Below are 67,485 nucleotides of genomic sequence, written 5' to 3' on the forward strand. Positions count from 1 at the left end.
TAAGAAATGTTAGTCCCTGTCCACATGAACTAAAAGACACAGAAACATTAACCAGACTGAATAAAGTAAGAAATGAAAAGTGGCAATCACCAGACATTGCAGAAATGCAGAGCATCTTAAGAACATGCTTTGGAAAACTATGCTCAAACATTTTGGAAAACCTAAAATATGTAGGCATTTTTCTCAATAGGCATCACCTACCAAAGTTAACTCAAGATCATACACACAATTTAAATAGATGTACAACCCCTAGTGAAATAGGAGCAGTCATTAAGTCTCTCAACCGGAAAAAAAAAAAAAAGCCCAGGCCCATATGGTTTTAGTGCAGAAATCTATAAGACTTCTGAAGAATAATTAACACCAATACTCAACCAATTATCCCACAAAAAACAGGCACAGAAGGTACATTGTTCAATTCACTTTACAAGGCACTTACCCTGATATGCAAATCTGTTAAATATTAAACACAAAAGGAGAATTACAGACCAATTTCTCTTATGAAATTATATGCAAAATCTCAATAAAATACTTGCAAATCAAATCTGATAATGCATCAAAAATATTATCCACCATCATCAAGTCAGCCTCATCCCACAGCTGCAGGGATGATTGAATATGTGCAACTCAATTAATGTAATCTACCAAATACACAAAATGAAAAAAAGGAAATAACACTTGATCACATTATGAGATGAAGAAAAGCCTTTGAAAGAGTCCAACAACATTTGGTCATAAAAGTTGTAGAGATAATAGGGATAAAGAGAGCATACCTCAGCATGATTATCACAATTTAAACCAAGTCCATGGCCAAAAGTAAAAAAAAAAAAAAAAAAAAAAAACTTGATTTCTTTATAAACAGGATTAGATTTTATTTTCCATTTTTTTCAAAACAAAAAAGACAGCATGAATACAAAAGTACACTCAATTGCTTTGGTTATAAAAGTTGAATGCCATTGTTAAGATTCTCCCATAATGGTAACAATGGATAGTTAAAATATGACCAAATAAATTAATAAACATATAGGAGTTGTGGGAATAAAAGGGAATGTTTCTAGGGTGAGTAGAAGCTGAGGAGTAGAAGCTATATTGTAGTAATCACATGCAGCTACTGAGTCAGTAAATATAAGGGTATCTAATGGTCCATCCATACCCCTCATGCAACCTTCTGAAAGTACATTAGTCAGGATAGCAAATAAGTACTTGTATCATCATGTTTATTTCATTAACATTCAGAATATACTAGATATGGAATCAAAATTCATGTCACTCAAAAAATGAGGAAATAAAAGATTTCAGCTAAAATTTTGTTATTTTTATTTTCATCTATACAGAAATTCATTATTTTTATCTGCAATGATTTCTTAGAATTTTGATAGTTTTATTCCATCAATTACTATACTTAATTATATAAACAGTGATTTTTAACTAAGCCATAGACACAGATTTTAGAGAAGTTTAAATAAACAGAGTCTATATAATTAAAAAAGGCTTAGAACCAAAGATAGATTAAACAAATAAGATTACTGGGTTGAGACTTCTTTTAGACACATTGGCATTGAGAGGAAAATCTCACAGGATTTATTTATACATAATGAATTTGTCCTCAGTTATTACACACAATGGACTTGTCCTTGCTAATGATGTCATTAGCAAGAAATGGGGCAGAATTGGGAAGTCACCATGTTACCTAAACAAGACTCTAGAAATTCAGTCTTTTCACAGACTCTATAAAATTTTATATGACAATCTTCGTGTTTGTGTGTATGTGATTGTGAGTTTGTATGTACATGTGACAGATTTCTGGATAGGTATTGTTTAAACCTATCCACAAATCCAGCACTACAAAAAGCACTAGAAGGAAAATGCCAACCTCAGAAAGTCAGATACTCCCACGTAAACACAGGCAATAGATAACACCACAGCAGTAAAACCCAAAGAAGAGAAGTACGCACACACTACCACCAAAAGATAACAGAAACTAACAATCACTGGTCATTAATATCCCTTAATATTAATGGACTGAATTCACCTATAAAAAGACACAGGCTAACAGAATGGATATGAAAGCAGGACCCATCTTTCTGCTGCATACAAAAAACACACCTCAAATTCAAATATAGACACTACCTCAGAATTAAAAGACTGGGAAAGTCTTTGCAATCAAATGGTCTTAAGAAGCAAGCTAGTGTAGCCGTCCTGATATCCACAAAATAGACTTCAAACTAAAATCAATCAAAAGAGATCAAGAAGGGCATTGCATACTTATCATAAGAAAGATCCACCAAAATGAAGTTTCAGTTATGAACATTTATGCCCCAAACACAAGGCCACCCACATGTGTAAAAGAAACATTACTAAAGCATAAATAACACATAAACCCCACACATTAATAGTGGGAGACTTCAACACCTGACTCTTACTACTGGACAGATCTTCCAAATTGAAACGTAACAGAGAAATAAGGGACTTAGCTGTTGTTATGACTCAAATGGACTCAATCAAGATCTACTGGACATGCCTTCCTAACAAAAAAGAATATACCTTCTTCCCAGCACCTGATGGAACCTTCTCTAAAATCGACCACATACTTGGCCACAAAGCAAATCTCAACAAATACAAAAAAATTGGAATAACCTCCTGTGTTCTATCAGACTACCATGGTTTAAAGTTAGATTTCAACAACAAAAATTACAGAAAGCCTATAATCTCATGGAAACTTAATGCTCAACAGAATGTGTACATGTGCATGTTTTTGGGTATGTTCACATATATGCAAATATTTTACTCAAAAATAAAGGAGAGGTAGTTTTTGAGAATTGATGGCCTTGAGGAACTAGGGATAGGGTACCATGTGAATCCAATAAAAGGAAAATATGACACTTGTGTCATTAATTCAACATGCACACATACAAACACAAACACACATCATAAATTCAGAAGGAAACTATATAGACAGAGGAATGGAATGAGTAGTAAGATGAGCAATACATATGAGTGAGAGAGGGAAAAATACCAAAAAAAGGACATGCTACATGTGTCACTTGCCAAAACATAAAGTATATTACTTTTATAAAAAATAATAATTATACAATATAAAACAAAACTGGATACCATGCTGAAACTGTAGCATGGGAATTTTTATTTGCACTTTCCATGAAAGGTAAATTATCTCTGTCTTCCTACAAAAGATTCTTCCTGTCACATTTCCACATTTTCATATCCAAGGCCCCAGGATGGCTCACCATAGAACCATAGGTCATACAATGTTTAAATGTTTATTATTAAATGTACAATAAGATCCACATGAGAACACTAGCCCTGTATGCCCTGTCTCAAATACTAAATAGGACACATCACTAAACACAGTAAAAAATTGCCCTACATTGTTCTGCTTTCTCTGTAGTCCCAAACCACTGAAAGAGGCTCATCAGCCACACTCACCAGAGCACTCTCACACTGGCATTGCAGGTTCTAGAATGCAAACAAAAATTGAAAGCTAGGAGAATTATATAAGAGCAATTTACACAGTAAACTGAGGATCAGTTACCAGATTCTCCTTGCTTCTAAGATACTTGAAAAAGACTTCTATGCAGCCACTAGTAGACTGTAAAATGAACAAAAACAATGTAGGAAATCAAAGATAAAGCAGAAGAAATGGGTCACCTCATGGAATTGAACTATTAAAACTGAGGCTTGGGGATGAAGATAATGTTTTAGAAATCAAATATTTGCCTTATCGTCTGTTTAATAATGTTTGGATTGGAGGATCAATGAGAGATATTATTTTGCATTTGAAATATAAGAAGAAGTTATGGAAATAACTGAATATTTTAAAAACATTTTTTCAATGCTGTAATATAACAAAGGCTGTATGTAGAGCTGGATAGTTGTAGAGCAGCAGGATTCAGGACATTTTGGAATTTGGCCTGATTATCGGTTCACAAAACATTGGAAGCACAGGATCTGGTTAGCTATCCTGTGACTGTCACAGATGTAGCATAGGCTCCACTATGCAAGCTGTGTGGAACTCACTTGCTGCAAACATGGAGCTGCTTTTCCCTACAGGGCTTTTGTGCTACAATTCCCAGTATGTACCCATGAATTCTAACTTTATTAGTTCTCCCTGAACCATTGTTACATATCTCAATGTGGACCATCTGCCAAAATCTACTGACATCATTTCTAAAGGCATTAATATAAACAGATTGTTCAAGCAGTTCTGGGAACAAATTTTCCCAAAATGACATCCTCCAAAGACCCTTAATTTTCACAAATATGAGTGATGTCATAAAATTACCTGAAGTCTCCTCATATACATTTATAAACCAAATTTAATTACATGGACATCAGCTGCAGAGCCCCAGGGAAGATACTGTCCAAGATTCCTACAGAGGGGCTAAATCATCTGGAAGAAAGGAATCATGAACACACAAGTAGCCTCTCATACAGAAATAAAAACAGGTTGGAATATACAGGTGCCCATATAATGTGCTGATCTTAACAGCATTTCACAACACACACTGATCAGGCTTCAAGTCAGACAAAGATGTTCACTTTGATTTTCCTCCTCTTGCTCCTGCACATTCCACTTCTTGTGTCCAGTATCACGCATCCCAAGTGCTTTTGGAAAATGAAGCAGAACAATGACAAGGATGGAGATTTGTTGACAAGTTGTATCTTCTTCCTTTTAACAGTTCAGTGGCCTGTGGAGAAGGATTATTTCAACTACATTCTGAATACCCAGTAAGTTTCTTTCTATTTTCTATTTAAATGTCATTATGAATATTTCATGTTGGGGAGGAAGATGAGAATCAGAGAATTCTTTGAGTCTCTGTTCTGTTACCCAATTTGCAAACCAATAAACAACCCCAGATTCATTTAGAGACTCAATGCTCTTTTTCTACTTTTAATTTGTCCAGAGAGTGTTGTTATTCTCCGAGTTATCCTCTTACTTAACAGGCTACATTTGAGTGAAGAAAGGGCTCTCTATCTTGTTCCAACACATGTATCCCACCTCTTGACAGTTTCCACAGCACAGTAGCTGGTGGTGTCTTACTGAACAAAACCCCAATCTATTCAACGACTATCATTCTAAATGAGTGTAAGTAAATGACTGTCAAGTAGATCACTACATCACTCCTAATGCATGTGCTAGGGCAACTAATATTTTTGGTATTCCCAGCCCCAGAGAATTTTTCCATAGCTATTCAGGTACTCTCCCAGATGCTCTGCAATGTGGTCACATTGTGCCTTCTAAAGCTGCATCAAGAATGAAAATAGGAGACCTTCCCCCTGTGAACTTCATATGTGTTCCTGTTTCCCTATTTTCACCCATATACATGTATTACTACAGGCCATTAATTTCAAAGTCTAGTTCTTCACTGTCTCTTTAGGGTAAAGAAGGATGTGTAGACTGAAAATGACATGCTTGCATTCTTTGAAATGTAGGGTCAGTAATAGTGGTGATTACTTACTTTCTATGTCCCTTGCCTGAGTGACAGCAGTGGCATGTGATACTTGGCCACACTTGAGAACAGTTACATACTAGCACATCTTTGCTATTTTTTAAGAAGCGTGTGTCTCTTCTCCTTATGTCTAAGCTGTTTATACTCTGACACTTATGTCACATTTAACTCATATGTTTCTCTTTCTGTAATTTTACTAGTTATAGCTGACCTGCATATTTTACAAATTTCGGCAATATACACATTTTGATTCTGTGTACTTTGGAGAGTTTTTTTTTTTTTTTCAAACATAGCACTTTAGTCCAGGTGTTTGCTCTAACAGTTCAATTAATTGATGATTGTTATTGTTTAGTGTGCAGGAGTTAGTGTTTGAGATTCATAAGTTACAATATTGAATTCTTGTTGAGTGTTACTGACAATGTCAATGACATTTTTCCATATGATAATAAAGAATATAGTAAGATGTTTTTTATTTAAAAATGCATAGATGTATATCTGTATTTGTACCTAAAGCTACCACAGTGGTACAATTTCTAAGTGGGATTCAGGCTGTATTTAACTCTGAGTGAATCATTCTTAATAAAAGAGTATTTCTGAGTTTAAAGCTTATTTGTCAGATAATGCAAAATCAGTTAAAAGACAAGAGTATTATTCTTCTTCTCATACTTATAAGCACAAAATGAAATTGTTCTATGCTTACTAACTTTCTGACTATATTTATTTTCAAAATCCATAAATACCTTCCATACATAGCACACTTTATAATCTTTTAGCATACAAAATATAATGCTGATACAAATAAATCTTACTACAATTTCAAGATGTCCCTAGTTTTCAATACAATGCCAATGATGTGCATTTGTAAGTGAAAATGAATGCAAAATGTGCTCTCTATGAGAAATTTTATGTTGGTCAGATATATCAAGTATTATTATATTGAACATACTTGTATAAACATAAAATAGGTGAGCAATACTAGAGTTCATTAACATGCTGTTAATATCACCATATGGGAAATGGAATAGGGGTATCCCTGTGCATTTAATGCCAGACCAGTCTATAGCCAATTGTCACTCCAAACCATGGAATCCATTGCCCCTTTATGGCATAAATGAGTAGTTGTCATACACACACACACACATACACACACACACACACACACACAGAGAGAGAGAGAGAGACAGAGAGACAGAGACAGAGAGACAGAGAGACAGAGATACATATATTTAACAGATATACTCTGATATTTAAAATTATTACAAAATAAATATTTTAAAAAATTTGTTCCTGAAATAGATAAACAAGAAAGAAAACAGAAAAAGTTAGGGATAAACATGAGGGAATATGTTAACTATATTACCCAATAATTACAAAGAATTATCAGTACTTGAGCCAAATATTGTCTCAGAAAGACTACTGTGCATTCAACTGTCATACTTTGAATGCTATATCCAACTGAGTTTATAAAATTTCATAAAAATTACCAGAAAGTTGGCTCATGCACCATATGTATTTTTCATACTGTTCAATAATTTCAAAATGAATTTATGATCAGGTTTTCCATTTTGTCAAAGACTGTGCCCTTGTATTTGCCTGCTGAACAAGCATGCAAAACCAGAGATGGACAGTCCTCTCTGTGGAAAATGCAAAGTCTCATCTTATTTATGTTAGATGCACTCTCATCAACTTTTAAAGATTTTTCAAGCTTCCAGCTTCTCTGTCATTTCAATCTCACAAAACAGTATATTTGTTTCAATCATAGTAGATGGTTGGGAATACCATTCAGTACAGGATAAGACTCATCCTGATTACAATTGATCATCTATAGATTTCTGTTCAAAATAAACAGTGTTCCATTTACAGAGCACCAACTGTAGACTATCAGTTTGTTCTGGCCTTGGCTATTTCTGTTGTTGAAGTCAACAGCAAACCTGATCTTTTTATAAAATATGACTCTTCTACTTCTATACCAACAGGGGGTATAATACTGTGTCACAATTATAAAATCTCTTATTTTTTTGAACAAAATCGTGAAACTTCCCTTAATTATGTCTCTAACAAAGACATCAGGTATACAGTGGTGCTTACAAAACCTTCCTGGGCAGCATCTGTCATCATTGGGACTTCCTAAAAATCTACAAATCTCAATAGGTGAGTTTTATTTGGGATGATTTTGCAAGAAATCCTGTATTCACTGGTAGCTTTCCAGGATGCTAAGAAGAGTGTGAGGAGGAGACTGGCCTCACAGTCATGTCCAATTTTGTAGTTCAAGGGTACAATTCAGAGACTTGATGGTGCTTCCACATGTCCTTGTGTGAAACAGAGATGATGGAAAAAGTAATAAGTAAGGGGATTTTCTAGAATACTCATCAGAAGTGTGCTTTTAGGAGTGCATGATACCTCATGCTGCTTCCTTCCTGTGTCCTAGGCCATTTAGCTTACCTATGGACCCTTCCATCCTATCATGAACGATCATAATCACTTTCCCTGTCTGTATCAGAAGCCTCCCAGAGGCACATCTCTAGGAGAGGCCATGATCTCTTTAATGTTTCACTTCAACAGGCTCTGGATTGGATTGTCCATCATAGAAAATGATCAGACTACTTTATTTCTTTCACATTTGAGAACCAACATGAAAAAAAACATTCTGTTTCACCTTTGTGATCATGCTCCCAGGCAACAAGTATTTTTACATGTCAAGAGCTGATGAGTGTTATAAACAAATCATAACATATCCATAAATGTAGTTGTCATTTATAGTGACACAAACAGGATTCAAGCTGGGAGCCTTAGAGTGGTGGATCTTTAGGTATGCAGAGAATATGGGCTACCACTTCACAATGGGATGTCACTACAAGTAAGATAAGATTCACGCTTGACTCATCTCTTGGGACTCTAGCTTTTGCACCCCACTATGCTGAGATTTCTGGTTTTAAAATTTAGTCAAGGCATTTGTATAGTGGTATTTTATTTGTACTGAAATGTGATTTTAATTGTATGTTAATAAATAAAGATGCCCGGGGGTTAGAGCTATTAGCAAGCCATAGGAAAGCAGGGCGGTGGTGGTGTACACTTATAATCCCAGCAATTGGTAGGCAGAGCTAGGTAAGCCTCTGTGTGTTCAGGGATACAGCCAGCATTGGAGACACATACCTTTAAGACCTGGAGGGCTGTACTTACAGGCAGTGAAGAGGCAGTCACGTGGTTGGGTTTACATCCAATGAGAAGGCAGAACAGAAAGACTATATAAAGACAAACACACAGGAAGTAGGTCTCTTTCGGAGAGGTAGGACCACCGCAGGAGGAAGGGTAAGGTTTTAGCTCTGAGCTCTGACCTCTTGGCTTTCTCTTTTACATTCGTTCTCTGTTTCTTATTTAATAAGACGGTTGGTTACATCTACACATCGGTCCATCTCAAATACTCAGATGATTACCTGGAAAGGCTGGGTGGATTAATTTTAACTGTGAGGTCTTGTTATCTAATTGTAAGACACTGAAAAACTGCTCATCTAATGCCTTGTTGGAATGGCTAATGGTCAGGACCATTGACATGGCCTTTAGTTGTGACAGTAACACTGTATACAGTGTTGTTCATACTGTGTCCCTTGCCCTTCTTTAACAAGAAGATAATCAGCCAATGGACAATAGCAAAAAACCTGTTATTAACTGCATTAGGGTAGTGTTTCCTATATTGGGTGATATTTGCTCTCATCAATGTCATTGTGCTTAAGAGTTTTTCAGATGCTCAAATCTAGTGTATTAAGAAATAGTCTCCAAATAGAAACTTCAGAACATTTTTCTTTCTGTGGAAATAAATCAAAAGAGTGCTGTAAGTCTCTACTGCAAAGCCAATTAAGTGGAAGAAACAATTTATCAATGAAAATTAGTGATTATGGTACAAAGCCCCCAAATAATATCAGTCCATACTGATACTGAAAATATATCAGTTCTTAGTTATTAATGCTCTCCATGTTGAAAAGTTTAGCCCCATTTATTAATTCTCAAATATGTTGTAATCAGTGTATGAGATAATTTTCACAAGTGTCCTTAGCTGATTCTACCCCCACTCTCAGCTTTGGGGACCTCACTTAAAACTCTAAGAGTAATTACCATAGAAATTGTGCTGTGATTCAGTACAGTGAATACATGCATATTCACATATGTGAATAGATGTGTTTCATTGTGTATGGATGTATGTTTGTGTGTTCCTGTGTATCTGTGTTGCTTTACATATATGTAGGATTGTGTCTTCCTCTGTATCTGTCTGTATTTGTCAGTGCATGTGTCTGCATGTGCCTATGTGGATATTTTGCATGTTTCTGTGTATTGGATGCACATGAATACGTCTGTGTTGTTGTATATGGGTGTGTATGTGTGTGTCTGTTGGTATGTCTTTGGATGTGGGCATAAATTTGTCTGTGTCAGTGTCTCTCAGTGTGGTTGTTTGTGTCTGTGTATCTCTCCCTGGTGTATATTTCTGAGAACATGCATATTTGTGTGGGCCTGGGTATGTTTTGATTGTTTCTCTTTTTGTGTGTCTATTTGGGTGCATATGTCTCTCTGTCTATATGTGGCAGCATGTTTCTCTGTGTGTCTTAGTATGTATGGGGAATATGTGTAAATGAGTATATTGCTGTATTATGTGTGTATTTTTGTATGGATATGAGTATCTCTATGTTTAGCAATGTGTGTGTATGTGTGTAGTTGTGACCTCTTGATCTAATTCACCAGTGTTACTGGTCTTACTTAATCTTCAAATTTTATATTGAGTAGATATACAAAGAATAGACAGCCCTGTCTTCTTCCTAATTTTAGTGGGATTGGTTTGAGTTTCTCTCTATTTAATTAGATGTTGACTATAGGATTGTTGTAAATTGCCTGTATTGTGTTGAGGTATGTTCCCTGTATTCTTTCTTTCCCCAAGACATTTATCATGAAGGGCTGTTGGATTTTGTCAAAGGCTATTTCAGCATCTAATGAGATTACCATGTGGTGTTTTTCTTTAAGATTGTTTATATAGTGGATTACATTGATTGATTTTCATATGTTGAACTATGCCTCAAAATCTGGGATAAAATCTATTTGGTCATGATGGATGATCATATTGATGTGTTTTTAGACTCAGTTTGCACTTATTTGATTGAGTGTTTTACATCTATGTTCATAAGGGGAATTTGTTTGTAATTTTCTTTCATTGTGGAATTATTTGTGGTTTGTGTATCAGATGATTGTGGCTTCATAAAGTGATATTGGCAATCATCCTTCTGGTTGTATTTTGTGGAATGATTTGAGGAGAATTGATGTTATCTCTTACTGGAATGTTTGGTAGAAGTCTATCCTAAAGCCATCTGGATCTGGGATTTATTTGTTTTGGAGACTGTGAAAGACTGCTTCTATTTCCTCAGGGTTTATAGGTGCATTTCAACTGTTTGTTCTTGATTAAATTTGGTACAATGTGATGTACCTATTGAGAATATTATCCAATTCTTTTATATTTTCCAATACAAGTTTTTAAATATGACCTAATGATTATTCAGATTTCCTTGATGTCTATTATTATGTCTCCCTTTTAAATTCTGATTTTGTTAATTTGGATATGCTATCTATCTTTTTGTTAGTTTGGATAAGATTTTTTTTATTTGGTCAGAGATCCAATTTTTGTTAAATTTATTCTTTTTAATGTTCTCTTTTTTCTATCTTATTGATTTCAGAACTCAGTTTGATTATAATGGTATCTATTCCTCTTGGATGGGGCTTATTTCTTTTTGTTCTAGAGCATTCAAGTGTGTTGTAAATTGCTATAATCAGTTCACTCCAATTTTTTTGTAAACAGCTGGAAAAATGAACTTTTTTGCCACCACTGCCACTGTGTCCCATAAATTTGGGTGTATGCTTTATTCATATTCATTTCATTCTCAGAAGTCATTAATTTCTTTGTTCTTTCCTTGGATCCCTTAGTCATTCATTAAAGACTTCAGTTACAATGACTTGAAAATCTTTCTGTTTTTTTCTCTTATTGTTGATGTTCAGGTATAATCTGTGGTAGTCTGATAGGATGCAGGGGGTTATTTCAATTTTCATGCATCAATTGAGACTTGTTTTGTGACCAATCATGTGGTTACCTTTGGAGAAAGTTCTATGAGGTCCAGAAAAGAAGAAATGCTTTTTGTATTTGAGTACAATGTAGATATCTGTTTTGTAGATATCTGTTAGGTCCATTGATTTAAAGTGTCTAATAGCTTGAGTATTTCTCTGCTTAACTTTTGTCTAGATGACCTGTCCTTTGGACAGAATGGGATATTGAAATCTCTGACTACCAATGTCTGATAATCAAATTGTGATTTAAGCTTCAATTATGTTTCTTTCACAAATGTGCACTTGCATTTAGAGTGTAGATGTTGAGAAGTGAAATGTTATCTTTGTGTATTTCTCATATGATAAATATGTAGTATCCTTTCTCATCTCCTTTCATTAATTTTGGTATGGAGTGCATTTTGTTAGATGTTAGAATGGCTTCACTATCTTGTTTTCTAGGTCATTTTGCTTAAAATATTTTTCTAGCAATTAGCTCTGACGTATGACTATTTTAATTTTGAGGTATATTTATTATTTCCAGAAGAAGGATGAATAATTTTTTTTTTCCAAATCTATTCTGTCAGTCTGTATCTTTTTATTTTGGAGCTCATACCACTGATATATCAATGACCAATGATTGCTCATTTCTGGTTTTTAATTGCTATTGTTGATGGTGGTGTTTGTGTATGCTTTGCTTCTTTGCTTTGCTGGTAAGAGATTATTTCTAACTGTGATTTCATGGGTGAAGTTAACTTCTCTACTTTGAATTCTTCTATTACATTCTATAACATCTGTAATCCTGTATATTGGGGTAGATATCGTTTAAATTGGATTTTATTATGGAGTATCTTATTTTATCCTTTTATGAGGATTGAATGTTTTGCTGGATATAGTGGCATAGGTTATCATCTGTGATATCTTAGCTTTTGAAGGAAACCTGACCACATCATTCTGGATTTTATAGTTTCCATTGAAAAGTCAGATGAAATTCAAATAGGTCAGCCTATATATGTTACTATATCTTTTTAATTGTAGTATTTAGTATTCTTTCTTTGTTAGGTATTGCTAATGTTTTGATTATTTTGCAAGGGCATTCTTTTTCTGTTCCAGTCTATTTGGTGGTTTTTACCTTTTTTTGTACCTTTGTAAGCTTCTCCTTTCCTAGGTTAAAAAAATTTTCTTTTACACTTTTGAAAAAAAATATTGTTAGGATTTGTAATGTAATTCTTCTCATTCTTCTAGTCCTATAATTCTTATCATTGGCTATTTGATTGTGTTCAAGTATTCCTGGATGTTTTGTGTTAATAATTTTTTGGATTTAACATTTCCTTTGATTATTGTATCTATTTCTTCCAACATACCTCAATGCCTCAGATTCTCTACTCCATCTCCTGTATTCTGTTGGTAATTCTTATGTGTGTAGTTCCTGTTTGCTTACCTAGATTTTCCTTTCCCAGGATTCCCTCAGTGTGTGTTTTCTTTAATATTTCTAATTCATTTTTCAGGTCATTTTTCATTAAGAAATTATTTACTCATTTTACATACCAAGTACTGATTCCCTTTTCTTCCCTCTTCCTGCCCCCCAGCATTCCTCCCTAACCCATTCCCCATTCCCTCCTCTGACAAGGTAAGGCTTCCTATAGAAAGTCAGCAGAACATGGTACATTCAATTGAGGCACATCTAACCCCCCACCTTCGCATCAAGGATGTGCAAGGTATCCAGCTGTAGGTAGTGGGCTCCATAAAGCTGGTCATGCATCATGGATTATCCTGATCCTGCTGCAAAGGAGCCTCTTAAACAGATCAAGGTATACACCTGCCTTGCTTATGTAGAGGCCCTAGTTGATTCCCATGGAGGATCTACAGGTGTTGGTTTAATGTTTATCTCGGTTTGGTTGTCTCTGTAGATTTACCATCATGACCATGATGCCTCTTGCTCACAGAATCTCTCTTCTCATTCTTCGATTAAACTCCTGGAGCTTGGCCTGTGCTTGACTTTAAAGCATTTACTCATTTCCTACACTGCTTCCTTTGTCTTTTCTTGCATTTCTTTCAAGGATTTATTCATTTCCTCCTTAATCCTTAACCAACTCCAAAAAGTTGGTTTTAAGGTCTTTTGTATTGTACTTCAATTGTGTTGGAATAGTCAGGGCTTGCTGTAGTAAGATAGCTGTCATTGCTAGTGACATATTGCCTCAGCTGTTGTTGATTGTATACTTACACTTGTGTCTAGTCATCTATGTTTGTGGTGAATATAAGCCTAGATGCTTATTTATAAGTTCTTATTTGGATGTGTTTTGTTCCTGTTTCTGTTCTCTCTTTTTTCCCCTCCAGTGCTGAGGTTCTTCAAGGCATCTCCACTTGATTTGGAGGAAAAAAATTCTCGGGTCTGAGTTGGCCTCTGTTCCATCAGGGGGACTCTTTTCGAGTCAGTGCTGGGGAACCTTGATATACAAAGATTTGTGATTGTGGATAGAGTGGGAGACCAAAATGTGAGATAGTATAGCAGTGGGCCTCCAATGTGGACATCTATAGTCCTACATGTTCTCCAGTTGTACAGATACTCACTCACAGTGAGTCCCTGGGGAATTGTGGTCTGGAGAGCTTTGGAGTCTGGGGTATTGTGGTCTGGGGTCTGGAGAGTTATGGATGGGTGATAGCATTTGGGGTACAAAAACAGTTGAAGTCGTTCAAGGATGGATGGCCTACCTAGAATTCTGTTGGCCATTGTTGACTCTGGTAGAGATGGGAAACTCTACCCCATTTTGGGGCTGGGATAACGTAGAAACAGGTATGGAAAACAGGGAATAGACTAGGCTGGCACTAAGAGAGAGACCTGGGGAGTTCGGCAGGCATGTTAAATGGTAGAGACTTGATTGACAAGTGTATGGCTGGGTTGAATTATTGACTTGCTCTGTCACTGGTGCTTTAACTGTGGTTAATAGTCATTTTTTCATCTGCCCAGGAATCCACAATGTTCAAAGCATATGTGAAAACCATAAAACTTCTTTGAACAGTCAATTAGCAAGAACTAAGGAAATATTGAAAGTAAAATTACTCAGATGATTCTTACACTGCTACACAAGTTGCATCATGGGATTATGTTACAATCTCTGTTATAAACACACATCGAGTTTACTTTGCACCATGTGTTCCATTAAATCATGCATGCTAATAGACTAACTGCAGATCATTACCTTCCCCTCCACTCCAACATATCCAATCTCACAATCCATTCCCCAGATCAGCAGCAGGCTACATTCTGGGCAATCAGTTCTCTACCTCTAACCCTGTTCCCAGAGAAACATAGAAATCATCCTCTCCTAACTTTCCTCATCTCATTCATTGCTTTAACACAGCCCCAAGTTCGAGGAGACATTCCGTGGATATTTACAGGCCACTCCCAGGCAGGGAAGCATAAAACTTCCCTGCATGAGCAGGCTTTTTGGTGTCCAATACCTATGATGGGACACATTGCACAGCCTTGACCCAGGAGAAGGGGCTTTGACTTGCTTCTACTGCATGTGCCACACCATGAAAGGCCTTGGCTTCTTGTGGGGAAGAGTGGGAAGTGGGTTGTGAGGGGGATCCCATGGGGCTGGAGCAGGGAAGAGGGGGATCTTTGATTCATGTGTAAAATGAATGGAAAAATTTTCTTAATTAAAAAAATGCTCATTCATATCTCTTAATAGTAATGATCTCAAATGCCTAATAAAAATCCTCAGAATCATAGAATGGACATGAAAATTTTTCCCATTTATTTCCAGCATCCAACAAAGACTCCTCAATGTCAAGGACAGACATTATCGCAGGTTAGGAGGATGGAAAGAGGTATTCCTTGAAAATGAACCTAAAAACATGTTTGTTTATTCACTTCAACATATAAAAAATAGTATTCAAATCAGAAGTAATCTGAAGAAATAGAGGAGTTTTCTATATACTCATCAGAGTAAATACCCATGAAGGCGACATTTCAATTCTTAACATGTATGCCCCCAAAATTAGGGTACTTAAGTTTGCCAAATAATTACTATATAGTTTCACATATTGACCCTCACACATTTATATTGGGAGATTTCAATACCCCACTCTCAAAAATGGCCAGGTCAGTCACACAAAAAATGAGACATACTGGAACTAACAGACTTTTTAAACTAAATAGACATAACAAATATTAACAGAACATTTCACAAAAACAAAAAATATAAAGTCTATTTTGCACCTCAGAGATCTTTCTTCAAAGTTGACCATATACTTACATATAGCAAGTCACAGTACTTATATTCTGACAGATCATCATGGGTTAAAGCTGGATATTAAAAAAAAAAAAAGCTGCAACAACTGGAAGCTTGCAATATCATGGAAACTGAAAAAATCTCTAATGAATGAAAAATGGATCAAAATACAAATGAAGAAATTTAAGACATTCTAGCATTCAAGGAATGTGAACACACAGTATACCCAAATATATTGGACATAATGATAGACTTTGTAAGAGGCAAGTTTATGTCACTATGGGACTACCTAAAAAAGATGTATTTTTATATTAGTTATTTAACAACACACTAGAAAGCTCTAGAACAAAAAGAAATAATGACACCAAATTGTAGTAGACAGAAAGTCATAATCAAACTGAGAGATGAAATCAGTAAAATATAATCAATGAGAATGATACAAAAAGAACTGAGAGAATGTGAAAAATCAATATGGTCAATACATATTTAATTTATGTAAAATGTGGGGAATGTATATGCAAATTAACAAAATCAGAAATGTAAGTGGAGGGGCTTAACAACAGACAATGAGAAAATCCAGAAAATCATATGGATATCCTTTAAAAATCTGTACACCACCAAAGAGCATATTCATCCATATAAACAATTTACATAGGACTTAAGGAACTAGCGAAAAGAAAGAAGTCATTAATATTCTCATAATCAAAAAGTTGGAGCCATATAATTTTAGTAGTGAATTCTTTCAGACTTTCAAAACGAGTTAATGGTAATACTTCTAAATTATCCCAAAAAAACAGAAGAGAAGGAACATTGCTCAATTCATCTAATGAGGTCACCATCACAGTGATAGTCAAATCACATTTAGTTATTAACAGATAAAAGGGATTACATACTAATTTACCATATAAACACTGATTCAAAAATAACATACCAAGTCTAAGAATTCATAAAAAATGTTTACTATTATATTTTGTGGGCTTCTTCCCTGAGCTTCCACAATGTTTGAATATATGAAAATCAATAAGTGTATTCCATAAACTAAAAAAAACAAAGGTTCATTTCATCAGCTGCAGGAAAGACGTTTGATGAAGTCCAATACGCCTTCATGACAAAAGTCCTGGAAAATTTTAGGGATACAAGGGACATACCTCTACACAAGCCTATACCCCACATCAATAAGATTGGAAAGAAAATAAAATAATTTCCACTAAAATCAGAAAGAGGACAAAGTTGTCCAATCTCTACATACTAGTTAAAAATAGTATTTGAAGTCTTACCTAGAACTACAGAAAATTGAATGAGATTAGGGGGAAAATTCAAATAGAAGAGTTAAAGTAATTATTTGCTAATGCTATGGAACAATAAGTAAATGACCCTAAAATTTCCACTGGGGAACTCCTACATCTGACAAACACTTTCAGCAAAGTAGGAGACATACACAATTCACAACAATCAGTAGCCCTTGTATACACAAATGCCAAATGGTTCCCAGGAGGGGTTAAGAAAGAAATCAGGGAAACAATAACTATCACAATAGACAAAAAACAAAATAAAACCATAAAATTTCTTGGAATAACCCTAACAAAGCAAGTGAAAGACTTGTATAATAAAAGCTTCAAGTCTTTGAAATAAGAAATTGAAGAAGAAATCAAAATTTAAAAAGCTCTAACATGCTTATTAATTTAAAAGATTAACATAGAAAAAATTGGCAGCTTACAGAAATCAATCTTCTGATTCAATTCAATGCCCATCAAAATTTTGACAAAATTATTTCCAGATCTAAAGAGGAAAAATTTAGGTTTTAGAAAGCCTGAGCAGACCTATTCTGGTAATTGGATGGCCGAACACCCTAACTCCCTAACTGTCATGATAGAACTCTCATCCAGTGACTGATGGAAGCCGATGAAGAGATCCCTAGCTAAGCCCCAGATGGAGCTCCAGGAGTCCACTTGGCAAGAGAGAGGAGGGATTCTATGAACAAAAGATATTGAGACCATTACTGGAAAAAGCACAGGGACAAATAGCCAAATTGGTAAAAACACATGAATTATGAACCAATAGCTGAGGAGCCTCCATGAAACTGGATCAGGCCCGTTGGATAAGTGTGACAGTTGATTAGCTTGAATGATTTAGGAGGCCCCAGGCAGTGGGACCAGGACATGTCCTTAGTGCATGAGATAGCTTTTTGGAACCTAGGGCCTATGCTGAGACAATTTGCTCAGCCTTGGTCTAGGAAGGAGGGGACTGGACCTACCTCAACTGACACTACCAGGCTGAGCTGAATCCCCAGGGGAGACCTTTCCTTGGAGGAGGTGGGCATGGGGGTGGATTGGGGGAGAAGGCAGGGGAGGGGGGAAGAGGGAGGACAGGGGAATCCGTGGCTGATATGTAAAATGAAATTCATTATAAAATAAAATTTAAAAAGAGAAAATACAGAAATCTCAAGATAGCTAAAATATTCCTTTAAAACAAATCATGAAGTCAGATATACCAACAGAAATAAAGACAGCATCCTCAACATATAATGCTGATCAACCTGTATTTTTGTATGTAGAAGAATGAAGAGAGATTCATTTTCAACAACTTTCACAAAGTCTAGCATGAATGAATTAAAACTCCATATAAAACCAGATACAATAAACCTGAGAGAGGAGAAAGTGAGTTATAGCCTTGAGCTCACCAACACAGGAGATGACTTTTGAAACAGAATAATGATATGGCAGGCACTAAGATCAACAAATTCATAAACGTAACATTAGGAAATTAAGAGCATCTCTGAGGTAAATAACACTGTTATTCAGACAAAACAGTAGCTTACAGAATGGGGAAAATGTTTTATCAACTCCACATCTGACAGAAGCTAGTGTCCAAAGCATAGAAAGAAGCCTGCAAAATTCCCACTTAACCAATAAGCCATGCATAGCAGAAATCAAAGTAGAATACCTGCAGTCCTTATTTTCTCCTTCTTTCCCCCAGATCCAATCCTCAAATTCTGGTCATAAGCTTTGCAGGATCTCCTGTGGTAGCCTTCACAACCCCACTGTTTTCCTTCCCTATGAATCCCACAGATCTTCCCTTTCTAACATTCCTTTTAGAACTCATTGCTGTATGAGAGCACCCAAATACATCAGGCATATATTGCTTAACCAAAGTCCACACCTCCCTCTATATCAGCAAGGTTTCCCATAAATCTTTTTCCTCCCATACTTCCCCCATATCCAATTACCCCAACTCAGCCTAAGAGCTGCAGCAGAACATCCCCAGGAGCCTGCTCACTGACCTCCTGCTCATGTCAACAATGCAAGCCAAAGATCTTTCACCTATAATCTCTTTAACCCGAGTTGTTGTTCTTTATCAGCCCCCAAGCACATGTGGCATCCCCAGTCAACCCAAAGTCTGCTTCTCCCAGGGCAAGTAGGCTGAAAGCAGACTCATAACTCTCCTACTGCTGCTGAGATCCAATCACCCAGGACTTGTTCCTGCAATAGAGATGAAAACTTGATTTGTTCTCTGTTTTCTCTTTTGGACCTCACCCTCAACATATCACAAAGGCTTTCTCCTCCAACTTTCTTTATACCAAGTTATCCCAGTAGTCTGGCCTCCAACACAAGCAGGCATTATATGTGAACACACAGGCCTAGAATAACAGAAAAACACTCACTAAGAAGACAAAATCCAGAAATTGGTAACCATATCTAAAACCCTCCCAACCAAAATGCCCAGAAGCTAGAATAAAAAACAATCTATAAAGGCAAAGGAGATATATATCCACTAGAGACAAGTTTTCCTACCACAATAGGTTCCAAATATTACAACATAGCTGATGCACAGGAAAAGGTCCTTAAAACAAACCACATATATTTGGTACAGATCTATAAGGAAGGAAGGAATAAATACCACAAAGAAAGACAGGAAAACACACAGAAGTAAAACACATTGGAGGAAATGAAGAAATCAAATAAACAAATCAAGATTTTACAAATAAACAGTTGAAGGAAAATAATAAAAGTGTTAAAGATCTGAAAATGAAATTAGAAGTAATTAAAAAAAGTTTGAAACAATTTTGGAAATAAAAAATTTATGAATTTGAATGGGAAATACAGATGCAAGATTCTTCAAGAATAAGAGATATTGAAAATAGAATCCTACACAATGAAGACATGGTAGAAGCAATGGAAATATTGGTCAAAGAAAATATTATATCTGAAAAGGACTACAGATTAAAATATTGAGCAAAACTATAAAAAGGTCTAAAAGACAAACACAACGCAAGAGGCCCAGAAAAGTACGTTCAACAAAATCAAAGAAGAAATTTTTAGCCTACAATAGTATATGACTATGAAGTACAAGAAGCATACAGAAAACCAATAGATTGAACCAGAAGAGAAACTTCCCTAAGCACATGATAATCAGAAAAACAAACATACAAAATAAAAGAAGCATATTAAATGCAAGAAGGAAAAGACCAAGTGAAATAATGCAGTGCTGACTTGTAAAGTGAGACTCTAAAAGTCATAAATGTTGTGCCCAGATCGTAACCCCCAGAGAGACCACCAAATATGAGCATGCCGGAATGCAAAAGCAAGGTTTAATTCTGGATATACAAGCCTAGGCAGGGACTTCATCCAATACATCCAATGCAGTGGAGGCTGGAGAAAGTTCCCACCTATCTGCAAGCTCAGCTTTTAAAGGGAAAAATCACAAGGTTACATCATTTAGGGGTGCTAGTACAGGTACAATTCTGATTGGCTCGCTTCTAGGGACTTCTAGAAATTACTTTTAAGGGAGTGGTTGCCCGCCACCATTTCTCATTGGCTGCCCTCAGGTGGGGGCATTTCTGTGGTCAGTTACCCTGGAAACCAGGGAGAGGACATTCCATAGTCCGGCAGGCATTACCTCTTGACTATCTTGTGACTCTGTACTTTTACACTTCCTGGTTTCTGGAATCTGAACTGACTAGTTTCAGTAACTAATGGCCTATTCCCAAAAGGAGAAATCTTAGGCCTTAATTTTAGGGTGAAAGCATTTTGGTCTTATTTCTAAGATGGCTCATTTTGGTCTCACAATAAAGGCCTAGACTGATGTGTGACTGACTCTAAGAGAACGAAGATGGCAGGTAGACTATTATATCCACCAAAGGATTCAGTCACTGTAAATGGAGAAAATAATGTATTCTGATACTGCCAAATATACATAATATTTATCTACAATACCAGGCCTATACAAGTTACTGGAAGAAAACTACCAACCAAAGGAGATTAACTACATCCATGAAGAAACAAGGTATAAATAATCTCAGCAGAGCAAATGAAACATGTCACACACACATACACACACACACACACCAACAATATATCAGGAATCAAAAACAATTGGCCATTGATATCTCTCACTATCAATAGTCTCATTCACTAGTAAAAAGAAACACACTAACAGAATGTATGGGAAAACAGGATTCATCCTTTTTTGCATACAAGAAATTCACATCAACATCAAGTATAGGCATTACATCAGGATAAAAGACTGGATTAAGATATTTCAAGTAAATGCAACTAAGAATCAAGGGTGTGTAGACATTTTAATATTTGACAAAAAAGTGTTCAATTGAAAACAAGTACAAAGTATAAGGAATACTACTGCATATTCTTCAAAGGAAAAATCCACAGAAATAATGTTTCAATTCTTAATATTTATGCCCCCAAGACAAGGTCACCCATGTTTGTAAAAGAAAAAAACAATACTGCTTAAAACATTTAAGTGGAAGTATTAACTACCAATTCTCACCAATAGACACATCATCTTGACAAAAATTTAATGGAGAAATACTGGAACTAACAAAGATTGTAAATAAAATAGTCCTAACTGATAATTACAGAACATTTCACTGAAACCCAAAATAATATAACTTCTTCTCTGTGCAAAATGGTACTTTCTCCAAAATTAACATTCTCAGAAAGAAGGAAATCTCAACAGGTACAGGGAAATTAAAACAATTTCCTGCATCATATCAGGACCATCATGAATTAAAGCAAGATATAAAAAGCAACAAAAACATAAATCTTACAAATTTATGGAAACTGAACACATTTTAATCAATTAAAAGCAGTTTGGGACAGAAATAAAGAAAAAATAATGACACCCTAGACTTCAGTGACAATTAACACACTGTATACTCAAAATTATGGGACTAAAGAAAAATGTGGTGCTAATAGGAAAGTTTACAGTACTAAGTCCCTACATAAAATTACTGGAGAGATCTCACATTAACAACTCTACAGCATGCCTGAAGTTTCTTGCAATAAAAGGAATAATGTCACCCCTGAGGAGTAGAAAGATATAGTCAAATTTATGGTTGAAATCAATAAAATAGAAACAAGTGAACTAAGCTAGAGAGCTGATTATTGGGAAACAGCACAATAAACAAAACTTTATCGGTACTAACTAAAAGAAATAGAGGGAATATCCAGATTAAAAACTAAATGAGAAATGAAAGGGGTGCAAACACAGACAACAAGGATAGCCAGACAATCATAAGAACACACGTTTATAACATATACTCCACCAAATTGGAAAATCGAGAAAAATGGTTAATTTTCTTGATAGGTCTTCTGACCAAACTTAACTCAGTATCAGATATACAATTTAAATAGACCTATAAATCCTAGTGAAATAGAAGCAGTCATTATACATCTCCCAAAGGGAGGGGGAAGCCCACAATCATATGGTTTTAGTGCAGAATTTAAATAGACTTTCAAAGATGATTTATCACCAAATCTTCTCAAATAATTCTATAATGTAGAAACAAAATGAAATTGTCTAATTAATATTATGAGATACACTTACTCTGACAACCAAACCACAAGTGAGCCAAATAAAGAAAGAATAGCAGAACAATTTCCCTAGTGAACATCAATGCAAAAATATTCAATAAAATACTTCTCGCCGGGCGTGGTGGCGCACGCCTTTAATCCCAGCACTCGGGAGGCAGAGCCAGGCGGATCTCTGTGAGTTCGAGGCCAGCCTGGCCTACCAAGTGAGCTCCAGGAAAGGCGCAAAGCTACACAGAGAAACCCTGTCTCGAAAACCCCCAAAAAATATTCAATAAAATACTTCTAAGCCTAGTCCAATATCTCATCAAAATGATCATCTCAGAGATGCAAGGATGGTTCAATATATGGAAATCAATTAAGGTATCAAACATATAAACAAAAGAAAAAAAAGAAAGAACAGATGGTCATCTCATTAGATGAAAAAATCCAAGACTACTTCATCATAAAATTTCTGAACAGAGTAGGCATGTACTGGACTTAACTCAAGATGATAAATGCAGTTTATGGTAAGTAAATTGCCCAAATTAAAAATTGTCATGCTGACTTCTTCATAACTGGTATTTTTTACTTCTGTTTTTTAATTATGTAAAACAATATGAGTGTGAAAGTACATTCAAAGGTTTAAGCTATAAAAATGGATAACTATAATTCAGACAGGAATCCAACTTCACAGTCAGAATAAATAGCTAAAAAATGACCAAATAAATTAATGAGCATGTAGTAGTTGTGGGAATTCCCATCATTGTTTTTAGTGTGTGCAGAGACTAAGGTCCTCATTGTGATAAACACATACATTTAATTCAGTCAGTAAACGCAGCAGTACCTTAAGGTCCAATAGAATCCCTATGGGACTTTCTGAAAGTAAATAATTCAGAATAGCACATAGACATTATCTGCCGATGTTTATTTCAGCATTATTCAGAATATCCAATATATGGAATCAACCTTGATGCCCCTCAAAGGAGAGGAAATAAAGAAAAGACTTCCTATAAAATTTTTATTTTCATTTCATATAAAAAAGATTCATTCTTGCTATTTACAATGCATTCTTCCAACTTTGAAAGTTTCATTTCACAAATTACCACAATTGAATATACACACAGTGATTTCTTTTTTCCTTTTCAAGGGAGGGTTGCTTTGTGTCACAGTCCTGGCTGTCCAGCAGTCACTCTGTAGAACAGGCTGGCCTAGAGCTCACAGAGATCCACTTGCTTCTTCCTCCAGAGAGCTGGGATTAAAAACATGTGCCAGTACAATCTGGCCAAGTGATTTTTAACTATACCATATATATTGATTTTAAAAAGTTTAAATACATAGCTTGTATGCAATTTATAAATTATTGAAACCAGTGATGAAATTAAACAAATGTTATTACTGGGTACAGAATGCTCTTAGGCATATTCAAATTCAGATGAAAGCCTCACAGAATTTATATACAAATAATCGAGTCAAACCCAACCAGTAAGAAGTAAATGATGTCATTAGCAGGAATTGGGAATGGAGTAGAATGTCATGTTAGGTAAAGAGACAGACTTTGGAAATTCAGATTTTTTTTCACAGACTCTAGATTTTATAGTATGTCACTGTGTGTGTGTGTGTGTGTGTGTGTGTGTGTGTGTCTGAGTGTGCCCACATATCTATATCTATATCTATAGATAGGTAGATAGATAGATAGATAGATAGATAGATAGATAGATAGATAGATAGATAGATAATCTTTTTACATGAAGAAAGTAGAAGAGGCTTTATTTGAGAACAATAGTCCTGATGGAATTGGGACTGGCATACTATGTGAAGTCATCAGGAAGAAAACATCACACAGGTCTCATAAATTGAACAAGCACACAAACATCATAAAGTGATAATGAACGTGTTTGAACTAAGAAATTAAATCAGTAGTTATATGAGTATAATGAGTATGTGACAAAGGGTAAGATACCAACAACAAACATGTTTTAATTGCCATAATAAAGCCACTTATACTGTGTGTTAATTAAAAATAATTATTATATAAAAAACAAAACTGGATACCATCTTCAGTCTGGACCACTGGAATTTTCATTTACACTATCTGAGAAATGTGAATTTTTTTCTATCTTCATACAACAGAATCTTCCTTTCACATTCCTGTATATCCACATTTTAGGGCCCCAGCATATCTCATCACAGGACCAGAGGTCATGTACATTTTAAATGTATCTTTTTTAAATGTACAGTAAAATCTAGAGGAGAACAGTAGTCCTGTGTGCCCCATCTCAAATACTAAACAAGACATATCACACCCATAGAAAGACTTTGCCCATATATACCTACTTTCTCAGAAGTCCATATCCACTGAAAGAGGCTCATCAGAACATTCTCACACTGGCCTATCATGACCCAAAGCAAAGAGTTGCCAAATATATTCCTAGGCTCATCATTCCATACTCATCGGAACACTCTCACACTGGCAGTACATGTTTGTTGCTAGAGGGCTTCTCTCCAGGTTCCCCAAGCCCCGCAGTGCCACAATCCATGTATAAAATAATCACTCAGACGCTTATATCACTTATAAACTGTATGGCCGTGGCAGGCTTCTTGCTAACTGTTCTTTTATCTTAAATTAACCCATTTTTATAAATCTATACCTTGCCACGTGGCTGGTGGTTTACCGGCGTCTTCACAAGCTGCTTCTCCTGGCAGTGGCTGCAGTGTCTCTCCCCTCAGCCTTCTGCTTCCCAGAATTCTCCTCTCTCCTTGTCCCACCTACTTCCTGCCTGGTCACTGGCCATCAGTGTTTTATTTATATAGAATGATATCCACAGAACATGTTCTAGAATACAAACTAAATAGATGACTAGGAAAATGGTATGAGAAGGTCATATCACAGTTTCTATTTGCTTCTAAGGTATTTAAAAAAGTCTTCTTTCCAGCCACTATTGGATTGTAAAATGAGCAAAAAAAAATGTAGAAAAAATAGATAAACCAGAAGAAATGCATCATCACAATGTATTGATCTGTGTGAACTGAGGATCATGGAGGAATATCAAGTTTTAGAAATCAAATATTCAGCTTGTCTTTTCATTAGTAATTGGTTTGGAGGAGGAGAAGTGATATATCTTATGTAGTACATTAAATGTGGAACAGTGGTCTGGTATACTCTCAGGATCTTGTTGGATATTTAAAAATCAACATTTAGCATGTAAATGAACTGTGGTTCTGTTAGGAGCTGGGTGGTTTTGGAAAAGCAGAATTCAGGACATTTCTGGATGTATCCTAATTACTGGATCTCAAGACAATGGAAGCACATGATTTGGTAAATATTCTGTGCCTGTCATTGTTGTAGCATAAGCAGAAATATTGTAGATGAGTGGAAATAAATCTACCTCAACTCTCCTCCTATATATGTATCAAGCAATTTTAATCATATGGACTGCAGATATCACTTGCAGTGCCACAGAGTAGAGAATGTCAGAGATTTCACAAGGGGTGAGGAAACACCAGCAAAGACAAAAAAATCATGAATGCACAAGTATCTCTTCTTTGTCTACAGAAATAAAAGCAGATGGGCATATATGGCAGCCCTTTTGATGGGCTTATCTGCATGGCATGTCACAATTTATACTGCTCAGCCATAAAGATGGACAAATATATTCACTTTGGCTTTCCTCTTCTTGTTCATGAGAATTCCATCTCTTGTGTCCAGTTTTATTCTTCACAGATGCTCCTGGAGAAGAAAGCAGAATGAAGACTAGGATAGAGACTTGGTGACAGGTTGTGTCTTCTCCCTTGCAGCAGTGCAGTGCCAATGGAAAAAGAGAATTTCAACAATGTTTTGAATATACATAAGTTCCTTTGTATGTTTTATGAAATATCATCATGAATATTTCATGAGGGCTAGAGGAAGAGAATCAGCACAAAGCTTTGAATCTTCTCCCCCATTTTTCCAACCTGCACATCAACAAACACCCAAAATTATTTTTCTAATTTTAATTTGTCCAGAGAGTGTTCTGTTTTTCTCCCAGTTACAACTTTAACTTACAAGGCTGGAACCTGAGTTAAGAAAGGACTCTACCTTGTTCCATCACATACAACCCTTCTCTTCATAGTTTCTATAGCACAGGAGCAGGTGGTGACTAGTCAAATGAAACCACATTCTATATCAATTAGTATCATCCTAAGTGGGTATAAGTAATAGCCATAGAGTAGTGTCAGCTGATGGTTCTTCCATTAATATATAGGTCTTAATGCATGCGCTAGGGCAACTAATATTTGTGGCATACCTAGTCTCAGAGAGCTTTCACATAGATATGCAGTTACTATTTTAGATGCTCTGCATGTGATCATATTATGCCTTCCAATGATGCTTCAAAAGTGGAAGGAGGAGACCTGACCCTTGTGAACATCTTAAGTGTTCCTGTTTCTCCACACCTCACTTGCATACATTCATAACCCCTGGCCTTTAATTTCAAAGTCCTGTTCTTTACTCTCTTTTTAGTAAAGGAAGAATGTGTGGACTGTATATGATAGGTTTGCATTCTTTGAAAAGTGAGGTTTCCTTGTTTGTTTGCATCTGTATAAAATGTACTAGCTCCATATATGGATGTTTCCCCTACAATGTGAGACAAAATCCAATCAGCTCTCTTTAGAAGTTGAAATCTATCACTATTGGGATATTTAATGTTAATCTCTCCCAAAAAATATTGCAAGCTCTTTACTAAGGTTCACTTTCTGCCCATGATTTGTCAATGTTATCCTTAGTTAAAATTAAGACTATCTTTGCTGGGACTATTCCTTCTAATTGATGAAGTCTCAATTTTCCTTTTAAACTCAAGTCAGAGATCTTTCCACATAAATTTTAAATTTTTACTCGGCATATTTGGTAGAAATATCCACTCCAATATATCTTTCCTCAGCATTAAAATTCCTGTAGGAGAGTGCTTAGAGAGTAAAATCACTAAAATGCAATAGAGTTTTGGATCTACAAGATCCACATGTCCTTCCTGTACTTTCTTTTCCAGCAAGGCCAACTCTCTGTGAGATTCAGCTGATAATTCTCTTGGACTACTTAAGTCCTTGACACCTTCTAATGTTTTGAACAAATTATTCAGTTCATCATTTTTTACCCCAACAAGTGTTCATGGATGAGAAATATTTCCAAATAATCTTTGAAAGTCATTAAGCGTCCACGATTGATCTCTCCTAATTTGCACCTTTTGTGATCTTAATTTTTGTAGACCTATTTTATATCCTAAATAATTAATAGATTCTCCACACAAGCAGTCCAGCCTCTTCCAACTCTGTCCTCTTGCAGTTCTGTCCCCATGATCTGGCCAAGCCTGGACTTGCAAGGTCACAGCCAAGTTGCTGTTTTTTGAATTCCTGACCCACAGTTGGTCATCAAATGTAGCTGAATTCCAAGCAGTCTTATTAAATACAAAATATGGAGCCAAATATAGTCGTGAATGCCTTAGAGATCAGGGAAATAGAAAGGGCCACAAGCTAACCTTACTTCACCATATCACAGCTTCTAAAGTGTGTGCTACTTCCTGTCTACCTGTGCCTTTATTGCCTTGCTATTCTGCCATCTCATTGGCTCTTAGCCCAGTTATGTCGCTTCCTAGTCACTGCCTGTCTGTTCAGACCTCCAAGTCTGTATGGTTGGGACTGGGATTAAAGGCATGTGTCACCATGTTTGGCTCTGTTCCCTATTATGGCCTGTGAACACAGAGAGACCCTGCCTGCCAAGTGATCTGATTAAGGCATGTGCTACCACTGCCTGACTTTTGTGTTTACTTAAAATGGCATGCTATTTCCTCTGATCTGAAAGCAAACTTTATTTATTAACATACAAATAAAATATTACCACATTTCAGCACAATAAAATATCACCACATGTAGCATATTATACCATTCCACCTTCACAGCACAGGACAATTGTTTCATTATTTGGGGCTGGTTGGGAATACTATACAGTTCAAGATGCTCCTTCTATTTACCACAAAGGATTATCTTTAGATCTCTTTTCATAATAAATATTATACCTTCTTACAGAACATCAACTGAAAACAACCAGTTTCCATTGGCCTTAACTTTTTCCATGGATGAAGTCAATAAGAACCCTGATCTTTTGCCAAATATGTCATTAGTATTTCAGTGGCCCAAAGGTGGTTGTAAGAATATGTCAAAATTAAACAGTTTCATGCCTTTATCTGAAGAAAAACAATATGCTCCCCCTAATTATGAGTGTAATGAAGAGATTATGTGTATAATGGTGCTGACAGGACCAAACTGGGAAGCATCTGCGAGGATTTGGACATTGCTGGATCCCTACAGAGCTCAACAGGTGAGATTTTTGTGGTGTGGGTTTGCAAGAAATTGTGATTCTGTTGGTACAATACCAAGATGCTAAGAAGAGTGTGTGGAATTATGTGAAAATGTGGTTCAAGATACTATCCAGAGACTTGATTCAGCTTCCTTTTCTTTTTTGAAGTTGAGATAAGGGGAAAAATAATAGGTAGGAGGTTCTCTATAGAATTCTTTGCTAAAATGTGCGTTTCCAAGTTCTTAGAAGTGCATATTACCTCATGCTGCTCCCTGTGTCCTAGATCCTTCAGCTCACCTATGGACCTTTCCATCCTATCCTGAGTGATCATGAAAAATTTCCCTATCTATATCAGATGGCCCCCAAGGACACAGCTCTACCCCTGGCAATGGTCTCTTTGATGCTTCACTTCAACTGGAACTGGATTGGATTGGCCATCTCTGACAGTGATCAGGGTACCCAATTTCTCTCATATTTGAGAACAGAGATGGAAACAAATGCAGTCTGCTTTGCTTTTGTGAGCATAATACCAGTCAATATGAATTTATACATATCAAGAGCTGAAGTGTATTATAACCAAATCATAACATCATCTGCAAATGTAGTTATCATTTATGGTGACAAAGACAGTACTCTAGCTGTGAGCTTTAGAATGTGGGAATCACTTGGTATACAGAGAATATGGGTGACTACCTCACAGTGGGACATCACTACAAGTATGAGAGACTCCACAGTTGGCTCATCCCATGGGACACTAGCTTTTGCACAGCATCATTCTGAGATTTCTGGTTTTAAAACTTTTGTCCAGACATTGAACCCTCTGAAATACACAGATGAATACCTTGCAAGGCTGGGATGGATGAACTTTAACTGTGAAGTCTCAGCTTCCAAGTGTAAGATACTGAATAATTGTTCATTCAATGCCTCATTACAATGGCTAATGGGACAGACTTTTGACATGGCCTTTGGTGATGAAAGTTATGACATATATAATGCTGTATATACTGTGGCTCATGCTGTCCATGAGATGCTTCTTCAACATGTGGATAATGGGAAAGTACACGGTGGTAACTGCTTGAAGGTAGTGTTTCTTCTATTAGATGAAATTATATGTTATCAAAACCATAGCCTTTTAGAGTCTGTCAGATGCCCTGATTTAATGGATTAGCAAATATTAATCAAATAGAAATATTTCTGAAAAATTTCCCTTGTATGGACTTAAAGCCAGAGTCTGATATAAATCTTAATGCAAAAGCAATGGAGTGGAGGACACAATTTATCAAGGAATATCAGTGAATATGTTACAGAGCACCTGAATATCATTTCACCTCTTCTAATACTGGAAACACAATGGTCCTTCCTCATTAATCCTCTCCATGATGAGAAGATGAACCCTTGTTCATCAATTGTCAATATATGGTAATCAGTGTATTGAGATGGTTTTCAGAAATGTTCTGATTGTACCCTACTGTAGGCTCGAAGAATCTCCTTTGGCACTCTGTGAGTAATTACACTGCAAACAGTGGTGGTGTTATTTATTTCAGAACATACATGTGTCCATGTGTGAGAATGATTGGTTCTTACTGTGTATGGGAGGATGTTCTTATTTTCTTTGTATCTGTATTTATCTGGGTTTCTCTGTATATTGTGTTTATATCTATCTGCATATCTATCTGTGGAACTGAGCTTACATTTTTCCTCTGTCAATGCCTTTGTGTATGTGTGTTTCTTTCTGTGTATATCTTCCTGTGTGTTTTTCAGTATATGTGTCAACATGTCAGTACTGTGTGTTTTGTGTATGTTCTTGCACATATCAATATCTGTGTTTCTGTGTCTGTCTATGTGTGTGTCTGTTAATCTGTCTTTGATTGTGAGCATAAATTTGTATATGTCAATGTTTTTCTTTGTAGGGGTTTCAATATGTGTATGTCTCCCTGTGTATATTTGTCTATAAATGTGCACTTATGTGTGAGCCTCTGTGTTTTTCAGGTTTCTGTTTCTGTGTGTCTGTTTGGATTATTATGGCTGTCTATTTCTGATTGTATTTTGATGTGTGGGTCTGACATGTATGTGTGTGCATAGTGTATGTATCTGTATTATGTATGTTTGTATGGATGTGAGAGAGACACTCACTCTCTCTCTGTGTGTGTCTCTCTCTCACTCTGTATGTGTGCATTTTTCTCACCAATTTTTTGTGTCAGCATATATGTCTGTGTTTCTGTTTGGCAGTTTCCTCTGAAAGAATTTAAAATCTAGGAATGTCATGATACTTTTATTTATCCACTTACTTTTATTGTATTTCTCCCCTGGACAACTTCATTAACATTGCTTTTAAGAAGAAATCAGTATATTTTTTCTGACATCAAGGAAGGGCACATGCAATATAGAATGCTGCCTCTCTTTCAGCTGCACTCCTTTCTGAGGAAGACTCATTTCACTAATCCTGTTGGAGAAAAAGTGAATATGAACCAGAGAGAAAACCTGCAGGCAGAGTATGACATTTTCCAGATTTGGAATTTCCCAAACGGATTTAGGTTTAAGGTGAAGATAGGAGAATTTAGTCCATATTTTCCAAATGGTCATCAGCTCCATTTATATGATGATGTGATAGAGTGGTCCACAGGAAGTAGACAGGTGGGTCTGACCTAACTGTAATCATTTCTCTCACATAGCAGTAACACTGTCAAGTGGGTCCATTTGTGCTGCCTTTTAACTGTTGAAATGAAATAGACTGTCTCCATTAAGAAGCATTTTATAGCCTCCTAGTTTGTTTCTTCTTTTCAGTTTTTGATGTGATATTTCGTTAATACTTCAAGGGTCTCTGACATGCATACCATGCATACAGTGATTTTCTTTATAATTCCAGAACATGTTTCTGGTTTTTATTACAAGAAGAAAATTAGTAGTTATCACTGTACTATATTATTTCCAGTAAAGTGAGCAATATCCTTTTGATACCATTTTGATTACTACACAGTGATTGTCCTTTTTACTGATGAACCTTTGACATACATGCTGAATGACTGAGGCTAAATGTAATGAGGAATAAAGTAAACACATGCAAAACATTAATTATTATTATATAATTTGCATTAAGCCTTTTTGCCAACAGGTCCTAAATTACTAACATCTCTAACCAAATATTAAGATAATGATGTCATGGCCCATTTGGATACCCTATGAATTATAATTTTGTTTTTTATTTATTTATTTTTTTCTTTTAAATGTGTATGGGTTCTTATCTGCAAGTATGTCTGTGCAACCCTGGTATTTGTAGTGCATATAGATGCCAAAAATGACTTGTATCTCTGGGATGTGGAAAGACAGCTTAGTGTCTCACAGTGGATGCTGAAAGTCAAACTTAAATCCTGTATATGAGCAGTAATTTTTATAGACAGTTGAGTCAATTCTCCAACCTTGAAGCATGTTCTGTAAAAAAATTGCTCAATAGAGGAACATTTATTGGTCCCATTAGTTCTTTCATAGTTCTCTCAAACAAACAAGTGTATGATGACTGTTTTCATGATCTGTGTTGGTAGGAGGTATTGGTAGTAAAAGAAATGGCTTTGGGAATTTATAAATGATGTGTACTACTATGAAGCTAAGGTATATTATAGGAATGAATTCTGATCTGGGTGGTTTTAAGGTATCCAACTGAAACTTTCTGACAATAAAATAGGTTGTAATTTGAAGGTTCTAACTTCAGAAAAGTCTTCAAGTTTGATCTAAAGTTATACCTCAGGTAGAACAGATAGAATACAATCTATGAAAATTATTGTTTTTAGAATGATAAGGAGAGTTGTTATCAGGGTAAAGGTCATATGATCTGAAGGTACAGCTACTGAACTACATATCCATTCAGAGAGCAGCAATACAATTTCAAGTGTGCTCTAACCAAGCCTCACTTGAGCATTGTGAAAACATCCACTGGAAGAATGCACAAAATTAAGAATAATACAAGCATTACTCTACTCCCAGATAGAAAATTTCAATGCAGAAACAGGAACAAAAATAAAAAAGTCATCCTATCAATGCAACACCAAATGTTGAAATGTTGCAGTCATACCCTTAAATATAAATATGTTCAATGACATACTGAAAAGAGAAATCAAAGAATGATTATAACAGTGTTCCAAAATGCCAAAAAGGGCACAAATCACCTTCAGGACAATGCAATGAGATCACAAAAACTTGCATGCAATAAGGAACTGAAGGAACATGTGACAGATGCATTCCTAAATGTACAAAATTATGAAAAAGTCAAAGTAAAAACTGCAAAGGAAATAAAATAAATCCAAAATATCTCAGTAACACTTTTCTCTAAAGGAATATTTAAAGTTGAAGACAAGTTGGCAGACTTGAAGACAAGGCAGAAGAATTAGAAAACTCAAATTGTGACAAAAATAAAAATAAGGAAAAATGAAATATATATTGGGACAAAGTGATACCATTAAACAGTCAGATTATAAAAAATTGACAGAAGAGAGAAGAAGGACTCACCGGGGCATCAACAGTATATCCAGTAAAATATAATGATAAATTTCCAAAATATAGGGAGTCATGTGGGCATCTTGGGACAGGACATTTGATATCCGAGAAGAACCTTCCTGTCACAAATCTTACTTAAAGCTTGATTTATACATATAAAGAAAACAAAATGAAGGCTGCAGAGAGAGAAAAACCCATTTCCTAGAAAGGCCCCATCTTAATAACAGCAATTTCCTTCATGAACTCTCTTAAAAGGGGAGAGTAACAGTGATGCAATGCATGCAGTTAGAGATATAACTGTCAAACCCAGTTACTGTACCAAACAAAGTTATTTATAGTCAAAGGAAGCTGTAAAGACTCTTCATGGATATAAACTTGAGTACATCTGGAATTTATCAAAACCCCAAATAAGAAGGCACATTTGAGAGATATTTTCACTTAACTTGATGTAAGAAGATCCATTTGTTACCAGATCTTTGAGATAGGGAGATATGCGTTATAACATGTGATGGTGGTACATGCCTTTAATCTGAGCACTTGAGAGGCAGAGGCGGAGGGATCTTTGTGTTCTAGGCCAGCCTCTTCTACAGAGGGAGTTCCAGGACACACAGGGCTACAAAGTGAAACCATTTCTCTAAAACAAAACCCCCCAAAAGAGAAGGAAAGATAGAAAAGGAAGTCATGCCTTTAATTGACATCTTTTAACCTGGGAAAAGACACATCTTTTATCTGCATCTTAAGCTGGGAAGACACAACTTTGAATTACATTATTTGATTTTGAAAATCCCACTCTGTGCTGGAAGCCTATATAGGACATTGAAAAAGAAAACTTGTGCTCTTTGTCTGCTTTTTCTCACCTTGCTAGCAAGTCCATTTCTTCACTGGCATTAGAACCTACATCTAAGGTATTTAAGTGTGTTCTGAAGATCAGCTGACACATTTCACATCATGGAATGAGAAGATTCTACTTTTTTGGATTGCCACTTATACCTAGTGATTGCTAGATTAATAGACTGCATCCTAGAACACATTCTAATAATTGTGTGTATCCATATATACAAATATATGAGAGAGAAATTCAGAGAAGATTCTACATTTTTGGATTGCCATTTATACCTAGTGATTGCTAGATTAGTAGACCGCATCCTAGAAGACATTCTAATAAATTGTGTGAATCCATATATACAAATATATGAGATAGAAAGTCAGAGAAACAGAGTGTGGGAGACAGAGAGATAGAGATTCATTCTGTAAGTTCTTTAAGGACCCTAACAAATACCCAGAGAGACAAATGTTCAGTGATATATATGAGTTATAGGAATTCATAACCACTCTAACATTTCTATGGAAGACACCTGAAGAGCTCTTACACACTGAAAAGTAAGATAAATATGAGTGGTCAAAGAAGAGAAAGACAGCAAGCATTAAATATCAGTTAGAAAAACAAGTGTTATATACTGTATCAAATATTACAATAACAAAAATGGACAATAATTAGCAAATAATTATAACAATTCCATGTCAATCTTCACATTCTCTAATCATAATACAAAAACAACAAGATTATTTTGTAAAACCAACATTCATTTGTTCATCTAAAAACAAACCTCACTTACAAATGTAGAGAGATCACTTCAGTAAATATGGAGGGAAAGAATTTTGAAGAAGTGGAACATAATAAAGTAAATGAGAGATTAAACAGTTTGATGGTCATGGTAGAAACATTCCCAAATAAACACTGACTAATATAAATCAACAACACAACAGAAAGTTCTGTTCCTGTGACAAACATACCTTCATTCCAGGGATACAAGGATGGTTCAGCATATGCAGGTCCGTTAAGTAAATGGGGCACATAAATAGATTCAAGCATAGGACTACATGCTAATCCAAATATGTGCAGAAAGTGCTCTTAACAAAGTCCAGAATCCATTAAGGTTTTAAAGTAAAAGAAAACCAAAAACCCAACACAACAGAGGGAACACATCTTGACTTATAAAAGTTTTCTTTTTTATTAATTAATAATTTTTCCCAGCCTGATCCCATTAAAACTTTTTTTCTATGGCAATCTTATTGACAACATTGTACTGAAGGAAGAGAAACTCAAAAAATTTCCATTAAAGTCCCAGTGAGCCCATGTGTATATGGTGGTACATATCTGTAATCAAACTCTTGGATCAGAGGGAGGCAAAACCTTCCTAGTTTATGGCCAGTGTGATATACATAGTGAGTCCAAGTGAGCTAGGGTTGAATATAGAGACCCTGCCTCAAAAGAAATGAGCAAAAATTTGACAGTGATGATTTTTCTTTCTAGTTCCATCCACTTGCCTTTAAATTTCATGATGTCATTGTTTTTTTTTTTTTTTTTTTTTTTTTTTTTTTTTTTTTTTTTTTTTTTTTGCTGCTGAGTAATACTCAATTGTGTAAATGTACCACATTTTCTTTATCCATTCTTTGGATGAAGGCCATCATCCTGAGTGAGTTAACTAAAACCCAGATACAGAAACATGCTATGTGCTCACTTATACACTAGACATAAGATAGAAAGCAAATAATAACCAGGCTACACTCCACAGCCCCAGAGGAGCTAGTTCATAAGGAGGACACTAAAGGGATACGTGGATCACCCTAAGAAATGGAAATTGCTGGAATCATCTGAATAGACTGAGTGATGAGGACATGAAGGATTGGTATCTCTCAGTTGGGGGAGGGATGGAGAGGGGGAGCAATGAAAGAAATATCTTGATAGAGGGGGTAATTATGGCATTATGGAGTAAGGGAGAAATCTGGTACCAGCAAAAATCCTTGGATTCCACAGGAATGACCCTGTTAAGATTCCTAGAGAGGGTGCCCGAACTAGCCTTCTCCAGTAATCATAAAGGTGAGTTCCCTAATTGTTTCATAGTAACTTCATCCAGTAACCCTGGAAGCAGATGAAGAGATGCATAGCCAAGCACTAGGCCATGCTCTGGGCATCCAGTTGAATAGAGGGAGGGAGGAGGGATTATATGAGCAAGTGGGGTCTAGATCATGACAAGGCAACACACAGAGACAGCTGACCTTTGGGAACTCAGTCAGTATAGATCAACAGGTAGAAAGCCTGCATGGGACCTACCTAAGCCCCCTGCATGTGGGTGATGTGTAGCTTGGTCTGTTTGTAGCCCCTAACAGTGGGACTAAGATCTGTCACTGGAACAGGAGCTGTTTTTTTGGAACCTATTCCCTATGATGGGATTAATCAGCCAGCTTGATGCAGGAGGGAGGAGCTTGGTCCTTCCTCAACTTGGTATGCCATGCTATGTTGACTCCTATGGAAAGCCTTACCCTTTCTGAGGAGTGGGTGTTGTAGTAGAGAGGAATGTTGGAGAGGGAACTGGATAAGAGGAGGGAGGGAAAACTGTGGTTGGCAATAAAATAAATAATTTAATGAAGAATAAAAAATAAATTGGATGAGCAGATACATTTTCTCCATTCATCTTCAAAATAGTTTTTACTATCATAGCAAGTACAAAAAGAAATGGTAAACATGAAATACAGAAATAATGGAAGAAATGTGCCCACTGGTTGCAAACACCTTTAATTCCAGCATTCGGGAGGCAAGAGAGGCGGATCTCTATGTGATATAAGTTAACCTACTATATATAGTTAGTTGAGATATACCAACAATACATGGTGAAACCCTGTTTCAAGAAAACCACAACAAAAAGGAATATTTGTGGTTAATCACATTGTGGACAACATGAAAGAGCCAATGCATAGGAGACACTGTGGTTCTGACCCAGAACTCAATACTCGTCAAAGAACCTAAAGTGAGCACCTGACCATCAGCAGCTGTGTTAAACAGTATATAGACCCCTATCATCAGGATTTTGATCACGTAAAATTTTTATATTTTAAGCTTTAAGAAACCCTATAATTAACTTTAAACATTCTCACTATTGTTCCAGTTCCCCAAATATTTGCAGGCATTATAAAGCCCTTTCGCCTCAGGAAACTTTCCACCTTTCAGTTCAATGCATATTACTTCAACACTTTGTCACCAGAAATACACCAGGCTCTGCCTACTTAGCTGTTTTTCTCTTTACACTCTGTTTGTCATGCTTTGTAGTGCTATTTATTTGAGTTCATATTTGCTGTCAGAGGTTTGAAGACATATTTCCCATGTTTCCAGTATCCATTTATCCTAGCTTGTTGCACTGTTGCTGTGACTAAACACTGACCATAAGTAAAGTGAGGAGGAAGTTAGGCTCATGGGTTACAGTAAAGGGAAGACAGGGCAGGAATCTGGATCCCTCAACTAAAGCACAGACCCTGAATGAACATTGTCTACTGCCATGCTCCACTTGACTTCTCGAACAGCCCTGCCTTGGGACAGCACTGCCCACAGTGGAATGGGCACTTCTACATCAATTATGCATTAATAAAATGCATAAATAATATAACAGCCAGCTAGTTTAATGGAGAGAAATATTTTAGTTAAGCTTCCCTTTAACCTCTTAATGTACTTTCTGTCAAGGTGATGAAATTAACTAAAAAAAAAATCACTTTGCACTCTATGGTATTTGCCCACAGAAAACAACTCATTCCTTTTCCTATATTTCTAAAATCGGGAAGCTACTCAACCTACATCAGATTGTTTTCATTTGCTTATTTGGCATTATAAAATATACTAATTTTAATGTGGTCACTCATTTGGTATATATAAAATAAGCCTATTGATATTTCAACATGCTAACATAATTTTGTTACGGAAGAAGTAAGTAAAACTCCTGATATCAGCATATGTATAGTTTTCCTCAGATGCCACCCTCTCTGTGCAGTGCTGATTGTGGTCCTGGATTGAGGAAATTCTTGCAGGAGGGAATTGCAGCCTGCTGTTTTGATTGCATCCCCTGTCCAGAAAATGAAGTTTCTAATGAGACAAGTGAGTGTTTGCTGTTGAGATCAATCCTTCATATAGATCATCTTCTCCCAAACACACTGGATGATCAAAGGTTCTAAAAGGCCACTGCACAAATAAACCATATCACTTTCCCAAGTTAGTTTTTGTAGAACTCTTATCATTAATAATGTCACTTTAAGCAACATGTTATACCATGACATACATCTTTGACTCATTGAAAATACATGGCAGGTGGCCTTTTCTCAAAGAAAGTTTTGATAATGAAACTACAATGTGAGGGAATTCTGTACAAGGTCTTTACTAGTGATTAATCTCCTTTGAAACTACATGTAGATTAGATTCTAGTCATGAATCTTGAATAATATTTATATTTTATATTTACATGTCTGTATGTGTCACTACATAAATTTATAAGCAGCATGTATATATAGGGAATCAATGGAGTATAGACTAGAGCTTCTGATCCATTGGACTCTGTTATGTGTGTTCTAGAAACCAAATATAAGTCCTCTGTCTCAAGATAAATGAAGTGTAGAAATTATAAGAAATTGTTCAGTATGATACAAAGAAGTTCAAGCAATATCAAGAGACCCCCCTTCAAAGTAACATTTTGATTTGAAATCTAGAGGAGTGTGGAGAATTGTTCCCACATAAAGTAGGAAATATGGAGTACTATAATCAATGTTTTTATATTCAGCACAGTTTCAAAAATTTCAAAAATAGAAGATACAATTGTTTTGTATGATAGCAACTAGCTACAGTTATACCAATGTTGTTCAATCCTCCTCAGTCCAATGTTAGTCAAATGATTATTTATTTAGAGCTGGTTTCATAAAAAATGGCAGATACATAGATTTTTCTCTCATGGTGCCTTTCATCCTATATAATGAAAGTCCTTAAAGGACATTTATGGCCAGTAAAACAGTTCAGAAGTTAAATTCCTTTCCACTAAAGCTGATGATGAGTTCATCCCTAGCCATGTAATAGAAAGGTATTGCCAACTCTTAGAAGTTGTGTTCTGATCTCAATGCACTTGCACATACAACCTACTGCAATTTACTTAAACAAACTGTAATGAAATTGTTTTAAATATGAAACATAAGAATAAAGGTTATTTACAACAAGAAATACAACAAAAGTTAAAGAAAAATATTTTATCATTTCTTTAATTATGTGCGTATATGTGAAATTGGTGGTTTTGTGTACATAATTGCATGTACATGTGAGAGGCATCCAAGGCTTCTGTAGTTAGCATTATAGAAAGTTGTGAGAACCCCGACATTGGTCCTTAAACTGAATTCAGTTTTTCTGCGAATGCAGTATATTCTCTTCACAAGTGAGACAACTTTCCGTTCCCCTAAACAAAGTATTGAGTTACATGTGACCATAAATGCATTGTTCTAGATAAAAAGACTTGAAACCTTGAATGTAAAATATTCAGCTGCTTTTCCAGCACTATGTCTGCATGCATAGCACCATGTTCCTCCGTGATGATAATGGACTGAGCCTTTGAACTATAGGCCACGCTATCAAATGTTTCCCTTTATAAGAGCTACTGTGGTCATGGTTCTAATGATAGCTATCTAAAGCTATTACATTCTTAAAACTAGCCACCAATGTCTGTTCCCTTATTTGGCCACTTCCTCCTCCTGAGGCTGACTATCAAGGTCCAGCATTCAAAGTATTGGAGTCCAGTTTCCAAAAACTCTGTTGTGTCTGTCCTAATTAAACTGTCCAATCAAAATTAAATACTTTGTTCTAACCTGGGTTTTCCCTTTCATCTTTATAAGCTACCATTTTCTAAGAGGCCATATCTGTATTCTCTCTATCCAGAGCAGTTCTTTGTCCTCTATGGCCAACAACCTCTTCCCCTCTCTCTTGTTGTTTTCATCTTCTCCTTCATTCTCTATCTCCTGTTTTTGTCTCCTATTCCCTGCCTATTTTTCTCTGGGTCAAATCAATCTACTTTTTTATTGAGAACTTGGTATTGGCATGTAACGTGTGAATTCTAAGTGTCCCTAGAGATTATGTTTTAGTATTTCTTCTATATCATTGGATTTGGGGTAGTAAATTCAAACTAGATAACATATCACAGGAAGGGTTCCAATAGAAGAAACAATCTTCAAATATTACAAGGACAGCATTCATAAAACAGACAGAAAGACATCAGGAGGCACTACAACCATGGTATTGGAGACGTTAAAATACACCCTGTGCAAAATAACGGTTAATGATTTTACCCTCTGTCAATTCCCCAGTTTAAGTCATGCCCTGAAAATATCTGTAATTTCTGATAACATAACAAATGGCATCATCAACACACAGTAAATTAGATAACATACTCATTGTTTAGTTTCTTTTCCCATAAAGATAATGAATGAGTATTATGAATGTCTTACAACTCTATCCTCAGAAACAAATGTAGATAGTGCAATGCTTCTTCAAAACACTAAATTGAAATATTCAGTCAATAAATGGCTAAAGCTGCATTAATCATACTGTCCTTTCTCCACTAGATGTGGAAAAATGTGTGAGGTGTCCAGAGGACCAGTATGCCAACAGAGAGCAGAACCAGTGCATTCCCAAATCTGTGGTCTTTCTGAACTACAAAGATCCCTTGGGGATGGCTCTTGCCTCAATGGCCTTGTGCTTCACTGCATTCACAATTCTTGTTCTTGGGGTCTTTGTTAAGCACCATGACACTCCCATTGTAAAGGCCAATAACCGGAACCTTAGTTATATATTGCTCATCTCACTCATGTTTTGTTTCTTGTGCTCCTTGCTCTTCATTGGCCAACCCAACTCAGCTACCTGCGTCCTGCAACAAATCACATTTGGAGTTGTATTCACTGTGGCTATTTCCACCGTGTTGGCCAAAACAGTGACTGTCCTTTTGGCTTTCATAGTCACAGCCCCTGGAAGAAGGATGAGGTTCTTCATGATTTCAAGGGCACCCAACTACATCATTGCCATATGTACCCTCATCCAAATTATTCTCTGTACAATATGGCTGCTAGTTTCTCCTCCCTTTATTGACACTGATGCACACTCTGAGCATGGCCAAATCATCATTGTGTGCAACAAGGGCTCAGTTACTGCATTCTACTGTGTGTTGTTATACCATGGCTCCCTTGCCTTAGGGAGCTTCATTGTGGCTTTCTTGGCCAGGAATCTCCCTGACACATTCAATGAAGCCAAGTTGCTGACCTTCAGCATGCTGTTGTTCTGTAGTGTGTGGGTCACCTTTCTCCCTGTCTACCATAGCACCAAGGGCAAGGTCATGGTGGTGGTGGAGGTCTTTTCCATTTTGTCCTCAAGTATAGGTCTGCTGGGATGCATCTTTATCCCCAAGTGCTACATAATTTTGTTCCGACCAGAGAGAAATTCTCTTCAAAAGTTAAGGGAGAAAACCTCTTACTGAACACTCATTTAATAAATGGTTATTGAAAACTGTAGTGATCTTACAGAGACATCTGTTATAATACAAGATGTATGCATAAGCTCATGATTCTCATTGTTTCTTCTAATAAATAATGCCTAGAAATGTTATGTATACTGCTTTTCTGTATATTTTGGTCTATAATCTTCCACTCAGACACATATTTTACAAGACCTGGTTGTTGGATATTAGGGCTTAAGGGATATGTTCTTACATTTCTCTAATGCAAAGTAATATTTAAAATAAACTCCAAGCAATTCTATTAATAAATGAATTATTTAGTGCCTTTTAATGTAAGAGAAAACAGAGAAAATTTGTAGTAGAGGGATTGAATGTTTTCAGATTATGAAACTAATTTAACCCTTGTGGAAGTGACAAGAGAATCCTGTTGCCTCCTGGGAGTTAGAGGAGTAAAACTTAGGAGAAAGAAAGATGTTTTGTTAAATAGATTGAACGAATATTGTGAAATATGGTAAGTTGTCTCAGCATTTAAAATCATATATAACTTTTTTGGGGGAGATGAGTTCACTATCAAATCCATGCATCTTCCTATAGTGCCAATGGATGCCTTTCTGTCTTCGAAGTACACCTAGACACAGATGTGCACATAAAAGTACATTCAAAATGCACACATATACATAATAGAATTAAATGAAAATTTTAAATTGAAGTTTACATAGCACTACATTGGAACACTGGTTATCTTTCTTTCCCATTCATTGAAATAGATTTTCTTTCACATAATATCCCCTGATTATGGGTTCCCCTCCCAGCTCCTTAAAGCTCCTCCAAGATCCTCCCCACATCACTTCCTACCTGAATCCACCCCACTTCTATCCCCCACTGGAAAACAGTAAGGTTTCTAGGGGATAATAATAAAAAAACATACTATGAAAAGAAAATCTAACACATTGGAATTGGTCAAAATTGGCAAACATAAGGAAAAGAGCCCAAGAGAAGGCCTGAGAATTAAACACATGTGTTTGTACATTCAGGAATCCCAAAAATTCTTACCTTGAACCCATAACATATATGTAAGCAATGTGTAGGTTAAAAAGTGAGTGGAAATATATATCATGAAAAACCTACAAAAGTGAGGAAAATGGGGAACTCTTACACAATACTATGGGACATGACTCCCACAAATGAGGTTGAATAAATTTTGTGTTCCCATCTATTTCTGGACATGCAGTCTACACTTAAAAGTAGTTTGATTCCCTATTGAGACTCCTTTGAAGGAAAGTAAATTCTCATTAGCTGGTGGTTATCAATTGGAGATTGCTTCTGGTTTTATGGATGAGGCTTGTGATCACTTCTACATTCAGGACTGGGACCCCGATTGGGAAAACCCCATGTATGCACTGTTCCTGTTTCCTCAGGTTCTGTGTTTTCTTTTATTTATCAATCCTGTTTATTTAGAAGGCATTTATTTTGGTGTCCTCTGTAATGGTATTTGTTCCACCCATGAACGTGGGCTATACAGCTCAAAGGAGACTGTGGTTCTTGCCATCATATGTAACTTCTTAAAAGGGAAGGGACAGGGGTCACATTCTTCTTCTTACTGGCTTTATCCATTGGCCAGGTGCATTTCCTCACTTACAGAGCAGAAGATGACTTCAGCTGTTTACTTGTGTTTGAATTAGTGAGTATATTTTTAAATTTAAATCTTAATAAATCCACACTACACTTTAAATAGACTCATATGTATTGACCTTAACAGTCCTCCATTACCTCTGCCTCTTATCCCCTTTCTACATATGCTTCCATGCTATTTTCTGTGGCTTGTAGGGAGATATGTGAAGCAGGCAAGCCTTTTAAACTTAGTTTTCTTCCTTTCACCATAATGTCTGGCTGTTGATTTCTGTTTGCTATTTGTTCCTGTCTGCTGCAGAATGATGATTCCCTGACAATAACTGAGCAAGGCATTGATCATGATTATAACACAATGCAATTACAAAACATTTTATTACTTTTTTAAAGAACATTGGCATTTGATTTTACTGTAGGTAGCTGGGATATATAGTCTCTGATTCTTGTTTATCAAGCAGTGTTTGGTGGATCAATTGTGTGTGGGTATTTATTCAATCAAATCAGATATTTGTTGCTTATTCTCACAGAGTTTGTGCAACTATTTTCCTAGCTATTTTGCAAGCAGGATATTATTGTAGATCAAAGGGTTTTTGGATGTGTTCACATTTTCAGTTCAGTTGGCAATTGCCAGAGAACATTTCAGTACCAAGGACACTAGAATGCATAGTGAAATCTCAATTAAGGCACCATTTCAACTTCTACATGTTCAATTTGTTGTAAAAGAGAAGTTATGAAGGTGTTATTAGTAGGTCCTTGTCATCAGTCTGTAGAGGACAACCTATAATCCTGGCCACAGCTTGGGTTGTTTGGTGACTCCCATGGGATCCCTTTAGGCAACAACTTAATTATCTGTGATCCAACTTCATTTTGTAATGAAATGTCCAGTTGGGGCTCCGTCTCCCTTATTATTTAGTGAATTCATTTAGATTCCCTTCAGACATGTATATAATTTATGAATCTCTCACTGTATTATGTTTACATAGTACTCATCAAGTGTCCTTTAATTTTAGACATCTCTCTACTTATTTCTCACTCCTCCTTCCTCCCAGTCCCCTCCCTACTTGATATTCAAAGTAGTTTTAATTTTTCACTCCCATGGTGGCTAAAGATGTTGAATATGCTTTTTTCTTTCATTTTTCTTTATTAAGATATTTTCTACTCACTCCACCTACTATCCACAGATACCTCCTCCTCCCAAGCCACCCCACATCCCTACATCCCCCAAATTGAGGTCTCCCATGGGGACTCAGCAGAGCCCAGCACACTGAACCTAGGCAGGTCCAAGCCCCTTCCCACTGCACTAAGGCTGTGCAAGGTGTCACACCACAGGCACCGAGTTCCCCAAAGCTTGCCCATGCACCAGGGACAGATCCTGATCCCCTTGCCTGGGTGCCCCTCAAAAAGTTTGAGCTAAACAACTGTCTTCCATGTCCAGAGGGCCTAGTCCAGTCCCGTGTCGGCTCCACAGCCACCAGTCCACAGTTAATGGGTTTCCACTACTGTGGCCATGATGTTGAACATTCTTAAGTGTTGCTCAGCTGTGTGTGTTTCATCTTCTGAGAACTCTTAGTTTTGTATCTTTTCAAAATTGAGCTAATTTTTTTCTTGGTCAGATTCTGCATTCTAGAGATACTAATCCTTTATTCCCAGAGTCCCAAAAGTACTTGTTTATCTGCTGTGTCTTTTCCATTGGTGTTTTTTAAACTTATGTCAAAGATAGTTGGATATAGCTGTGCAATCTAAATATGGGTTTTCTTATCCATTGAAATAGTGTAGTATCAGTATATAATGGTCTTCTGTAACTATAGCACTAGAGTGTAATGGAACATAATTATTATGATAACTCCAGCTTTGTTATTTTTATTCTCCATTGCTTGAGCCATCCAGAGTCTGTTTTTCTATTTGAATTTTATAATGTTTTTTCATAGTTCTGATTTTTATTTATACTATGATGGGAATTTGATGAATATTGAGCAGAATATTAGAATGGTGTTCATGGTGTAGACATGTATTTTTAAAACAATATTAGTTTTATCAATCCAGAAGCATGCAAAGTAGTTTCCATCTTGCACTGTCTATACATTTCTTTCCACAGTGTTATAAAATATTCATCATGAGATGTCTATCTCCCTTGGTGTCATTTATTCCCAGATATTTCATGTTTTAGACGTTATTTCAATTGAGTTCATTATTTGATATCTTTCTCAGCCTATAATGAAAGCTATTCGGGTCCAGCCCCTCAATAGCCTCCACCCAGAGTTTCCGAAGAGATTCTACTGGTGGTGGATTAATTTGAAGGATTCTCTAATAAATATATGTACACAAAACTCTTTAGTCTATACACTTTATTCTTCTTAGTCAGTTCTCTCTCTACATGCCTTCTATTTGCTCTCTTAATTAGCTCCTTTCTTTCTTTTTTTTCTTTCTTTCTTTCTTTCTTTCTTTCTTTCTTTCTTTCTTTCTTTCTTTCTTTTTGATGCTCAAACACAGCAGCACTTTTATTAACAAGGACCAAGTAATCTGATCACAGGAAATAGAAGTGTGAAATAAATGATAGCTTGGATGGCATAAACAAACACTAAACATGGAAGACACCCCAGGTATGTCTCATAACTGTCTGAGTAGGAAAGTGGGCTGCTAGCAATGAAAGACAAGACTGACATTCACATCACAAACTGACTATAAACCACATTACTTTGAAAAAGATAATGAAAGGCCATGTCCCATGACCAGAAAGGAGAGCCATCTGAGTACTAACTGGGCCAAATGCTCTTGTGAATTTCAATACCACCTGGTATTGTTTCCTCTTAAAATAAAGAAGTCAAAGTTTATGTTCTTGATAGTGGCCATTAAGTGTTCTGATTAAGAGGCCCAAACCGATTTGCCCTCAGAACACTGGGTCTAAGCATCAACTACTTGCAACATTGATATATTTTCTTGTGGTCTTCAGTGCAACTAAATCAGTATGGTAACATAATCTGAAAATGAAATGGCAAGGGTATAAAGAAGACGTATGTTTACATACACATACACGTGAAAGAGTCCCAATTCCAGTAGACAGAGAATTTAGGGTTAAAATTATTTTAGACATTGAGTCTTTCTGGCCACGCATTACTAAGATCCCTTTTCATCACATGATAGCTCTAAACAAATACTTGAAATGCTCAGAAGATTCCACCTTTAGCCTCCTAAGACATAATTTAAGGTGAGACTTGAATAGGAACACATATCTTCACATTAGTTGAAACAGGAGGAACATTTTCCATTTAAATCCTGGGAAACCTTAGATAACGTGCCTTAGGCTCAGTCGTCTTCAGTCTTCTGTAAAGCTATTTGGTACAAGTAAGTCAAATCTGCTTAGGCAGTTTGAGGAGAACGTTTTCCCATCCGAAGCATAGGAAGTCATTTCAGGACTATGGGGATGGAGGAGGAGCGCTGTGCTTCTTGTTGTGTTACCTTTATTATGTTCCTAAGGTCACTGACAGCGGACTAAAACAGCCTGCAACAAGTACATTGTCTTCACCAGCCACTTTTGCTGCCTTTCTTCTTCTTCTGTTGCTGTTTCTTTTTGTTTCCTGGGGCCCCTGTGGGTTTCTGGTGTCTTGGGGGTTATGATGTTACTTGTAGAGGAACATAGCATTGCCGCACTGCCAGGTCATGGGGAGGTGGGTGGGATGCTAACGGTTTTACTGGCATCCAGTTCAGAGGAGGCTCCTGCAGCCACTCCTTGTGTTCCTTTTCCAATCTGGTCCTTCTTTCTTCCTCGCTAGTAAGAACGTTCTCGCATGGGTAGCCATCTTTCTGGATCAGGGGTAACTTTTGTGTCATAATTCTTAGGCAGTTTTCCTTTCTTTTTTTCTTCCTCTTTTTCAAATCTCCCTGTCCTTGTTCCTTTGGCTGATTATCTCCAGTAACTTTTCCGCCCTTCTTCTGAATGTATGTAGCACCAGGAGAATTCTCAAGAGCCTCGACATCCACTTTTAGAGACATGCTGTCCAATGAGGACAAGTGTTTGCTAAGAGCCTTTGCTTTCTCAGGATCCACAGGCGAGTAAGCAGAAATAAGCTGTGCTAGTGTGTGAATATCTTTTGAATTTTGCTTCCACAGCTGCTCTAGTTCACTAACTGCCTCCTTCTTTCATCCATATTTGAGCTTGAAGTTTGCAGCTTCTCTTATCATGGACAAATGAGCAGGGGATTTGGGCTGATGGCTTTGATACCACTGGATAGCCTGTGTGAAGACTTCAATGGCACTATCAATATCTTCCTCGTGACTGTACATGGTTACTAATGCAGATACCATGCCTGGCTTATGCTTTAACTCCTTTATGCTTCTCAATATTAGACAGGCTTTGGAAATGTTCCCTTGGGAAATTTTCAGCTGCGCTATGGTAAGCTTGATTTCGGCTGCATTTTCTGGATGTTGATCAGAAAATTCCTGAAGCAGCTCTATGGCTTTTGTATGTTGCTTTTCACGGCAGGGCTGGGCAGTTTGGATTAACACAGGCAAGAGACGCTCAGGACTCTGGGACTGCAAGCTGGCAGATATTTTTCGGGATTGTTCTGCCTGGTTTGTATACATAGCCAGGAAAGCTTTGTTAAACTCTATGGCTTGCAGTTGTCTCTTTGAAAGCTTGAACTCGACTCCTTCTGCCTTGGTTAATTTCACTTTCTTCTTGGAGTCAAAGGCATTTTGATCCTTATTAATGGTAACGATGTTATTTGTGATTACAAGTAGTGCCACATCTGTTGGCTTCAGTTTGATGATCTGATTGTAAAGCTGCCGGGCCTCCTCTGTCCGACCCTGAAGCTGCAGGATATACGCCATTTGACCATGAATGATGGCCAGTTCTGCCTGTGGATCTTCCTCAGCCCTGTCAGAATCTTCTGAAAATGAACGTTGACAAAGATCTTCAGCCTTTTGTGGGGTTTTCATGGCCTGGCTCAGCTGGCCTTGCCCTATCAGCACCCAGGCAGCATTGTAACAGAGCTCATGCGTGCCTTCCTGGAGACCCAAATTCTCCGGGATCACTTTTTCCCAATTGTTCTGAGCTGTGACAACTGCAGAAAGGTTGGTTTTTCTCTCTTCGTCATAATCGTCCTGGGAGTTCCGGACAAGGTCGCTATACACGGCCAAGCACTTGTCATAGTGCTCCAAGCTGTATAGCACTTGTCCATAAAGCTCCTTTAGTTTGTCTGTCTGCTGGTTGGCACTTTCTATTGTCTTCAAGGCATTTTCAATTCTGTTCAGCCTGTGCTGGCAAAATGCCTTTTCAAAGGAGAGAGAGTTATTGGCTAATACTTTGGTGTGAGTATTGATGACATTCAGGGCTTCTTTGAAACTTCCATTCGGGATAAGGTAAACAACTTTACAGTGCAGGGTGATTACATCATCCTTGTTAATCTGCAATATCTTGTTGACAGTCTTGAGGGCACATGTGAAGTCGCTGTTCTGGCCTTAACAGTTCACCTCACTCCACAGCGCAGGCACCGACACCCCGCAGCTGCCCCGCTCGCCATCTTGGAGGAGACAAGGGGGTGGGAGAAGAGGGGCGACCTCTGCCCTGGAAGAGCCTTAGCTCCTTTCTTGAATAATACTCTTTAACTCTGCTGTGGATATCTGTATGCTATGAATGTGTTGCTCTAATTGGTTAGTAAATAAAGTGCTGATTGGCTAGTAGCCAGGCAGGAAGTATTGTTGGGACAAAAAGAGAGGAGAGTTCTGGGAACAGGAGGGCTGAGTCAGGAGACACTGGCAGCAGGTGCCATGGGAAACAACATGTGAAGGCAGAACTGGGAAAAGGTACCAAGCCACGTGGCTAAACACAAATAAAAATTATGGGTTAATTTAATTGTAAGAGTTAGTCAGTAATGATCTTGAACAAATGGCCATACAGTTCTCAAATAATATAAGCCTCTCTGTGTTTACTTGGACCCTAGTGGCTCTGGGACTGGCAGGTGAGAGAGATTTGTCCTTACCACCAGAAGGCTGGGGCACAGGAAAACTCTAGCTACATCTCTCTTTCTGTTGTTACCTCTAAGACTACCTTAATTCCCTCTTAGTTTTGCCCCATCTTGGTCTTTTTTGTCTCGTTCTTATCCATCTAGTTTTTCTCCATCTAGCTCATCCTCATCTTCCATCTTGTCCTTCTAGTTTTATAATGTAGTTCTCCTCCAATCTAATTCTCTTCCAATCTTGTTCCTCTCTATCTGTTTGTTCCCCTCCAGTTCTTGCCCATCCAGTTCTTCCATTCTCTGGTTTCTTTTCTGTCTTTGCTCTGAAAATAAAGCTGCCTTTTATCCCTTTGGCCCTTATCCCTCCAAGCTATCTCTGCTACTGCCATTTCTGGCAGGGCTGGGCAAGTGTGCTCAGTCACTAGGCAACTTGGCTAGGCATCTTCCATCACAGCTAGATGAACGTGTAAGTAGGAACCCTTCAGTTCTGAGTTAATTGTTAAGGGTGGAGTTAAGCCTAGAAATACAACTTTGGAAAGGAGAAAGCTAAGCTTAATTAGCATATCCACCAGGCCTTCTCAAACAGATAGTCTGCATGCTTAAGTCTGTTCTTAGAGAATCTGTGAAGTATCTCAGATAAGGTATTTTTGTCCATTCAGGGGTGGTCCTGGCTGGATGCTGCTAAGGACGTTAATTACAGAAAGGCCTGAGATTAGGGATCTTGGTTGTGTTACTGCACAGAAGTTTATCCGAATATTCCATTAGTAGAAGGGAAGTTGTGACCAATGAATGTCAGAATGGCTACAATAACACATGAGAAATTCATGGCAGGAAACAGCTAATTATCAAAGGCCAGTATCACCAAGACTCCTTGAACCTTGGCTTGACCTCTGGAATACCATTGGCTTCATCCAGGTATTAGCTTGTCATAATCAGCTGAAATAGTACTTCATATTATTGTGACTTGCAGCAAGTCTTGCTCTTCCTGGTACATGGAGCAATTCATGTTGTGTGCTGATTTTGCACGCTGCTGCTTTCCAGATAGTATTCATCATGTTGAAGAATTTTCACAGTGAATACTTAGGATCTCAATTACAAGTACAACATCATTAGAACATAGACATAATTTGACTCCCATTCCTTTCTACTGACTTGAAACTCTAGAAGTATCCAAAGAGTCCTGATCTTATTCCAGGGAAATTATTATCTTCCATCCTTTGTTGTTTCAAAGGAAAGGCTGTCAGTTTTTCTCCTTTGATTTAATTCTTGCCATTTTTGATATTATCTTCCATCCTGTTGCATTATTTTCCTTTTATACTGAGTGTTTTGGGGATACTGAAGATTTCCAGAAGGATTTTCTTCATCTAGTGTGATGATTATGTAATTTCTGACCTTATCTATTAAAGCAATTTATTATACTCACTGATTTAAGCATGGTACACCTTTTTTGCTACCCAAGTGTGTTAGTTGGGGTTTCTATTGATAGGAACAGATGCCATTAACATAGCAACTCTTAAAAATGAAAACATTTAATTGGGACTAGCTAACAATTTCAGAGGTTTAGTTCATTATTATCATGACAGGACATGGTAGTATGCAGGAGAAATGGTGCTGGAGAAGGAACTGAGAGATGAAGAGTTTCAAGTTTGCCTAGCTGGGTTTTGGTCTTGCTTTGGTACAGTATTTCTTCAGTATCCCCCTTTCCTCCATGTTTGCAATGCTTATATATATCCTGAGTCATTATAAGATGGAAGAGTATGACCTGATTTTTATTTTATTTTATTTTATATAAAATTACAGTTAAGAGATTGCATTAGTCTCTGAAAAGACTTTGAACTTTGGATTTTAAAACATTGTTGAAACTATGATGGGGACTTTTGAAGTTGCACTAAGTGCATATTGCATTATATTATGGTTACAAGCCTTTGTGGGACCATGGAGAGGAATTTGGACATTTGAATAGGAATGATTCCCCCTCAGTGGACTCGTGTGTTTGAATGCTTGGCCATAAGGAGTGGCACTATTGGAAGGTATGGTCTTTTTGGAGAAGTGGGGGGGGCATGTGTCACTATGGAGGAAGGCTTTGAAGTCTCATAAACACTCAAGTCATGCACAGTGACTCCCTCCTCCTACCCCCTGATTGGCAAATATCTGGACAGAATAAGGTTAGGTGGAAAACCCAAACTAAGGACTGAAAAGAACAGTGATGTCTGGGGAGAAACTAGCCAGCCACCGAGGAGCAAGAGATGCTAGAGGACAAGCACAAGCCATGTGGTAAAACATAGATTAATAGAAATGGGCTAATTTAAATGCAAGAGCTAGTAACAAGCCTCTGAGTGGTTATTTGGTATAAGGCAGTTGGGACAGGAAAACTCTGCCTACATGAAACTGTTTATCAGCTCTAGGAATTGTTCCATGAAATCTTCTGAATAGCTTAAGTATTTAATCAGATTACCTGCAAAGATGAATATTCTGACTTTCTCTTATTTAGTTGTATTTGTCCTTTACTTGCCTTGTTTATCTACCAGAAATTCCAAACCTTGGTTATTGGCATGGTGAAAAGTTTTCTGATTACAATTGCCTTGGTCATGATGTCTTTAGGAATATTTTTCTCCATTAGCATGATGTTTGGCTATAGGTTTGTCATACTTAGCCTTTATTATATTGAGATATGTTCCAATCTTAATCCATAATCCCTCCAGGGCTTTAAATATAAATGGGTGCTGGATTTCCATACCTATTGACACAATCATGAAATTTATAATCATGAGATCATTGTGTGGTGAATTATATTTATTGATTGATGCATGTTAAAGCATTCCTGCATGTTCAGATTAAAATTGACTTGACAAGGATGAGTTACATTTTTGATGTGTTATTGAAATATGTTAAAAGGTGTTTTACTGTATTATTTGTCTATGTTCACCAGAAAAATAAATCCACAATTTTCTTTTCACAGTGCATCTTTCTTGTTTTGAATCTTAATAAAGGCCTCAAGTGGAGGGATTGGGACATGAACACACCTGCAAAACCTTCAACCTATAGTTGGATCTGCATCCAGAATTTCTGGCACCAGAGCCTAACAGAATCGTCATCAGGAGACAAGAGAGACTTCATTCAGCAAGTGATGGGAGCATATGCAGAATCCCAAAGTAGAACATTAGGCAGAACTTCAGGAGTCCTATGGAAGAGGGGGAAGAAGGATGGGAGAAATCAAGGAATCTGGGACACCAAGGAAACATGGCTCACTGAATCAATTGACCTGAACTCACATAGGCTCACAGAAATCAGGGAACCTGTATGAGTCTGACCTAGATCTCCACAAATATGTTATGGCTGAGTTGCTTGGTGTTCTTATGGGATTCCTAACAGTAGTTGCAGGGACTGTCACTGATTCTTTTTCCTACTTGTGGGACTGTTTTTCTCCTACTGGATTGCCTCATTTGGAGTTGATGTGATGGTACATGCCTGATCTTATTATAACATGTATAACCATGTTTGGTTGATGTCCCTGGGAAACCTGCTCTTTTCTGAGAAGGGGAGCAGATCTGGGAAAGAGGGGCATTAGAGTGGAGAGACAGAGGGAGTGGACAGATCAAAAATTGTAGTCAGATGTAATATATGAGAGAAGAATAAGAAAGTCTCACATATAGATAAAGGTAATATATAAACAGCTACAGCTTTGTGAGTTTTCTGTGAAGCAATGGCCAGGTCTGCTACTATGAAGTCAAGAGGAGGAGACACTGTAGATAAGCAAAACCATTGCACTGATTCTTACTAGGACCAAATATCCCATATTTTAACAAAGGCAAGAACATAAACAAAAAGCATTTTAAACAAAGGGTTACCTTCATATGCATCTGCAATCAAAACAAAAAGTTGGATTTTTAGAGATGGGATATTTTAAGTAGAACTTTTTCTGTTTTTTTTAATCAAGAATTTTTCTACATCTGCTTCCATGATACAATACCTTGAACAAGATTAAAAATATACATACAGTGTTTTCTAACAAAATCAATCTCAAATTTGTATCAGTATACATAATTTGTATACAATATACAAAAGTCCAATGCAATGTAAAATATTTAAAACTAGTAGTTGCTTTCTGAAAGTAGATTCAATAATCTTCCTGTTTATCTTATCATATCTATATAAATCAATCTCAATTTTGTAGCAATATACATAATTTATATATAATATACAAAAATCCAATCCAATGGAAAATATTTAAAACTAGTTGTTGCCTTTTAAAAGTAGATTCAACAATCTAGCTTTTTTTTGGTTTTTCGAGACAGGGTTTCTCTGTGTAGCTTTGCGCCTTTCCTGGGACTCAGTTGGTAGCCCAGGCTGGCCTCGAACTCACCGAGATCCGCCTGGCTCTGCCTCCCAAGTGCTGGGATTAAAGGTGTGCACCACCACCGCCAGGCTTATAATCTAGCTTTTTATCTATAACATATCTATATGCTCCTTTTTCTTTTAGAGTAGATTCAATAATCTATCCTTTATTCTATCATTTCTGTATCTTTTTTTCAGAGTAGATTCAATAATGTACCTCTTATCTATATCCTCCTTTTTCATTTTTTAAAACAAGAACTTTAAATCTGATCTCCTTTGTTTAGCCTTTTTTCTGACCACCAATAATAGCAACTTGTAACCAAACACCCTAAACAATGACAATTATCCAAAACCCATTGAAAGGACAAAAACCAGCCACTCCACCTCTTGGGAATGTGGGCATCATGTTCTTAAATTACTTCCTGCTAGTTGGGGGTTTAGGCATCTTTAGGGGATCCTGAAAAGAAAAAAAATTGGGTTAATTGTCAAGTCCTGGGAGAGGTAGCTCTATTATTTGTTGTCCAGTCTCTACGTAATAAAAAAGTGTAGGACTTTTCTCAAGTCCTTGCTCAAGTAATCTGTGAGGCTTGATCATCACAACTAGCCATCTTGAAATTGTCCTGGGCAGTTTGTAGTGTAAAGCTGATCTTTGGGTGATGTTTGTCAGCTTAGTGGTATTATTACTGTCCATGTGGAATTATAGTTGTGGGACCCCATCATCTTTCTGGAGACTTCAAATTTGCTGTTAGGTGTGGTCATGATTCTCTACAAAAAGCTGATAGAGACTCCAACACAAAACTTGTATAGGCAGCTAAATAAAGCTTTTTTTAAAAAAATTAGTTAGTACTCTATAGGACCATTAAGTTAATCATCATGATGAAAGTTAAAAATACATATATATGTTATACATTTTGATATATAATTTATACCTTAAGAAAAGTTTTAAAGAAACAAAATAGAACCAAATAATTATGAGATTAGTGGCAATAGAATAGTCCCTTAATTTTGGTTTTCTTCTATCCCATATCAGATGGCTCTTCTCTCATAACAGAGAGATTTTATATTTTCATTTTCACAAATATGCTTGGGTTTAGAGAAGGAGAGAGCCATTCTCCAACTCCAAAGCCAGCTTTAATTTTTAATTGAACTGGGACTAGATAAAGACCATTTGTGTTATGTGCCTGTAGAGAAGAGCAGAAACCAACATTTAGGAAGACTTATAAAATTTTATTCGGTTCGATATGTAATATTCCAGTAGGTCAATTTACTAATTTTGTGCCATTTATTTTGGATGATTGGTCCTTTTCTTCAGATATCTCATTTGTCCAGTGTTCTTCTAATTCCTTAGCCTTCATTCTTCTGAAAGACAAAGCAAAAACCCTTCCCCAACCCTAACTTTGGGGAAGTTCCCTTTTGGCAAGTTATATCTGATTAAATGAAAATCATTTGTTAGTGGTATAAGTTAATTTAAAATTGATTGTCATGCTGGTTAATGAGCTATCACCTCTTCTAATCAAGAGGTATCTCTTGTTCAAATCAAACCTTTATCAATATTGATGGTATCTGTAGCATTCTTTTCCTGTAGAAACAAAAAGAAAAGCTTATATCTAACATAATACATATCCTAGTTTCTGTTCTGAGGTCAGTACATCTTTAAAGTATATAGGCTGATTTAATTCTATAGATTTTTTTCTATTATCCAATGTCTCTCTGCAACTGTTATTCCTTTCTCATTAGCATTTAGAAAATTCAAAGTTAATGAAACATTATGTAATCCATCCCTGGGGGTTTTTGTTACCACATTCTGTTTATTTAGCATATCCTTTAGAGTTCAATTTGATCTTTCAATGACTGCTTGGCCTGTAGGATTATGGCGTATACCTGTAATATTCTTTATATTGTAAGGAGCAAAAAACAGTTTTATTTTACCAGAGACATATGCTGGAGCATTGTCAGTTTTAATTTGTGCAGGTTTACCCATGATATCCATAAATTCTAGCAAATGTGTAATTATAAAATCAGCTTTTTTGAACTCAGAGCAGTGGTCCATTGAAATCCTGAATAAGTATCAATGGTTAGGTGTACATATTGCAATATTCCAAATTCTGCAAAGTAAAACCCATCCATCTGCCCGATTTCATTCCTCTGAGTACCTTTTGGGTTACATCCTGCTAGTAGTAGAATCTGATTATATAAAGAACAAGTAGGACATTACCTTATAATTTCTGTGGCTTGTTACCAGGTTATAAAAATAATCTCTTTTAAACCCTTACTATTGATATGATGTTTTTATGAAATTCTGAGACCTCTAGCACATTTTCTATCGATAGTTTATCAATTTTGTCATTGCTTTATAATAGATGACCTGGCAGAGCCATATGGGACTAGATGTGAGTTATATATAAAGGATGCTTCCTATTTCTGATTAACTTGTAACTGAATAAGTAACAATGTTAATTCTGACACATCAGGGATAAAATCTGCAGTCTCAATATGTAAGACCACTCTTTCAGCATTCTGAGAGTCAGTAACTATTTTGAGAGTTTCCAAAATATCTATTAATGCCATCAGAATAGCATACAATTCTGATTTTTTAACCAAATTATAAAAACTTTGAAGTACTTTACTTAATTTTCTAATTTGTAACCTGCCGTTCTTGTTTGTATGCATCTGTATAAAATGTATGGGTTCCACATATGGGTTTTTCTTGAATAATACGAGGCAGAATCCAATCATCTCTCTTTGTAAGTTGAATTCTATCACTTTTGGGATATTTGCTGTTAATCTCTCAAAAAAATTACTGCAAGGTCTTTGCCATAGTTCACTTTCTGCCCATAATTTGTCAATGTCATCCTTAGTTAAAGGTACTACAATTTCTGCTGGGTCTATTCCTGCTAATTTTATAAAGTCTCAATTTTTCTTTTAAAATCAAGTCAGAGATCTTTTCCATATAAGTTTTTAACTCTTTACTCTGTGTATTTAGAAATATCCATTCCAACATAGTATCTTCCTCCTGTATTAAAATTCCTGTAGGAGAACGCTTATAAAGTGGATTAACCAAAATGCTATCAAGTTTTGAATCCACATGATCCACATGTCCTTCCTGTAATTTCTTTTCCACCAAGGACAGTTGTCTCTTAGCTTTAGCTGATGCTATGAAATGTCATTCTGTATGCTGTGAATGTGTGTTGCTCTGATTGGTTGATAAATAAAATGTGGAATGGCCAGTAGCCAGACAGGAAGTATAGGCAAGATAAGCAGACAAGGAGAATTCTAGGGAGACGAAGGCTGAGTCAGGAATTGCCAGCTGTAGCTGGAGTTTTCCTGTGTCCACCCAACTCCTGCAACTGCTCAGACCCAAGTAAACATACAGAGACTTATGTTACTTATAAACTGTATAGCTGTAGCAGGCTTCTTGTTATCTAGTTCTTATATCTTAAATTAACCCATGTCTATAAATCTATACCTTGCCACATGGCTCATGGCTTACAAGTATCTTTATATCTTACTTCTCATGGCAGCAGTGGCTGTCAGCCTCTCCTGACTCAGCCTTCCACTTTCCAGAATTTTCCGTTTATCTCATGTATACTATACTTCCTGCCTGGCTACTAGCCAATCAGTGTTTTATTTATTAACCAATCAGAACAACACATTCACAGCATACAGAGCAAAAGATATCCACAGCAGCCAGACAGACACAGAGGCAGCAAGAAAACAAGGCAGAACTGAGAAAATGTATCAAGTGACATGACTGAAATATATAAGAATTATGGGTTAAGTTAAACATAGGAACTAGTCAGTAATAAGCCTGAGCTAATGATCAAGCAGTTATAATTAATATAAGCCTCTGTGTGTTTACTTGGGGGATGCAAGTGGGAGAGATTTGTCCTGACAACCAGCCAGCTGAGACACGGGAAAATTTCCAGCTACAATTGGTGCCTCACTTTTGGGCATTGATTCACATAGATCTAAGAAAGCTTGAAGATTCTGAATGCTCAGAAATGGAGTCATACTTGGTTTCCTACTCTCATAGTCTCATGCCAGCAGCAGTGCAGACTCATCTCCCAACAGCTGCTTGCAAGATGGAGCTGGCTGCCATTCACCATGAGCTAAGTAGCATGGCTGTGGATTCCTGCCACAGAACACAGAGGCATGTACATACTGCACAGTGTGATGCATGGTGGATTTAGCCTTTACTAATACAGGCAAAACAAAGAGGTTTCTTGTGTTTGTGTCTTTCAAAGATCAGCAGTTGTTGTGCTCAGTCTTGTACAATCTGGATGGTCGATGACTGTTTTTTTATAATAATACCTCCTAATATATCTCTCAGAAACATGTGTTAGTTTGTGGTTTGTTTATGAGGTCAGAGGAATGGTAATCTGTGTATTCCATTGTTTAATAGTTCATGGTCCCATAAATTCATAGCTATATTAGCCACATATGGCTTTAATTTTCCTCTCTGTGCTTCTGGCTCCATACATTCAACCCATCTTGTGCTCTGTTTCACTTGAGATAATGTTCCAACCCCTCACAGCTGAACATTTACTTCCTGAAGAGGTAATGCCAAAATTTGTTGTAATTATTGAAATGTCGGCACCTGTGTCTACAAGACCTTCCATGAGAATGTCATTTATTTGTATTTTTAATTTTGGTCTTTGTTCATTAGTAGAATTTTGTCAAAAATTCTCTTTATGATTTCTCATGAATTTCCTGTTCTTTTTGATATTGTTTTTCTATCACCCTGAGAAGTATGGGTTTTTACAATAGGCATTTGGTTAATTAGTTGTTCCAAGAAGGGGTTTCTTCTATGATGGCAGGAAAGATGAACTGAATCTGTAGTGGTGAATGTGTGAGACCCCTCAGGGAGTTTCCAGATAGCAGAGGCAAAGTATTACCTTGTCTGTTCCTTGTTGATCTACATTCATTACTCCAATGTTTACTTTTTCCACACCTTCTGCATAATCCAGAAGGGAGGGTTATTTTGTTGCTATTGTTCCTTGAATAAACATTGTCTCTAGGAATGCCCTGTTTACAATTCCTTTTCAGGTTACCTTGTTTATCACAATTAAAACATCTGATATTATTTTTCTTCAAAGCATTTGAAATCACTTCTCCTATGCACATATAGTCATGGTCATGAGACTCAATATTAATTGTGTCCCTGACCCAATCCTACAAGGAGGCTGATCATGCCTTTAATGGCCTGATTACCCTCTTTCATACTGCATTTATGTTCTCAAAATCCAAAGATTCAATTATTACCTGTCTAGCTTCTGAATTTGGTACTCTGCTATTTACTGCTGAAGAGAGCCTCTGTAAGAAAACCATGAAAGATTCTTGGTGGTCCTGTATAACTTTTGTAAATAATTTAATTTTCTTCCCTTCTTCCTTAATTCTGACCCACACATTCATGACTGCCATGCAGTATAGAATAAGGGTTTGGTTATTATATAAAAATTCTCTTTGTATATCAGCATAATTACCTTCTTCAAGAGGTTGATCCTGGGAAATTTCCATACCTCCAGGCCTACATCATTGTTCTATAGTTTTAGCCTCCTCTTTCTACCATGTTCTCCACTATAACTGTGGTCTGGCCTCTAGGATGACTATAACTAATTCTTTCCAGTTTTGAGGGATAATTCTATTACAAGTTGACCACAAATTTAACATCTGCTTTACAAATGGAGAATGCATGTCATAGGACTGTAGCTTCTTTAAATCTCCTTAAATCTATCATTTCCACTGGTGTCCAGTTAACTCATACACACCCTTGTACATTTAGGAATTCCTGTCAGGTTAGTGGATAGATTAAGTTTAGTTGTTTGAAAATAGGCTATTTCTCTGTAACTGTATAATGCAATCATGTGATAGGTTCACTTTTAAATTCTTTTGTCTGGCTTTGAATTTCTCTATAATTCATTTGAACAGGTTTTTTAAAACTCACTCCTGAGATAGGTTCACCTTTAAATTCTTCTATCTGGGTCTGAATTTCTTTATAATTCATTTGAACAGGTTTTATAAAGCTTTTATTTTGGCACTCAAATTAGCCAACATTTTTAATGTTATAATAAAAATGAGCAAACAAATAATTTTTATAATTATTTTTACATTTATATATCATCAACATTAATTGTTCTCTCTTTTAATTTTTCCTTTTTCAGACTGCCTAATGTGTTTTCAAACAGAGACTAAATTCCTACCATTGTACAAATGTTCCCCAATTTTTAATGTGGGAGAAATATTCTCTTTTAACTAATGTTTCCCTTTAAGATATCTTAATTGACTTACCAAGTCTTTCACCTGCATAGAACAGTAGAAGTCTGATGAAATTTCAAGGCAGCTACTTAGTGTGGTGCCTGTCCAAGATCAAAATTCAGACAGAGCCTACCACTAACCAGCAGAAGAGAAAGCCAAAGAGACTCCTCTGGCCCATGTGGGATGAAGATCCAGCTGCATGCAGCTCCAGCTTGAGCAGTGCAGCATGGGCCTGAGCCAGAGGGCCTGTGAGGCCACAGCAACTTTTTATTGAATTCTTGTCACAATTGTTTTAGCACCCGTTGTAGATGAATTTCTAAATGGTCTTATTAATAAAAACTTTGACCCAAAAATTGGGGTTAAAGCCTGAGAGAGGTCAGAGTAATAGGAAAAACCACAGCTAACCTCACCTCACCAACTCTGCAACTTCCAAAGCAAGCTACTTTCTGTCTACCGATACCTATATGCCTTTCTGTTCTGTTCTCTCATTTGCTTTCTCAGCCCAGATATATCACTTCCTGTCTGTCTGTACAGACCTCCAGACCTCTATGGTTAGTGCTGTGATTAAAGGCATATATCACCATGCCGGGCTCTGTTCCCACTGTGTCCTTGTATTTACAGAGAACCTGACAGAGCCCTGCCTCCCAAGTGATTGGATTGAAGGCATGTTCTACCATTGCCTAACTTCTATATAGTGACTGGCTTTTTCCTATGATCTCCACATGTTTTATTTGGGGACACTGTATATTGGGGGATACAATACATCACCACAGTGGATCCAATGTTCAAGGAATAAAGTGTATCATGACAATATGTTGATTCAGTGATTCATAGTGGATAAAGGAATATTGCAGAAAGTCAAAGTTCAGATTCAATCAGGAAACTTGATTTCTTCATTGACATAAAGTTAATCATTTAGAAATCAATTCAAAAAACCATTATTTTCATCAGAAAAAGACAGAAAGTAGAGTTATCCATGGACATAATATATTCATTCAGACATACATTTGTAAAATAAAGAATATTCAGTGACTCATGGAACCCTGGAAACAGCAAAACAATTGATAGTCTCTTGGGGTGATATTGTGTTCCCCAAAATATTGTGCACCCTAATAAACTTATCTGGGGTCAGAGAACAGAACAGCCACTAGATATAGAGGCTAGAAAATGGTGACACACATGCCTTTAATCCTAGCATTACAGAGGCACAGGTCTCTGTGAGTTCAAAGCCACACTGGAAACAGCAAGGTTTGGTAACAAGAGACTTTAATCCCAGAAAGTGGCAGAAAGAATAAAGGTACATAAGGTATGAAAACCAGGAACTAGAGCCTGGTTAAGCTTTTAGGCTTTTGAGCAGCAGTTTAGCAGAGATTCATTTGGATGAGGACACAGAGGCTTCCAGTCGGAGGAAACAGCATCAACTGAGGAATTAGTGAGGTGAGGTGGCTGTGGCTTGTTCTGCTTCTCTGATCTTCCAGTGTTCACCCCAATACCTGGCTCCAGGTTTGTTTTTATTAATAAGAACTTTTAAGATTCGTGCTACAGTCTCTAGTCTACAGAGCATCATACCTGGTATTGTGACTTGGTCAGGCCTGTCATAGACCTTTTTTTGATCCTTTTCCCTTTCATCTACTGTTGCTTCATCTAGTTTCACATGTTTGTATCATCATAAATGGCTTTCTCAAAAGAAGTTTCTTGGTTCACATTAGTGAACATTTCCAACAAGAGAATTTTATGCCTTGGGACAGTTCTCTATGATCTTGAATGAAGTCACACTGCCTGTGGCTAGAGAAGATCATAAAACATATTTTTCATCTGTCTTGTTATTGTTAATGTGGGGCCTGAGATTGAAAGCCTGAGGGAGGAAATTATTGGATAATTCCACAGGGGAGTGAAGAGAGTGTTGTCAGGAAGAACTTGGGATGATTCAAGGGATAGCTCCAGTCACCAATAAAATTCTAAACAAAAATACACACACATATGAGCTGTGCACATCCACACTGGATGCTTGGAGTTCATGCTATGATGCTCATGTGTGGCCAGATACGTTGTTAATATGCTGTTCTCTTGGATTTTTATCTTTTGCTTTCTGCAGATTCCTGTCCTTGTGTGCACCTACTACAGCAGGGAGTGCTTAGTCAGAATGAATTACTGTTTAACTGGTGAAGGAAATGTTGTGATTACTGTTTTTTTTTTTCCTGCATATGCAATCTATCCACTGAACAAACAATTGATTGGCAGATGAGTAAATTTAACAGAGATTTTATGGTTGAGTATGTCTTTTTTTTTCATTTATTCATTATCTAAATTTGTCATTCATATGCCTTGGGGGAAGTATGGATTCCAACATCATTTTTCCTCTCTTCCATTTCTAGATCTCTTCTGTGGTGCTGTCTTCTTGGTGACTCATCTTGTACTTTCAAGGGGGAAATGGGAATTTGGGTTTTATTCATTTCCTTTTCCACAGTAGACAAGGGGCAATATTCCCCATATTCTCAGCCAAGCCTCTAACTCCTCAGGAATTTTATGTTTTCAATATTAGCTCTACTATAAATGGATTAGATAATAAAAGTATGATAGAGTATTTGGTGGGACTCTAGAAGTAAGGCTGTGCTCCTGTGAGAAGAAATGAATGCCAGTGAAGTTAGTGATCAGCGATTTTGCTGTGTGTGAGTGATGAGAGTTACCTGTTTTTGCTGCTCAAGATTTGGGAGTAGGGATGTTAGAAATAGACATGCAGACCATCTTTCTGCTTTAGAAATGCCTTCATCTGTCTCAGATTCTTTTATCTGACCTCTCATATTTGTATTATTTGATAACTTAGATACTTACCTGTTTGCTCCATGAAAATACAGTGTATACTTCTTCATTGTTATGAATGTATTTCTGTGTGCCCCTTAATTGTGACGAGACCTCTAATTACTGCTTTCAGTTATTCTCAAAGATACAAGATTAAGACATAGTGTCAGACAAGTCTAATTGAATATCTTAGGTCCTGCTAGAGAGAAACAATCATGTGTGTTAGGGTTTAAAAGAAGTCAGGTGTGTTTTATCCCAGACTGACATGTTCATTCACAGCTATAGGTAACCAAACAATAAGTGTCTGAAAATGAGAAGGGCAGCTTGCTCTCAAGTCTGAACTCAACAAAGGCAACATGAAAATACATATTCATCTCTCCGTGTCTTTCTTGGGGTCCCGCCCTCCAGGCAGCCTTACTGGTGATGTGAGCAGCAGTCCAGTCATCCCCGTTCCACATCCAGCATCCTCCCATGAGTGAGCACATACCACACTTGTCTCTCTGAGTCTGGGCTACCCCACCCAGGATGACTTCCTCCAGATCCATCCATTCGCCCGCAAACCGTACGATGCCACCATTCCTCTCCGCTGAGTAGCATTCCACCGTGTACATGCACCACAATCCATCCATCCATTCTTCAGTTGAAGGGCATCCAGGCTGCCTCCAGGTCTCGGCCACCACAAACAATGCTGACATGAACACAGCCGAGCAAGCGCTCCCGTGGCATGACTGAGCATCTCCTGGGCATATGCCCAGGAGTGGTATAGCTGGATCCTGGGGGAGATTGATTCCCAATTCTCTAAGAAAGCACCATATTGACACGGAGAGATGGACGAGATCTGCATGGACATCCTGGTCATGAGTGGGAACAATGAAGGGCGACAGTCGAGAGAAAGAGAGTGGGAGATCCTAGCTGGATCAAGAAAAGAGAGGGAGAACAAGGAATAGGAGACCATGGTAAATGAAGACCACATGAGAAGGGGAGGAAGCAGAGAGCTAGGGAGGCCCACGGAGATCCACAAAGATACCCCCGCAAAAGACTGCTGGCAATGGTCGAGAGACGGCAGGAACTGACCTACTCTGGTGATGGGATGGCCAGACACCCTGATAGTTGTGCCATAAACCCCATCCAAGGACTGAGGAATCTGGATGCAGACGTCCACGGCTGGGCCCCTGGTGGACCACTGGGAGTCTAATTAGTGAGAAAGAAGAGGGTTTATATGAGCGAGAATTGTTGAAGCCAAGGTTGGATAAAGCACAAGGACAAATAACCAAATGAATGGAAGCACAGGATCTATGAACCAAAGGCTGAGGGGCCCCCAATTGGATCAGGCCCCTGAATGGGTGAGACAGTCATTTGGCTTGATCTGTTTGAGAGGCAGCTGTGCGATGGTGCCGGGTCCTGGGCTCGTTGCATGAGTTGGCTGTTTGAATCCTGGGACTTAGGCAGGGACACTTGGCTCGGTCTGGGAGGGGGGAATGGACCTGCCTGGACTGAGTCTACCAGGTCGATCCCGGTCCTCGGGGGAGACCTTGATCTGGAGGAGGTGGGAATGGGGGGTGGGCTGGGGGGAGGGGGAGGGGGACGAGAGGGGGAGAACAGGGGAATATGTGGCTATTATGTTGAACTGAATGGTGTTGTAAAATAAAAAAAATACATATTCAAGAGTTATGTTGGAGGCAATGGGTAGAAAGTCACCTAAAATAAACATAAGACTGAGGATGGATAATTATCAGTGTGGCAATACTGTTTCTGCTGAGCTGTGGCTGTGGAGAAAGTAATCAGTTCAGCGGTGGAAGAGGAAAAATGTTCAAGCATGGAATGTCACTTTACATGAAGTATATTGTAATAGGTTAATTCTTAAATTGATACCATAAAGGCAGCAGGGGGAATTTAAAAATTGGCATCTAGATAAAATATTCTGTGGAAGAGTCTACTGGCTCCAGGGATCATTGCTTAGTTCAAGTAAGGTTAAGAAGCTCTATGGTCTACCAGACATTTGACCTTGTATGCTGGAAGGAGATGTGTCTGTTTTACAGCAGATAATGTCCCTATTCTTCCCTGTTTCCCCCTTCTCCTCTGCTCTTCAATCTCAGCAGCTCAGCTCCACTGTGTATAGCCTAAGTCCCTCTTCAGCTTATACAGCAGCCCCCCATGCCTGCAAAGGTACTGTAATAATGTGAGTTCTTTGTGGCTGGGTTATCTCATATGTAAATGAATAGAGTGTTGTGTACGTTTGATTTAATATGATGTAAAAAAATAAAACTAAAATGAACTTGCAATTATAAAAGCTACGAAAATGAATATGTTTGATTAAGACAACACATTTTCAAATTATGCTTTTCATAGAAAGTGAGGCACAGGCAACTATATACACTGCAAAGATCACAACTTCTTTCGCTTTTGATAAACTTTTTACACAGGTGTGGGAAAGTATGTATGTAATTAGAAAAGTGTATTGTTCTGTCCTTCTCCAGTTAAATTTCCTCATGTTCTGATGGTAGCACTATATTTATCTACATTGCCATAACTACAAAAGATCATGAGTTGTGGGGAGCTAGCATTATTTTCTATTTTACTAGTCTTTGTGTGGACTAATTATCTAACTGGATTTTACTTTCTTGTTGAAAGATCATAAATAAATATTTGATAGGTACAGAATAATGTCTAATAGGTACAAAACATATATACCATCTGATTAAAGCAAATTAATCTACATAAGCACATGTTGATGCACATTATAGAATCTTTAATGCATGATGGTTAATTTCCCTGCAAATTAATAATTACAGACAGTTTCTCTTCCTGTGTATGAGTTTGCTTTTCTTTAACACTAACTTAGAAATACAGCTGACTTAGTATGTCCAAGCTGCATTGCATACGTTATGTGTGCATTTGTGTATTAATAACTTGAAACAATTCATGTATTAGATGAATATAAAAAGTCAGATTTTAAGATTTTTTTCTAGTTTACTGTGGATATTCACCATTTTTCAGTCTTTTTCTAATTGAAGGACATAAATATCTGGTTACAGATTATTTGAAAATATTTTAGAATTTAAGGTTTATTTTAAATATTTACAATATTTCATTCTGAAGGTGTAAAAAACAAGAACTTTTAATTGTACAAATTCTATTTATCTTTTCTAAATAAGGAATTTTTAATTCATTTTACATACCAACCACAGATTTCTCTCTTTTCCATCCTCCTGCCCCTTCAGCCTTCCACCTCCCTACCTATGCCCTATTCCATCCTCCAACAAGGTAAGGCCTCCAATAGAGAATCAGCAGAGCCTGGTACATTCTAAGACCCTCCCCCTGCATCAAGACTGTGCAATGTGTCCCACCATAGGTAGTATGCTCCCAAACTCCAGCTCATGCACTGTGGATGGATCCTGAACCTACTGACAAGGGGCACCTTAAGCAGATCAAGCTACACAACTGTTTAGCTTATGCAGAGAGCCTAGTCCAGTCTGATGGAGGCTTCACAGTTGTTGGTCTAAAGTTCATGAGTCCCCCCAGCTTTGTTTGTTTGTCCCTGTAGATTTCCCTATCATGATCTTGATGCTCCTTGTTCATAGAATCTCTCTTCTCTCTTCTAATGGACTTCTAAAGCTCAACCTGGTGCTTGGCTCTGTATCTCTGTATCTGCTTCCATCAGTTACTGGATGAAGTCTCTTTGATGACAGTTAGGGTATTCACCAATTTGTTTATCTTTTATTCTTGTTCATCTTTGGTCATGAATCCCTAATCCAAAATAACAGGGGAAAAGCATGTTAACTGTATTACAACATTTTCCTTCCATAATAATTCATGCTCTCAACGATTGGGTTTTCTCTGAAAATAAAAAGATTATGTAAATATCAAGTTGTACACTGAGTTACCTTTATACAGAAGAATGAATATTTATTGAATCTCTTTTGTTATAGAATGCAAGTGATGTGAGGCTGGAAACACTTAGCAATCTACACAGGATGTTGATCCTTTCCTACTTTTCCTACTGACCATCCTATGAATTCTGACACCATTGTCACACTTCTTAAAATATTAATATTTATCATTTTTTGAAACTATATTTTTTAGTAATGGCACAACTTTTCTGTTTAATCTCAGTTATTTGCACTGGTTTCTTTAAGCTTTGAATTGCCATAGTTCTCAGGAATCTTATACAAGCTCATAAAAATTTAAGCAACTTTTGAATATATTTATCATCATGACATCAATATCTATTTGTGGGGTAGAGGATGATAATTCATCATATGTAAAAATGTACAATGATTAAATTGTGGAGTTTAATATGTCCTCCTTTCAACTTTAATCATAATAATTATACATTTTCTGGCAAACCATGAACCATATACTATCCAAACCAAGTATGTTGCTGGATATTTTGGTGGCAAACACCTATAATCTGAGCATTTGTTTGGCACAGACAGCTTTTCAAGGCAGGCTTGGTCTATATAGAAAGTTTAAGAAAACCCAAAGAAATATTTATATATTTAACAATAGCATTCTTTTAGAAAAGTCTTTCTTGATACTCTTAAGTAAAAGAAATACTTTGTAAGTAGACCTAATAAAACTACATAGTTTGTGAATACATTTTAATACAAAATTTATATTTAATAATTTTGGGGGAAGTTATGAAATCCTATGCAGTTGCCCACAGTGTATTTGTATCTTGGTTTCAAGGAGAACAAAATTCCAAGCTCCACATCTGTGTGCTCACAGTGGAACAGAGAAAAATCCTCCCATATTTTGCACTGATGTGTACATAATGCATAGAAACATAAAGGAGTCCTTATTTACATCATCT

At 36.9% G+C, this 67,485-nt stretch overlaps 1 protein-coding gene and 1 pseudogene across 3 annotated transcripts; one reads left to right on the forward strand and one right to left on the reverse strand.

Annotated features, from left to right (window-relative positions):
* Positions 1-4,546: 4,546 nt before the first annotated feature.
* On the forward strand, positions 4,547-41,721 carry LOC114689072 (vomeronasal type-2 receptor 116-like). 3 transcript variants are annotated; one of them, XM_028863495.1, is made up of 6 exons: positions 4,547-4,743; positions 28,639-28,930; positions 29,193-29,990; positions 31,316-31,543; positions 38,198-38,324; positions 40,970-41,721. In XM_028863495.1, exons 1-6 carry the CDS (start codon positions 4,547-4,549, stop codon positions 41,719-41,721), a joined length of 2,394 nt encoding a protein of 797 aa, XP_028719328.1. The 3 variants fall into 3 exon arrangements, with proteins under 3 accessions (XP_028719328.1, XP_028719326.1, XP_028719327.1); XM_028863493.1 differs by having other exon boundaries at positions 38,198-38,321; positions 40,817-41,721; XM_028863494.1 differs by having other exon boundaries at positions 28,639-28,882; positions 38,198-38,321; positions 40,817-41,721.
* Positions 41,722-46,848: 5,127 nt separating this feature from the next.
* Positions 46,849-63,367, reverse strand: LOC114689071 (annotated as a pseudogene).
* Positions 63,368-67,485: the final 4,118 nt, after the last annotated feature.

The sequence above is a fragment of the Peromyscus leucopus genome, unplaced genomic scaffold (assembly GCF_004664715.2).
Source record: "Peromyscus leucopus breed LL Stock unplaced genomic scaffold, UCI_PerLeu_2.1 scaffold_1487, whole genome shotgun sequence".
NCBI lineage: Eukaryota > Metazoa > Chordata > Mammalia > Rodentia > Cricetidae > Peromyscus > Peromyscus leucopus.

What these genes read in the sequence shown, in the direction of transcription:
- LOC114689072 (XM_028863493.1), top strand. Translation starts at nt 4,547, where the DNA reads ATGTTCACTTTGATTTTCCTCCTCTTGCTCCTGCACATTCCACTTCTT. An exon ending in ACGGTGGTAACTGCTTGAAG is followed by an intron (nt 29,991 to 31,315) that starts GTAGTGTTTCTT and finishes CCTCTCTTTCAG; the next exon opens with CTGCACTCCTTTCTGAGGAA. An exon ending in TGAAGTTTCTAATGAGACAA is followed by an intron (nt 38,322 to 40,816) that starts GTGAGTGTTTGC and finishes TTTCTCCACTAG; the next exon opens with ATGTGGAAAAATGTGTGAGG.